Below are 72089 nucleotides of genomic sequence, written 5' to 3'. Positions count from 1 at the left end.
CTACAGTTATGGATTAAAGTTAAGTATTACAGCAACTGCGTCCGTTTTTCTAAGTTCTCATTTCCTTGTAATGTTCCAGACCTCACGCCAGCCTGCGTGAGCTTATAAGCGTGCATTTCGGCCTCCTCTAGCAACACAGTGTAGGCTCTTATGCCAACACTTCATGTTGCACTAGGTCGCCGCCACAGCTCGCTTTGCGCTGCCAAACGTGGGGTCGTGGTAGTGACTTTGAGGGCGACAGACAGCCCGTTAATGACGGGTGTATCCGTCACAGGACCCAATCCCTCCATGGAATTATATGCGCTTCCGAGAAGCACCGAAATAATGGTTCGTCTCTACTGGGACCAAACGGAACGGATCGGAAGATGGTGTTCCGTCAGCTTAAGGGATATTCATTCTCTATTTCCAGTAATATATTCTGTATTCAATCCGCTTCTGTTCTCCCTGAGGCCGTTGTAAGTGAAAGTAAAATCTGCTGGGATCTTAGTCCACTCAACGTAGACTAATGGTATAGTCGCAAATTTTTGCACAGTCCTCAGAGAGTGTCCTCAACAACAGCCTAAAAGCCCTGAGCAGTGGAATGAGCGCGCTGGGGTGGACACGATTTCCCCTAATCCCTAGTACCCTGCGGCTCCTAGCGGAAACATTTCCCAGTAAAACATTAAACTGCATTAAGTTTCCTGCATAAAAGATCCTGTTCATTATTTTCTCTGGGACTGATAGTTTCCTTGTTGCTGAAGGTGGAGGAATCGCAATGAAGGGACTTTCAGATCTTAGCTGCGAATAGACATTGCACTAAATGCAATGGAGACGTAAAAATTTGCGCCAGATTGAGGCTCGAACCCAGGTGCTCCACTTCTCCAGCGTAGTTTCCTTAACTGCCTCCACCGTCTGAACATGGGACACGTCCAGCCCAAATTCCCACATGTCGCACATTTCAGAAGCAGAGTCCTATGTTCATTATCCGCTATTGCTTGTAGCATTCACTTAGTCCCACACGGGTTCGGATAAAAGAGTGTAATTACGCATATATATATATATATATATATATATATATATATATATATATATATATATATGTGTGTGTGTGTGTGTGTGTGTGTGTTTACTGCATCCACGTGCAGCAGTGTCCTATTTTGTGTTATGGGATGACCTGGAAGTGCAAGATAATGATTGGGGATGGGGGGGGGGGGGGAGGCGGATGTGTCCGGTAGAAGTGCAGAGGAATCTAGGTTGCCACATTGTGTTCATGCGCTTCTCTCCTTACGCAGTTTGCAAACTGAAGATCGAGCAGGAGATTGCTCACTCTGTCTACCCCACTACCAGAACAGCACAGCACACAATATCACGCACTGACAATGCAGTGGACAGATGCGTAATAATACCGACGCAAGTGGTGTATATCGGCAGAATCTACACACAGTATGTGATCAAAAGTATCCGGACACCTGGCTGAAAATGACTTGCAAGTTCGTGGCGCCCTCCATCGGTAATGCTGGGCTGGAATTCAATATAGTGTTGGCCCACCCTTAGCCTTGATGACAGCTTACACTCTCACTGGCATACGTTCAATCAGGTGCTGGAAGGCTTCTTGGGGAATGGCAGCCCATTCTTCAAGAAGTGCTGCACTAAGGAGAGGTATCAATGTCGATCGGTAAGGCCTGGCACGAAGTCGGCGTTCCAAAACATCCCAAAGGTGTTCTCTAGGATTCAGATCAGAACTCTGTGCAGGCGAGTTCATTAAAGGAACGTTATTGTCGTGTAACCACTCCGCCACAGGCTGTGCATTATGAACAGGGGTTCAATCGTGTTGAAAGATGCAGTAGCCATTCCCGAATTGCTCTTCAACAACGGGAAGAAAGAAGGTGCTTAAAACATCAGTGTAGGCCTGTGCTGTGATAGTGCTACGCAAAAAAACAAGGGGTGCAAGCGCCCTCCATGGAAAACACGACCATACCATAACACCACAGCCTCCGATTTTTCTGTCGGCACTACACACGCTGGCAGATGACATTCACCGGGCATTCGCCATACCCAAACCCTGTCATCGGGTCTCCACATCGTGTACCGTGATTCGTCAATCCACCCAACGTTTTTCAACTGTTCAATCGTCCAATGTTTACGCTCCTTACACCAAGCGAAGCGTCGTTTCGCATTTAGCGGCGTGATGTGTGGTTTATGAGCAGCCGCTCGAACATGAAATCTTAGTTTTCTCACTTCCCGCCTAACGCCTGACTGTCATAGTACTTGCAGGGGATCCTGATGCAGTTTGGAATTCCTGTGTGATAGTCTGGATATATGTCTGCCTGTTACACATTACGACCCCTTTCAACTGTCTGCGGTCTGTGTCAGTCAACAGAAGAGATCGGCCTGTAGGCTTTTGTGCTGCACGTGTCCCTTCACGTTTACACTTGGCTATCACATCGGAAACAGTGGACGTAGGGTTGTTTAGGAGTGTGGAAATCTGGCGTACGGACGTATGACACAAGTGACACCCAATCACCTGACCACGTTCGAAGTTTGTGAGTTCTGCGGAACGCCCCATTCTGCTCTCTCACGATGTCTGAAGATTACTGAGGGCGCTGATATGGAGTACCTGGCAGAAGGTAGCAGCACAACCTATGTTTTTGGGGGTGTACGGGTAGTTTTGAACACATAGTGTATATCTCAACAAATGGCTTTACACTGCCGGAGGCCGGCCGCGGTGGTCTAGCGGTTCTAGGCGCTCAGTCCGGAACCGCGCGGCTGCTACGGTCGCAGGTTCGAATCCTGCCTCGGGCATGGATGTGTGTGATGTCCTTAGGTTAGTTAGGTTTAAGTAGTTCTAAGTTCTAGGGGACTGATGACCTCAGATGTTAAGTCCCATAGTGCTCAGAGCCATTTGAACCATTTTTGCCACTGCCGGAGGGAAAATTGATTCTGATATCATGTGCCGCTGCTGTAGCGTTCTTCCAGAAAGACGATCTCCCACCATGGTCGCTGCTTGATTTTAGTTCTGCAGACAGACTATATTCCCAGCATTTGCTGTGCAGATCTATTATGTGAGTATATGAAATAACTTAACTAAGTTCCTGTTCATAAAAGATGATTACAAAAACGTGTACAAGCTGACATGGCACATCGGACATACAACAAGGTTTAGTAATCACATAGGAACCAGGCGTCGCAAACACCACGAGAGGGCTGTTCGGTCACGAGGCCAGCGAGTGTTCTCTTCACCTATGGGGCTGCGTTCGCACTCGAATGTGTGGTGAACGTTCACAACCTGTATATATGGGTGGATGTGAATCCCCATGCTATAGATAAGAATGCTTCACAACCCCAATTTACCCTTACCGTGTGGACTGGCATCGCCGGCGACTGTTTCATTGAAGCACACGTTCTCCCGGATGGTCACGGGTATCTCGTATTCGTGCGAAAGGTTCTGCCAGGCACGTTGAATGATATTCCCATTCCTGTTCACCGCCGCATTCGATTTCAGCAAGACGGAGCCCCTGCATATTGCAGGAAGACCGTGAGGGCACATCTGCAGGCAACTTTTCCCGGCCGTGTGTAAGTCGCACGGCCACCACGATCACTCGATCTGTCGCAAATCGATTTTTCTGAAGAGCCTTGTGTATGAAACACCTACATCACTAGAGAGCCTAGTGGAAAGGGTTGTTGCGGTAACAGTGGGTCTTCGGAATACACCAGATATCTTTGGAAGGGTGCACCGTTCAATTTCAGGTGTGTCTCGATGCATATGGAAAAACTCTGGGCATCTCCTGTGGTGAGCGTCCACTTGTAGCATGTGACTAAATAACTGCAACGCCATTTTGTAGCGCCAGCTGGCGTTTCCGACCCGCATTTCCTATATGATTACTGATCCTCGTTTTATGCCCTATGTGCCACATCAGTTTGTAAAATATTTTTGAATCACCCGTTATAGCGGATTTACTTTCAGTTTACGATACTGCAGTACCTTCGTTGTTCAGAAGTACTATGCAGTGTTTCTTCGGACATGTGTGACTTTCAGGTGCCCACGTTGAGTGGAATTTTACCTTATTGGTTACATGAAATGAATCATGTACTGGGCACATAATTTTGAGTCAAAGTAAACTAAAGACAGTTTTGGGAAGAAGTAGAAATGAGATTACTGCCACACTTAATGTAAAAATTTGGTACCACTTTTATAGATTAAGTAAATGAAACGTAATATCTTGGAAGTAAATTAACGGGAGACAGAAGAAGCTTAAGAATCAGGCTAGCAGAGGCCAAAGAAGTGTGCTACTGACAGACACAGACCTTCATCTGAGAATGAAATTTCTGCGAGTGTACATGTGGAGCACTACATCGTGCATAAGTCTACGACGGACTGTGGGAAAACTGTAAAAGACAAGATTAGAAGCGCTTGAGGTGGTGTGTTACAGAGGGATAGTCTCTATATTAAGCCGAGTAAGATGATTCTCCACAGATTCTGCAGGAAACGTAGTATGAGAGAGAAAGAACGATAGGACATATTCTAACATTCTGCGTGGTGTTTGTTTGTTCTAAGTCGTGTCTCCCTACCACTTCCGCGCAACGACGCTCTGACCGTGTTTTTTAGGGAATTGACTAGTTTGAACCTGGGACCTGTTGCTGGTAAGGAGACGCCAGACCACACATGACATGTAGAATGCAGAAGAGTTCAGTGGGACTAGCGATGATATAACCAACTGCGTTCAACAAAAATGTGAACGAATATTCCCTGAATGGGTTTCCAAGTTCTATAATGCATCGAAGGATGACCTATGCCATATCACATCTATAATCTAGGTTTAAATTAAGTTGCACAAAAGAGAAAACTATCAAAATGGTCTACAGTGACCCTTAATTATCTTTAATTACTTATCTAACTTGTCGTAAATTACAGTGGCTGATGTGGCTTCTCAATAATTATATAACAGAAAAATCATCGCGTTTCAGATTTTTACTTCAAGTAGCAAATGTGAACACCAAGAGATTTAATTGACGATCGACACTAGCATTACGTAAAAACGGGGTGTAACAGAGGAGACTCCTGCAGTTCTGAGTGAAGCTTTATACGCTGTTATGCGGCATCGCGTGCGTTCATTACCTTGTCGTTGGTTAGGCAGCGTCAGGGGGCAGCAGGCAGCACAGCTCCATGCACCTCGCCGTCTCGGAAGCAACTCTTTCTAACTTCTTCTTTCTACAATTTAGCGAAGTTGGTTTAAAAAAAGCTATCTGGCTGTGTTTTCAACTGACCAATCAGGGTCTCAATGTTAACCTTAAGTTCCGCCTACAAAATTCTGTCTATCCAATGAGAAACGTTATACTTTTCGTGGTGGGGCAATGTTTTTAACGTTTGCAACGTAACAGAGACGCGAAAAAGTCTCACGCTAAAACTTGCAGCTGGTGTGGCCCTTGTAATGTTATCGTAAAATCTATTCTGTTCTTCTGGGGGGCTCTATCTTTTAACATGGGCTATAGGCTGGGGGGTGGTCCTGGTGGTCGGCAGGCGACGTGGGTGTCCGTCCCTTATCGTAGGGCCTTCTAGCTTAACACGGTTCGGCTTTCAGCTTCTGTTCTCGTTTCTTCCCTCGGAACTGCGTCTGTTTCACGGTGGGAAGGTATGACATGCATTTAGGCGTTCTTGTGTTAGTCTGTGGTATTACATTCGCTCACTCCTTGATCGTATTACTTTGGTTAATTTAATGTCAGGATTTATTCGGAGCTATGTGACATACTGCCGGATTTGCTTATCATGTCACGGATTTCATGGAAGGTGTAGGATTTGCCAGACACCTTACAATGTGAAAGACATTAGGGAATAACATATTTGATGCTGAAAGAAGCCTTGGAGTGCAAAGCTGCAGGCGAATGCGCAGACTGAAATGTGTACAACAAGAAGTGGAAGACGCAAATGCACATGCTATTCCCGTAGGAAGAGGTCGGCACAGGAATGGAAATCGTGGCGAACCACACCAAACCAAAAGGAAGACTGGAGAAGAAAAGAATATCTCAAATGCAGCATACGGTTTGGCACCAGCTTAAATCACACTTGTTCGATGCTGTCTCAGGCTGTACTTATTGATTTGTGCATGAGCAGTATCTTCTACAATTTCTTTTTAGTGCTGAAGTAGTCTGAACCAATTGTAAGTATATGTTCTTCTCGGAGTATCTCTTCCGTACACTGTTGTCAACACTATCTGCGTACCGACGCCGTTTTCCGCTTCCTGTAATAAGAAATACTATTAATGCGATACTCTGCTGCACTTGTGTCGCCTCCAACTTCCTACTGAGCGCAGCGCACTTACAGTACGCAGTTCAGTCCGTTGCGTGCTACGCGCCACGTATCAGCACGTCGCTCCACACGGCGCCACTTTGATATCGGACCGCACAGCGCCTCACAGGCGCGGACGCTGTCAGTCGCAAATCGGGAGCTACTGGGCGTATGGCCATGGTGCCAAGGAGTACGAGTGGCCCACGGTAGTGTTTTAGCACGAGAGGACTCTAAGTGTTGGAGAAAATGTTGCGTTCGAGAGCCACGTCGAGGAAGGAAATGGAGTGTATTGGTAGAGCATGTCAGGCAGACTAGACCGGGCAGAAGTAGGGAGGGGGACTTTCCCTATACAGAGTAAAATCTCACACATTTCGCCAAGCAAGAGCGCAGTACACCACATCGCGTGATACAGGCCATTATTTAACATACGCCAACGCACAAAAGACTTGTCTGAATGTGTAGAAATCGACATTCCGGGTAACAACTCGTCGTATTGTGGCCATTAGTTATGTGCTACACGACAGAGGAGTGTTTTTGGTAATGAAACGGTGTACATCATAATTATGAAAGAGTACCTGTGTTAGAAAATTAAGTTGCTGAGAAGAAAAATATTGAGTTAGGAGTGTGGTGTCGTTCGAAGAATGAGGTACCATATTCAAAGTTGGTGCAGTCGCTACTAAGTAGCTGAGAAGTAAAATATCGAGTTAGGAATATGGTGTCGTCCGAAGAATGACGTCGCATGTCAAAGTTAGTGCAGTCGCTACCTGACGCAGCAACGAATCACAGACATCGGCACGGACACGCCCCCAGGAGTTTACGTACGCCGCCTCTGCCGGTAGTTTACTTACGTCAGAGTGCAGCGCCGCTCGACCCACTCGTTAAATCGTTGCCTAAGTCGACAGCATTAAGTAAACCCGTCAGATCCGACTGCGACCTACAGAACTAATATTCAGGACTGTATATCGAAATTAACAGTCATTTGAACAAAGAGATGATACTATCATTCTGTATTATGTCAAGCGATAACAGTTAGAGTGTGTAGCGACACCAAGAAATAGACAACAGGCCCTTGTGGACAACTATTGGTTCCAAATTAAATGTTTTAGATCGTTCAAAGTTTAATAAAGTGAAGCAACGTTTTGTGTATGCTGCAGTTTCCACTAGTGCTCCTATGTAAGTGAATGTAGACTCACAACGACGCCACTACAACGAATTATAAGACTATCTGGTCGAGAGATAGTCTAGAAGAAGCCACACATTGTGACAACCAGAGGAACCATGAATAACGCCCAACATCTGCGTCTCTCAGGAAGCTGCGACAAAACGATGCACGGGCAGGACCAGAAAGTGCTCCCTGAGGCCTTGCACCCACCCAGACGAGAAAGACAACAATCTGAGCTCCAGTAAAATAGTCTAGTGTAGTGCTGACCTGCGTAAAAATGTACAGTGTATATTTATACATCTCTGAAGCACTTCCTTACCAGTAACAAGTCTCATATTGTCATACCATTCTAGTAATTTCTTTGCTAATATTAAGTCAATTAAAGGATCACATTCTCGAAACGCCATAATTGGCTCCCATTGCGACGCAGAAGTTTGAAATTTGTCCAAACGGTGCCTCGTGCCTTCCTCTGTAATTGTAACGCCGGAAATGCATATCTTCCTATTTCCATCTATTGTACTATTATTTTTTTCCTTGTTTTGTTACCTCAAGATATGACATTTCTGTCTCTTTATATATTGTAATTGTTTTACTGTTTGTATATATATATTTATGCACTTATGTCGATGTATAATTGGTTTGTTGTGTAAAGAGTATTTGTATTTTTACGCTGGGTCTTGCCTAGGGAAAACTGCTATCGAACGATTACATCGATAGGTCGTGTGAAGAATCAAAGTGTGTAGGATCTTTGGTAGTGTTAACTCTGCCGCGTGGAGCGCGGGCAGAACAAGAGAGAGAGTCTGGCGGGAGTAGCGAGTGGAGCAGGTGTGTTGTGTGACGCTCCCGCGAGTTGCCGCGCTTTCGGGGTTTGGCAGCATGTAATTGCGCTCGACTAGCGATGATAGTTTCTGACATGGTGTCGCGGACGGGAAACATTAACTAGCGCACATCAAGAGCCCGTTTCGTCTGGTGACCGTGTCGAGAAGAAGGCCCGCCAACATCCAGCTTCTGCAACAGCGACGGCCGACAATGAGTGACTGTCGCCACCTCCTCGATCGACGGCTTCGAACCTTCAATCAACCAACAAGGAAGACTGGACGCACGTAAAGTTTTAGAGCTGTATGGCAGACCTCAGCTTTTAATCTTGTTCCATTTTCGTAACTATAATTACAGCAACTTAGCATGAACGTTTGTTGCTCATTGTCCCAATTGCATTACCAAGCAGAGTCCCTTCCTTTTCCGAAATGAACCCGAGTGTCATTGAAATTCAAACGCCAGCATTAAAGTAATATTCTATTTCGCTGCTTTAATTTCAAAGTTCAGTCAAAGTCTCAGAGCTGGCTACAATATTCAGATTACACAAGCACGAATTAAGAGTGCGAGCTTTGTTACCGTATTTTAGCTTACCTGTGACTGCAGCTCAGCTTGGTACGTACTAAATTTCACTATTGTTAATTGTTCAGAATCATTTAATTCAAGATCAAAGTTAAATCTCTTATTTCTAAATTGCGTAGATTCAAGTAGCTTTTGAAATGATTGTTGAGGTAGTCCAAGACTAACTGTATGTTACTGAATTTCGATGTGTTTCAGAAAGAAAGCTCACTATTAACTTCAGTCACTAAATTAACTTTCGATTTTCCGGTTTTATTTAATTCTTTTGCTAAATTAAGTCAGGGTGTAGCGAAATTTATTGCTTCTGACAAACTTTCAGTTTTCACACTACACGTGTCAACCTTCAGTTGCCACGCTTCTAGTGCTAATTATATGTGTAATAACCTTTCTTTTTCAGTTACTATAGTAATTGTCCTTAGGACTGGCGACCGTGATTTCCCCCAAATCTCAAATATCTAATTACCGCTAGTTAATTGTTAACGTAACGGCCGCACATTTACTTTCTTTATTAACTTTACCCCTTTTCAAAATTAATTTCCACCAGTTTCATTAGCACATTTCCTTTCATTTAGATGTAACCCTTTCCTCCCTCTTTACCGACTGGTTAACTTCGGTGACGATTGCTTTTCCAAAACTCCCATTAGGTACACGCGGTTTCATTTTTCACTGTCATTAAGGTCGATAAGTGAGGGGGAGGTTACATAGTGATGCAGTAGTGTGGCGCTTTACGACCACACCCTCAGACACGGTGACGCTTCAAACAGCATCGTATCGACGCATGCGAAAAGAAGGCCAGAGCTCAAAAGTTCATGTGAGGTTTAAGGGAGTTAACTATGTCACGTTAAAACCAAAGTTCATCGCAGTTTTGCACGATCGTGGATGTGTTACACGGTGAGAAGGTGACCCAGTCCCCTTTTATAGAAATTTCACACCTTCTGTTGACGCCTCTGCGATAATGTCTGAACCCCGACGTCCAGCCCTGAGATCATTTGGTTTTCTAATGGGTGGCCGATTAAAACATTTCACCACACTGCTGGTAAGAATCCGCACGAAAACGTCTCAGAGAATGGCATGATTGGCAACAATAAAACTACCACTTTCCATGGGTCGTTGATTCGCACACATTACACGGTCGAAAAGAGAGTTCGCAGTTCGATGAGCTACAGGACGACCATTTCGTCGAATGGTTTTGAACTCTCCTCAGTGGTTCCACCCTGTAGGCCAGAGCAAAAATTGCGGTCGCATTGCACTCCGACAGGGTGAAATCACAATGAGTCGGATTTCTGGCTCACAATGTCGTTAGGGAACGGTTGTATCATCGGGAGGATGTCAACAGTGTCAAAAGTTCTCATGAACGTGGTCCTGTTGCTCACCTAACTGCAAACTGTCGTTCTGAGTGCAAAAAGTGTGGGAATCAACGTCCCATCGACAATGGGGTTTCACTGACGCCAGTTATGCCATCCCCTGAGACCATTTCGTGCCGATTCTGAGCGACGGAGTGTCTGAAATGTTTTCCTCAGCCAAACATAACAAAACGGCATGATTTCGACGCTGGGTGTCGCGGTTCTGACTTCCATCGCAGAGGCGCCAAGAGTAGGTCTGATATGTGGGCCATCGTGCGGCACGTCCATAGCGGCGTTGGGCAAAATTGTGGTGACATTCTGTGCCATTGTGAAATCATTGACCCACCTTACACGTCACACATACCTCTCAGCTCGCACCTTCTTCGCATCTGTCGACACCTTGCTGTTTTGAGCTTCACCGAGTCCTAGAGTGTCGTCGCAGGGTGCCATGGTTTGGATCATTACTGTGGAAGGCAGTACGATCCTAATTTCCAACCTCTAGGTCGCAACAGTGGACAATTAAGGGTATTCAAAGAACTGTTGTAAAATGGCTTTTTTGTAACTGTGGAGATATTGTCTTTTCGTTATATTGGGTGTAGCTATTTATTTGTGACCTTGTTTTCCTGATTTTATTGTCCACATGTTGACCATTCCTTCCATGTGCTGTATGTTCAACCCCAACTGGTTCTGTGAGGTGGTATTTTTATAATTCCCTCCTCGGTTCTGAAACACGCACTTCCGTCCCGCTACCTTCTGCTGCGTTTCCACAGCGACTTCTCATATTGCTGCAATACATTTTCTTAACATGTAACTTATTTCTTCTTCGTCGTAAGCAGCAGCCACCTGGTCGTTCACTAAAAGCAGACCACATATCCTCTCGTTTCCTACTATGAGAGTCATCTTTTGACATTTTCTCCTCCAGTTATAAAAAGCCTTATCAATGAAAATTTTTAGAGCTGAGACGCAGCGTATGAGTCATATGGGCTGTGGTCCTGAGGTCCTTTTATTTCGCCTTTCAGTGCCATACAAACCTGGACGGGGATAGGTGTGAGTGCTCCGGAAGCACTTTCTGGTCCTTCCTGTGCCTCATTTAATCGCAGCGTCCAGAGAGACGCATAGGTTGGGTGTTCTTTGTGGTCCCTCTGGCTGTCACAATGTACGGCCTCTTCCAGATTACCTCTCGACCAGATACACTTATAACAACTTTGTCACGTTCCCTTGTCAACTTTCATTTCTCGCAATGGTCAGTTATCTATATTGGTTCTGCTTTTATTATCATCGTTAAGGTGTTTGACGATACTGTTACAAATTCCAGAAACGATGTTATTGGAATTTTGTCATATGATGACATGGTTGGAGACCATGGCTGTTATTTGAAAACAAATGTTGATGGTGTTGAGACAAATACTCCAGAGCGACATTTCGCGACGACTAATCAATTTAAAAAGACCGCAACACATGTCTAATGAAAGCATGAAACCCGTCTGACGATGAATTGTAATGATTCTAAACCGGTAATGGTACCTGTTGAATGAAGGAACTTAAATTTGTGGCTTGTTGCTGTCTCAACACCATCAACGATTTTATTTTCCATTGCAATATGGAATTATAAAATACGAATACCATAGTGCTGCAATGTGGGATACATCAGTAGTACAGTAGGAATCTTCGATTTTTCCGGATATGAATTCATCTACGCTGCAGGAGATCAAAAGGTACTAGACTGACTTATTTCGCTGATTCTCTCCATTAGTCCACTCCTATTCTGATTACTTTGCTTCTATTCGTTAAATTGTACAATGCTGGAAACATACACGGTCACGGATCATGTTGGACGACAATGTGCAGTAACCACTCACAGACGGTAGGTGGCAGCACTGGCAGTGGATTGTACATAAAGCTTGTCGTGGGGGACGCGGTAAACAGTGCGAGCGTTGAAACTTCTTGGCAGATTAAAACTATGTGCCGGACCGAGACTCGAACTCGGGACCTTTGCCTTTCGCGGGAAAGTGCTCTACCATGTGAGCTACCCAAGCACGACTCACGCCGCGTCCTCTCAGCTTTACTTCTGCCAGTACCTCGTCTCAAGAGAGCAGAGTGAAAATCTCATTCTAGTGCAGACGTAGTCGCAATGCGGAAACAGAGCGACTTATCTGACGTCCAAAAGGGCATGATCATTTGCTTTCGAGTCAAGGATGGAAGCATTACCGAAAAGCCTAAATCAGCAAAATTACCATCCCGGCAGCTGAGGTGCACCAGAGGCGATGGATTACAGGGGGTGAACCACGGCTGCGAAGATATATATAGGCGAACAGAAATGCGACTGTTGAGAAACTACCGCCCAAACGAACCAAGGGCTCCCAACAGGTTTTCCTGAAAAAAGGTTCAGCGAACGTAGCACGCATGGGCTTCTGCAGCACTTACGTGGTTAATGCACCCATGCTGACTGCTGTTCATCGGTGACGAAGGCTCGAATTATGCACGACGGTACAGCAACTGGACGTCCACTGTGTGGCCTTTTCAGACAAATTGCGTTTTATGTTCCATCGGACATATGACGGTTGGTGTCTTCGGCGTGGAGAGTCTGAAAGCAAACGCCATGCAACGAGGCAAGGAGCGTTGTGGCCTGGGGAATGTTTTCGTGGCATTCTCTGGGTGATCTGTCGATGACAGTACTGCTAACGCAGAGTTACTATCCACAGAAATCCCAAATTCTTTCACCAAAAAAGACGAAGTAAATATTCCAGAACTCGAATCAAGAGCAGCTGCTAACATGTGTAGCGTAGAAATTGATATCCTTGGAGTAGTGAAGCAATTGAAATCACTTAATAAAATCAAATCTTCCGGAGCAGACTGTACACCAGTTAGGTTCCTTTCGGAGTATGCTGATGCAATACCTCCATACTCAACAACTATGTAGAACCGCTCGCTTGACGAAAGATCCGTTCGCAAAGACTGGAAAGTTGCACAGGTGTCATTAATATTCAAGACCGGTAGTAGGAGTAACCCACTAAGTTACAGACCGATTTCATTAATGTCGATATGCAGCAGGATTCTGTAATATACACTCCTGGAAATTGAAATAAGAACACCGTGAATTCATTGTCCCAGGAAGGGGAAACTTTATTGACACATTCCTGGGGTCAGATACATCACATGATCACACTGACAGAACCACAGGCACATAGACACAGGCAACAGAGCATGCACAATGTCGGCACTAGTACAGTGTATATCCACCTTTCGCAGCAATGCAGGCTGCTATTCTCACATGGAGACGATCGTAGAGATGCTGGATGTAGTCCTGTGGAACGGCTTGCCATGCCATTTCCACCTGGTGCCTCAGTTGGACCAGCGTTCGTGCTGGACGTGCAGACCGCGTGAGACGACGCTTCATCCAGTCCCAAACATGCTCAATGGGGGACAGATCCGGAGATCTTGCTGGCCAGGGTAGTTGACTTCTAGAGCACGTTGGGTGGCACGGGATACATGCGGACGTGCATTGTCCTGTTGGAACAGCAAGTTCCCTTGCCGGTCTAGGAATGGTAGAACGATGGGTTCGATGACGGTTTGGATGTACCGTGCACTATTCAGTGTCCCCTCGACGATCACCAGTGGTGTACGGCCAGTGTAGGAGATCGCTCCCCACATCATGATGCCGGGTGTTGGCCCTGTGTGCTTCGGTCGTATGCAGTCCTGATTGTGGCGCTCACCTGCACGGCGCCAAACACGCATACGACCAACATTGGCACCAAGGCAGAAGTGACTCTCATCGCTGAATACGACACGTCTCCATTCGTCCCTCCATTCACGCCTGTCGCGACACCACTGGAGGCGGGCTGTACGATGTTGGGGCGTGAGCGGAAGACGGCCTAACGGTGTGCGGGACCGTAGCCCAGCTTCATGGAGACGGTTGCGAATGGTCCTCGCCGATACCCCAGGAGCAACAGTGTCCCTAATTTGCTGGGAAGTGGCGGTGCGGTCCCCTACGGCACTGCGTAGGATCCTACGGTCTTGGCGTGCATCCGTGCGTCGCTGCGGTCCGGTCCCAGGTCGACGGGCACGTGCACCTTCCGCCGACCACTGGCGACAACATCGACGTACTGTGGAGACCTCACGCCCCTCGTGTTGAGCAATTCGGTGGTACGTCCACCCGGCCTCCCGCATGCCCACTATACGCCCTCGCTCAAAGTCCGTCAACTGCACATACGGTTCACGTCCACGCTGTCGCGGCATGCTACCAGTGTTAAAGACTGCGATGGAGCTCCGTATGCCACGGCAAACTGGCTGACACTGACGGCGGCGGTGCACAAATGCTGCGCAGCTAGCGCCATTCGACGGCCAACACCGCGGTTCCTGGTGTGTCCGCTGTGCCGTGCGTGTGATCATTGCTTGTACAGCCCTCTCGCAGTGTCCGGAGCAAGTATGGTGGGTCTGACACACCGGTGTCAATGTGTTCTTTTTTCCATTTCCAGGAGTGTATATTGTGTTCGAACATTCTGAATTACCTCGAGAGAACGGTCTATTGACACACAGTCAACGCGGATTTAGAAAACATCATACTTGTGAAACAAAACTAACTCTTCAATCGCACTGAGTGTTGTGTGCTATCGACAAGGGATTTGAAATTGATTCCGTATTTCTAGATTTCCAGAAGGCTTTGGACACCGTACTTCACAAGCGACTTGTAATCAGATTTCGTTCTTATGGAATATCGTCTCAGTTATGCGACTGGATTCGTGACTTCCTGTCAGAGAGGCCACAGTTCATAGTAACTGACGGAAACTCATCAAGTAGAACAGAAGTGATTTCTGGCGTCCCCCAAGGTAGTATTACAGACTCTTTGTTGTTCCTTGTCTATATAAACTATTTAGGAGACAATCTGAGCAGCCGCCTTGGGTTCTTTACAGATGATACTGTTGTTTATCGTCTAGTAAAGTCATAAGAAGACCAAAACCATCTACCAAACGATTTAGATAGGGTATCTATATGGTACGGAAACTGGCATTTGACCCAAAATAATGAAAACTGTGCTGTCATTCACATGAGTGCAAAAAGGAATCCGCTATACTTCGGTTACACGACAAATCAATCAAATCTAAAGGCTGTAAGTTCAACGAAATTCCTAGGAATTAAAATTACGAGCAACTTAAATTAGAAGTAACTTATAGAAACGTCCTGCGCAAGTCGAACCAAAGACTGCTTTTTATTGCCGGAGCACTCAGAAGATGCAACAGATCCTCTAAAGAGATTGCCTACACTATGCTTGTCCCTCCTCTTTTAGAATACTACTGCGCAGTGTGGGATCCTTACCAGATAGGACTAACAGAGTACATCGTGAAAGCTCAAAGAAGGGGATCAAGTTTTGTACTATAGAGAAATAGGGGATAAAGTGTCACGGACATGATACAGCTTTTGGGCTGGACAGCATTAAAACAAAGGCGTTTCTCATTGCGACGTGATCTTCTCACGAAATTACAGTTACCACCTTTACTCTCCGAATGCGAAAACACTTTGCCTGCATAGGGAGAAACGATAATCATAATAAAATAAGGGAAATCTCAGCTCGCACAGAAATATACAGGTGTTCATTTTTTTCCGTGGGCTGCTCGAGAGTGGAATAATAGAAAATTAACATGAAAATGGTTCAACGAACACTCTGCCAGGCTATTAAGTGTGATTTAAAGAGTAGCCATGTACATGTAGACCTAAATCTAGTCATTCTCGAAGTTTCAACGGATCATCACACTTATGCATCTATCCTTGAGGACCATGTCAAACTTACAAGCAGTTTCTTTTTCCTCTGCGCAATAAGTTCTATCACGAGGACAATGAAAAGTGTCACACAGCGGACAGGTTATGTTCGAAGAGCACCAGGATGAGTTACCGTACTCCCTTGGCCACCAAACTCGCCCTTCAAGAATCTGTGAGACTAGACCGTTCGCGCCAAGGATCCTCAACCGAGAAACCTGGCGCAACTGGCCACGGGTCCGAAGTCGGCATAGGTCCCCATGCCTATTGGTACCTTCCAGAACCTCTAGTGACTCTTTTCCTGCGCGTCTCTCAGCGGCCGGCGGCGCCGCAAAAGCTGGTTTTTGAGGCTATTGACAGTTGATCACATTAATGTGACAGGACAGTCTGCTGCGTCATCTTTTGAGCGAGAATCGTCATTTGAGGTAATAACAGTACAGCCATCTTGAAGGCGAGTCGGTGGCTTAACTAAAACGTTTTGCCACAACGGTATAGTTGAAGATGGCAAGTGGCAGTGTATCAAGGTTAACAGTCATAATTTCGGATGAAGGGTAATGCTGTTCCAGATGCAACAACAGGAGATAATCTGTCCGCTGGGTAAGCTTCAGGAATGACATTACATGTTAATGGTTTTATAAACCTAAACCACTTATATTACCGCAGTCTGCACATAATAAAGTAGTACATTTCATAAAAAAATAGTTTTTAACACGAGAAAGGAGGTTCAGTTTATAAAACGAGTAGCTATAGATTTGGAGCGGAAGGTGCTCACTGTAAAAGACTTATGTGCTAAACTTGCGATTTAGTATCTAATATGTCAGGTCTGGAAGTGAAACATGGACGGTAAATAGTTTGGACAAGTAGAGAATAGAAGCCTTCGAAATGTGGTGCTACAGAAGAATGCTGAAGATTAGATGAGTTGATCACATAACTAATGAGGAGGTATTGAATAGAATTGGGAAGAAGAGGAGTTTCTGGCACAACTTGACTAGAAGAAGGGATCGGTTGGTAGAACATGTTCTGAGGCATCAAGGGATCACCAATTTAGTATTGGAGGGCAGCGTGCGGGGTAAAAATCGTAGAGGGAGACCTAGAGATGAATACACTAAGCAGATTCAGAAGAATGTAGGCCGCAGTACGTATTGGGAGATGAAGCAGCTTGCACAGAATAGAGTAGCATGGAGAGCTGCATCAAATCAGTCTCAGGACTGAAGACCACAACAACAACAACAACAACAACATGTCAGGTCTGCATAATGCCGAGAAGTTACACAATTCTTCAGCGCTATGTTCGCCCGTACAGGAGCTTGAAAGCTGTTACTATTGCGTTTTCTGGTATCCCAAATAAGGAGCAAATTATTTGAGGTCCCAGCGTATACTGACGGAATAATACGCAACACCATAAAAATAATTAATATAGAGAAATTGAATTTGGGGATTATTTTTGTCTAGGTAACGTATTTAAGTGATTAACATTCAAAGAGCACAGGTTAATGTAAGCACGAGAAAAGCTACAGCAAATGTGAAATACTGCTACGTTATTAACCGGTGTAACAGCGAGAATGTTGCTAGGTGTCAGTTTGTGGGCTGGAATTCCATCCCTGTCGCACTTGGTCGTTCAATACAGGAACAGTTAATGTTTTTTGTGGATGGCCCCAGACAGTAACTCCAGGTGTAGTTCAAGGTTTGTCTAGGACGCAGACACACTGGTTGCAGGTCCTCAACTGGCATTTTTCATCCAACACATGGCCATCAATGGCACCAAGACAGAAACAGCTTTCCTCAAAAAACACAACAGGTCTCAATCCTGCCCTCCAATACGCTCTCGCTTGACACCACGGAAGTAGCTAAGAGTGGTGGTCTGTGGTTAGTAGAATGCACGCTATAGGGTGTGTAGCTCGGAGCTGTTCTCGAATTAACCAATTTGTAACAGTTCATTGGGTCACTGTGGTGCCAACTGCTGCTCAAATTACCGCTGTACATGTAATACGATGTGCCATAGCCATACGCTGACAAGATGATCTTCCTTCTCGGTGGTGCCACATGGCCACATATACTGTGGCTACATTCTTGCCAAGCCTTTCTTCAGTATCGCAGAAGGAGCATCCAGCTTCTGTGAGCTGTACCACGCGACCTCGTTCAAACTTAGTGAGTTGTTGATAATGGCACATTGGTCTCCTTAAACCCATACTTGACTAACATCAACTCACCACGTCCAATCTCAAAGGTAACTAACGCTCGCGATCGTTACAGCGTGCATTCACAGCAAACCTGATTGGCTTCTTCATAATGGCGCCACTCTTATGAGAACGAAGCGAAATCTGAAGCTACATCATCTTTCAAATGTAGAAATATGAGTACCAAATTTTGATGATGCACATGTCCTTCTTGGTGTTGCGACTTTCTTCCGTCACTGTATTTATGAGATCTCAGTATTTAGAGGAACCACTTGGATGACTGTAGCTATTGTTGCTGGTCCGGAAGGTGATACTGGAGGCGTGGATGTAGGCTTATTTCAGACGAACCCATATGGAACAGTTTCACGATGATTAATTTAGAGACATTAGCTTCAGTTGTATTAATATTTGTGTAAACCACGACCGTTATTCTGAGGACAGTTTTCGCCAACACACATGCACTGAGTGGCCTGACCGCATATTATGTATTACCAGATACGATAATTTCCATACACCTGAAAATGGAATGTTAAATCTCGAAACCGATCGTGGTTTCAATAAATATTAATACAACTGAAGCGAATAATTCTAAATTAATTATCATGTCTCCCCGTTGCAGATGTCCTACGTACCAAAACCTGGGGAACAATTTTACCTGATAAGCCGCTTGCTATTAATAGAAAGAGGAAGATAAGTGTACGTGAATTTACTAGGGCGTGCTGGAAAGTATTGCCTCTGAATGTTTTGAGTGAAAGTTTTTAAAAGTTTTTAAATAAAACTAACGTGATTAATATTCTACATCTTTATTGTTCATGTTTACACAGCAGCCCTGTACCTTTGCAGGGCTCCAAATAGAAGCCTCTAACTTGGCGGTGTGTAACCTTAACTATGTCGGTGGGCGAGATAAAGCATGCTGTACTGGAGTTTCGAATCCGAAGAGTTCGTCAACACATGGAGCAGCTCTTCTTTCGGCATGACAATGTCAGATCACATACGAGCGCTGCGACATCCGCAACAATTCGGCGCCTTCGGTTCACTCTGATCGATCATCCTCCTTATAGTTCCGACTTGGCCCCACGGGATTTTCATCTGTTTCAATAACTCAAAGTATGCCTTTGATGAATTCATTTCGGTAGTGATGAACCAGTGCAAGCAGAGGTGGGTGATAGTTCCGTTAGGAGGGTCAAATATTGTAGAGTTCCGGTGTTAAAAAACTCGTCCTTCATTGGCAGAAATTTCTTCGTCGCCAGGGTGATTGTGCTGAGAAATAAATCTGTAGATGTAAAGAATAAAATGTTTAATGTTAAAACTGTTTATTCCATTTAAAAAGGTTTCGCGTAAAATCCACATGCAAAAAATTTGGAGACATTATTTTTCAACTCGTTCTCGTATTTTTACTTGGTGCAAGTTGGAAATTACGAGGGCTTTCAGTAAGTACTGCAACACTTTTTTTGTGAAGGCGAGAGTGGTTTTATTCAGGATTCTATAACGCTATATGGTTGCCCATTCTTTTTGCTACATAGCAATATGGTTCAACATAACCTCCGTTGAATAAATCGATCTTATGCCATCTTACTGGGTGTCTATATCCCTGGATGCTACCACTCTACTGGTCGACGTCGGAGCCAACAACTTACTGAATCAATAACCTCCCCATCAGACAGGTACTGCTTCCTGCAGAGTAGATCCTTCATTGGGCCAATCATATGGGAGTCCGAAAGTGAGAGATCCGAGCTGTAGACGAGGAACCCAGTAGTGGACCAAGTAGTGGACGAGTGAGTCAGCACTACCAACACAGCCGGCCGCTGTGGCCGAGCGGTTCTAGGCGCTTCAGTCCGGAACCGCACTGCTGCTACGGTCGCAGGTTCGAATCCTTCCTCGGGCATGGATGTGTGTGATGTCCTTATGTTAGTTAGGTTTAAGTAGTTCTAAGTCTAGGGGACTGATGACCTCCGCTGTTAAGTCCCATAGTGCTTAGAGCCATTTGAACCATTCTGAACTACCCACACGCGTTCAGTTGTGCAGCGAGATGTTTGTGATCCGTCGGTCTCCTCGAATGAGAGTGTCCGCATGTTTCAACATTGCAGGAGGTGCAGCTGTGAGCGGCTGGCCGGCATGCGGGAGGTCGGACAGGTTTGCGCAAACTTATTGCGATGATGCTGACGCCTTTCCCAATCACTCACCGTGCATTTATTCCCTGTGAATATGTGCGATGCTCGGGTTTTCTGCCAAAAGTAACTCAATGACAGCTACCTGCTTGGAAGGCATCTGTGTTAGAGACAGCGGTTGGAAGGCCACATACAGCGCTGCCACAAATTGGAACTTCATGAAACTAGACAGACTGAAGCGGAAATATTGCACGATGTTGCACAACAAACTAAGCATCTGTTCAGACGAAACTGGCCGAGAAAAAAAGTGCGTTGCCTCACTTATTAAGCGTCCCTCGTAGAATTGTACAGCAACTCTTCGTAGTATACTTGAGATGCATGCAAGGGAATCACTGTGAAAGGATAGAGCAGTAACCGCGCCCCCTGATGACCTGCCACATACAGACACAGACACACACACACACACACACACACACACACACACACGCACACACACACACTTCGCATCGAAGCACTGCAGTGTGCCCCTCTGCTGCTGCACATAATGTGCTTTCGGCGTTTAGCTCTTAGCGCCGGCCCACCCCAGTTCAAAGAGAGAGAGAGAGAGAGAGAGAGAGAGAGAGAAGAAGTCTGTAATTCTGCCGCGTCCTGCTCTTAACGAATGACCTTCGCAAATATCCATATAAAATATATACAGAGAGACAAAATGAGAACTGTAGGTACATGAAACAAACATTCCTAAGCGAGAAATTTATGAAGCTTCAAAACATTGTTTTGGCGTTAGCATTGGTGAACATTAAAGCTGCAAAACACGAAGGCTGCATGCAACAAAAACATGGAGCCTGCTACATACTTGGGAATACAAATGATCAGCATATCATTGCAACAAAGTACGAAAGAGAAAGGCCACACATATTCTCAACCAACGCAGTCTCACTTAGAAATAAAATATGAGTATTATTACTTTGTCAGAAGTGTGGTAACGCATACCGCTATTACCCCACTGGCGTTCTACGTTTGGCTATGGAACAGCAAGTTTCCATCCCACACCAATAGTGGTAGCATGGGATCTGGTAGACCAAACAGTGTGAGCCTACTGAGCCACTCCTCCAGCGGCTCTGGACTAGGAGCACCATCTGCCGCCGCAATAGAAGACTGCCGGCAGCAGCCGCTCACCCCACTTCCACCTACAGCCTCTACGCTATGATACCATTGTTTGTGCTTACTACAATGAGTCTCATCCTTGTTGACATTGTGATAGCTGGCTCGTTTCTTGCTGAATTGTTTGTGCCAAGTATTCGTTCACTTTGAGAAATACAAGTTAAGCAAATCTCCTGTTTATTGTATTAACTTGTTCGCTAGTTATTTCTCCTCCCGTCCACCTTTCCAATGACAGGAGTTACCACACCAATCTGTAGCCCACATATCCTTTCTGCTGTACACGAAGTCATATGCAACAAGAACATTATGTTATTTCTGTTGTAAGGAGAAAGGTCTACAACAGTAATAGGGCAAAACGTTACCACCGTTATCGTTTGAGTGGGTTGCATACATTCAGAGCCAAACATACTGTTATGCTAAGTGGTTTATGACGGTCTGGAGGTTGGTTTATGACTCAAATGGCTCTGAGCACTATGGGACTTAACATCTATGGTCATCAGTCCCATAGAACTTAGAACTACTTAAACCTAACTAACCTAAGGACATCACACAACACCCAGTCGTCACGAGGCAGAGAAAATCCCTGACCCCGCCGGGAATCGAAACCGGGAACTCGGGCGTGGGAAGCGGGAACGCTACCGCACGACCACGAGCTGCGGACATGATTTATGACTCCCTTGGGATAATACGTCTTTCCTTCTGAGAAACAGCCCACTCTTCTCCCTCCCCCTCTTCCTACCCCACCCCTCTGGAAATACACCAACGCTCTCCCACTACCCCCCTCCCCCTCGCCGATACAACCACACTTTTGATATCAGATTAATTGACTCATTGTCCGCCCCTGGTAGCTGAGAGGTCAGCGCGACAGAATGTCATACCTAACGGCCCGGGTTCGATTCCTGGCTGGGTCGGAGATTTTCTTCGCTCGGAGACTGTGTGTTGTGTTGTCCTTATCGTCATCATTTCATCCCCATCGACACGCAAGTCGCCGAAGTGGTGTCAACTCGAAAGACATGCACCAGGTGAACGGCCTACCTGACGGGAGGCCTTAGCCACACGGCATTTCATTTCCAGTTGTCTCATTAATTAAATTTATGAATTAATTAGCCCTTTCCCCATCCTCAGAAATGCCCCAGCACTCCCCTTCCCTCCCCCACCTCCTCCCTCCCCACCCACAAAAATTTGGTGGGACAATTGTTCCATCTGCGCAGAACTGTTTGTGTGGAATGTGCAAGTATTACCCTGTCCAATAACTACATGTCCCAATCACATTATTACACTTTTGCAGATTGGAAGTGTTGTCTTCGTGGAAAATTTTCGTGTAGGTGCTCCCTATGACGTGGAGGAATTGACTGAGCGAGTGCACAGTTTCACAACAGAGCATGTCCCAACAACGTCCTCTTCCTCGCCCCACCAGAAAAAAAATTGGCGGGAAAAAGACTCTGTCTGTGCTGGAGATGAAGGATCTCATGACAAGAAATTCGAATCAATTACAAAGCATTTATAAAATTAAATTCTCAGGTGCTGGGTCTCTCTTTTATTTGGTGGTAACATCTCATTATTCTCTGTCATACACTAAATTTTGTAAGATGTAGGACTTGTAAAACACAGCAAAAATAATTAATTAAATAGATAACTTTTCTCTCATCACGTTAGGAATACTGTCACGAAATCGATATCAACATAATTCACCCATGTAATTACACTGTTAAAAACCTCCCAATCATGTCTTTACACACAGATATGTGCCATCCACTGGGCTGCGCCATACACCAGTGTTCACTGCAGAGCCACGTGGGATGGCCGTGCGGTCTAGGGCGTCATGTCACTGTCCAGTGGCTCCCCCCTCCCCCCCCCCCCCCCTCCGTCAGAGATTCGAGTCGTCAGTCATGGGTGTGTGTGTGCGTGTGTGTCGTCCTTAGGGTAAGTTGGTTTAAGTTTTTAAGTTAGATTAAGTAGTGAGTAAGCTTAGGGACCTATGACCTCAGCAGTTTGGTCCCATAAGACCTTACCACAGATTTCCAAAATTTTGTCCCCTGCAGAGCTCAAAGCCAGCCGAGAGGCATGCACACACTGTCCACTGGAAGCCGTACCACACCACGGCCCGAAATACTGCACTGCCCCATAAAGGACTGCCAGCTGTCTACCATTAAGCTCAAATCTTCTGGTATTAGCACGTTGACTGTACAGAGAGTGTCGATCAATACTGAAATTACATGATGCATACTCATTGCCAAGAGAGCTCAGCTGGCCCCAACAGCATATGGACTTTACACTTTTTGTGACTGTCTGGCAGCCGAGTCACCCAAAGCAACAGTCTCCCTTGTTCGCTGCGTCTTCTGTTGCTGGGGAATTCCCACCTCAAGTGGCTCCTTTCGGTTGCAGCACCTGCACACTCTGGTCCCAAACGCACACCTTCCACACTTGGTCAGTGGAAGTAGCTGCTCTATGTTCTTGCCCTGCTGTGCAGATACTGACTGAGTTAGTTCACACTACCACCAGCATAGAATGCTGGGGAAACAACTTCCTCACCAATCCCCGCTCCAAGCCCTTCCTGTCCTCCCCCTTATCCCTTCTGTTGCTTCATGACAGACAAAGCAAATATTTGATACAGTTGGCGGCAACCCTTTCATAGTGATACATAGGAAATTCCTGTCAAAATAAATGCTTTCCCTCTTTCCCTCTCTGTCTCTCTCTCAAGTGGCTACTTCCTGCCCAGTGAATGTCTGTCATGTGTTGCACTAACCCTTCTTTGGTCCTTAACAATGTAGTGGATAACTGGTAAATCTCCAGCTGTGTGCCTCTTGGAAATAGTCCATTTGTGCGACCCCCACTCTATCAAACTGCTTGACAAATTAAACAAACTGATACCCCTTGTGTGACATACTTCCTCCATGCTTTCTATTGGTAGATATTAGAACTGGTACATGTGGCAGGCAATTCTAGGATTCGATCCCCCAACACAGAGGGCATGGCGTAAAGTAATGCTCGCACAGCAGACGGAATGGTTGAAATAATAGACAGAGGCGGCGTTTCTTATTGAAATGATGTGTAAGACATCTCACTATATGGAAACATAAAGATCTTGTGACATTGTGGAGCATTTACGAACAGGTATCCAAGGTAATGACCTCTACATTTAATCTCGTCACCCACACTGACAGGATAGCAGATGTCTCGGTGTTCAGTTTTTGAGAATACCCAGAGCATTGATTCCCCATATTGGTGGTGCATATTACACGCAGGTGTGTGGGGTGTATTTCATTTTTATGGCTTACAGTGAATAACCACATGTGGTACAACGGGGTATTCTGCACGAAATAAACCCATGGAGCACAGACAATATGCACCATCAGTTGTCAATCTGACTGTTGGAGGAGTGGAACGATTTTCGTACACCCAAGCAAGCATGTAAGTATTCTCAACCCTTCACATTCTTTGTCGTATTTTCATCAATTTTATAAATTTTCCATGAAATTTCGTAATATTACGAGGTTTTCCATAATTTCGACGCTTATTACTCAGTTACTCGAGGTCCAAACTACCACTGTCAACGAGTTGTCACGTCAGTAAAACGTCTCAAGGCGTCGATCTCGTAATACTATCAGCCAATGACATTGCAGCACAATTCTGTGTCTTATGTGAGCAGCTTAGTTTACAAGAAGCAAGGTTCAGCTTTCTGTGAGAGTCAATGGATCAAAACGTGTTAATATTGGTTTAGTACATGACACAGACCTCAGAGTTATGGTACAAAAACAAAATGTATGGATGTGGACACAGCTGTAGTCATACACAGCTTGGATGTGACACAGCAGAAAAATAACTCACCTAACTGCATATGAAACACAACACAAGAACACTCGATTGTGATTGATAGTCTGTGAGATCTGGTCTTCCTCCAGTACAGGTGACAAAATTTACACACGTATGTGGAACCGATTGCAATCACTGGCCTCCTACTCCAATGGACCAATACATCTATCTTTAATGGGATCATCATTGGTCGATACTAACACGAGGACGGTATTTGTTTCTGATGCACTGGGGAAGGGAGATGCTGTAAAATATTTTTGAGTTCTGAACCATGTGACATTAGCGAATGTTACATTTCATAGTTTTACCCCGTTTGTTGTTACAAAAATTGCAAGGGAAGTGGGAGACGGTGTGAGAGACACTGTGCTGTCAACAGAGACTCGGACACCAGTACACTGTCATATTTCTACCATGTTAATCATAGGAATGTGATGAAGGAGATTAGGACATATACAGGAGGATTTTAATAGACAGTCATTCAGTACAACGAATTGTAGGTATTATGCTTCAGAATTTCTTTGTGCAGTCCACCCATACTCTGCATGGTTGTGAATTTCCTCCTGTAAGCCAGTGTGCAATGTTTATTGTTGTGATAGCTCTCCACCTAGTCTGTGATGGATGGAGGAATTGACAACCTTCATACTATGGAATAGTGCTGTCAGAATGGGTTGGGATTTCGAAATAAGTATCAGGGGTCTGTGACTTGGTTGTGCTTACCAGTTCTTCCTGCAACGGCAAACACTGGCTATCATGCAGGAACGTAGGTAACATAAATAATAGACTCAGGACATTTAATTGTTATTTCTTCCTTTTTTCCTCAGCAACGTAACAATGAAGTAGCAGGAGGGTTTTCCTACTGGGAAGCTATAGCAGGCAAAGTAGAACGACATCCATCTGGTATGAGTGCAGATATACACCATAATATTTCGGATGCAGTATACCTGTAAGTGATAATCACGCTACTTGTCAGCGCTGTTATGCTTTTGGAACATAACATTACTGCGGTCAGTAATCTGGCATGTGCAAAGAAAATGGCTATGTCCAGTCGTAAGTTAGGTATAGTTTGGATGTGGAAAATTGAGATTTCAGTGAATTGACAGCCATAAGGGGGTGAAAGAGTTACAATGAAAATTATATCCAGTCATATGAAGGATACAGATTTACGTGAGAAATTGATTTTTCCAGTGCCACAGTCATCAGGAAGGGCTATTTCCGATACTTTGCCCATTGTTAATGCCATCAGACTGGCGCTATGATCGCAATATTTAATTACAGTTACACTGATAAATATGCAGCTGATTTCCTAAGATAGCTCTGCCTAGAGTCTGAGAGCATGGTGGAGGTAGCCAGCAGCCAGTAGCCAGAATGAATGGACCTTTCTTGCGTAAGGTGCAAGCTGTCGCTGAGCCTCCCAAGTCAGTCATATGGGGTATGGGGATGCAGATGATGCCATCATGTCGCCATATGGGTGGTAAAATAGCAAATAATACTATGTATCGATCACCGATAAATGTTGGCGCTGTAATTATTGGCCACATCCGAATTCCTACCACTCCAGTCAGCCTGGACACCCTCCATGGCTGGGCAGTTCTCTTTAGCGGGCCGAGTCCGGCTGTAGAATGGAGGCTATCGGTGAGACACACGTCCACAGCAGCGACTACAGCTGCGCACTCTCTAGTATGCTGCGGTATTTAGTGCTACTCAATACATGTTGTGGATAAATAGTTCTTTAAAATCCCAGACGCAAGAACAAATTTCCAATTGGTCAGTTTATTGTTTCTGATAGAGGTACCGCGAGCACACACAGACCAACAATGTGCCCTGTCTCCTGCAAATTGTTTAAGGATTTAGCTAAAGTATGAAATTTTCTGGTAACTCCAGTTTAATGGACTTTCTGCCAAATGACCTACCTCTGCCAATATCCACCAACAGGATGCAAGGAGAAACTCCTAAAGGTGGAAGAGGAAGTTTGGAAACCAGGAATTTGCAGGGTCGAATCCTGTAATTTCCCACCACATACATTTGCCATAGTATCCACCAATAGCAAGCAAGGAAAAACTATCCCTCACAGGGGGTATCAATTTAATTAATTATTAAATCAATATGATAGAGTGGGGATAGTGTGAGTGGACTATTACCAAGACATACGCAGCTGGGGATTTACCAGATATCCCCAACTTTGTTCAGGACAAAAGAGGGGTTAATGTGGAACAGGAAAGGTGCTCGCTGGGCGGGCAGTGGCCATTTTAGAAAGAGAGACGGAGAGAAAGAGAGAAACAGCATGTGTTGAGACAGGAATTTCCAAGGAATCAATATCAACGAGCTCCGACCGCTTGTAACAAAAGTTGCCACCATCTGATACTTTCTCCAACGGAAAGTAACGAAAGGAGCGAGGGGAAAGGGATGAAGACATACGCAGGAATGGTTCGGAGGTTCTTTTTCCCAGCATCCTCTGGTAATGGTTTTGTGTACTAACTCAGTATCTGTACAGCAGGGCAAGGATATAGAGCACCTGCTTCTGCTGACCTGGTGTGGAAGGTGTGTGTTTAGGAGCAGATTGTACAGTTGTTGAAACTGGAAATAGCCACTTGAGTTGGGAATTCCCCAGCAACCGATGCTGCCACGAAGAAAGGAGACAGTGGCTGTGGGGTTCCCTCGCTGCCAGATGGTCACAAGAAATGTAGCTTCATATGGTTCATATGGCTCTGAGCACTATGGGGCTTAACATCTGAGGTCATCAGTCCCCTAGAACTTAGAACTACTTAAACCTAACTAACCTAAGGACATCACACACATCCATGCCCGAGGCAGGATTCGAACCAGCGACCGTAGCGGCTTCGCGGTTCCAGACTGAAGCGCCTAGAACCGCTCGGCCACACCGGCCGGCAATGTAGCTTCCATCCACTGTTGCAGTCAGCAGAGCTCTTTGGGCACTCAGTACCCAACGTGTAGTTTCAGTATTGATCAGCAGTCTCTGTACAGTCAGTGTGATAATACTGGGAGATGTGCACTTAAAGGTAGATGGCTGGTGAACCCTAGCAGTGGGGTGCGGTTCCATAAGCCTGGGTGAACTGTGTCTTCCAGCAGACAGTATGTGCAAGACTCTTGGTTAGCTTGGAGTGCTGCAGTTGACATTGGTGCGTGGCATAGCGCAGTGGATGGCATCTAAAGGCGTGATCTGGAGGTTTTAACACTGAAAATACATGGCGTGAGTTATGTTGACATCGGTTTTTTGATGGTACTCCTTGTAAAATCGGAAAAAAGTTATCTATTTAATTACTTCTTTTCGAGGTATTTTAAAATATCTCCATCTTTTAAAATTAATTAATCATCAGAGAAGGATGAGCTTTTCCTACCAAATAAAGGAGAGATCCAACCCCTGTGATGTGAGTTTTATAAATTGACGTAGATTTAAATTTCATGTCACGAGATCCTTCATCTCCAGCACAGACTGAGTCTCTTTGCAGCCGGTTCTTTCTGGGCGTTTGGGAGGGAGGGGAGATGTGTTGGACATCCTCCGATGGTGGTATTGTGCATTAACTCTGTCCATCCCTGCACGTCAGTGTGAGCATATATGCAGATATTTTCTGACAAGATAACACCTTCAATCTACAGAAGTGTAATTACGTAATTAGCACCTGTAGTTGTTGGACACGGTAACACTTGCACTTTCCATCCTAACAGTTCTGCTTAGACAGAGTGCTTTTCACACCAATTTTTTTTCTGGGTGGTTGGAGGCAATGTGGGTGAGGGGAAGCGAGAGCTGTTCATTTCCCAGGATGGGGAGGGGTAATTAATTCGATCAATTTAAGAAATGAATCAATTAATTTGATATCAGAAGTTAGCTTGTATGGGCAAGGGAGAGGGGGAATGGGCGAGGGTTGGTTATTTCCCAGAGGATGAGGGAGGAGAAGAGGATGGGGGAAGAAGGGGGTTTCTCAGAAGGACAGGTTATCCCCAGGAGGTCATAAATCAACCCCCAGGAGATCCTAAATCAATTACTAGAACAATAGGTTTGTCTCTGAGTGTATACTTGCCCATGAATATACACAACCCGCACACAAAATTTTATCGTAATGGCTTTTCCCTACTACTTCCAACTATGTATAGAAATTCGACTGCAGCCTGATAGTGGGCTATCGAGATACTGAGTTTATGATTCTACGATATTGCTGCTCTCATAGATCGGTATCCAACGACTATCGTTCGAATATCAAACTGGTGGCTTCCATAGCGCCCTACACTATGCTATGCAACATCTCTGTTAGCCATGGCGCCAACGTATGGGTAGACAGGTGTAAATGCTGTCCCAGGAGGAACAGTCGATATGCAGGCATATGATAGGAACGATCACTCGAAGCAAAACCGCCTAGTAAAATGGCTCTAAAATACACAATTTAAGAACTAAAAACACTTCTACATTTTCTACACTGTGAAATACACTACTGGCCACTAAAATTGCTACACCACGAAGATGACGTGCTACAGGTGCGAAATTTAACCAACAGGGAGACGATGCTGTGATGTGCAAATGATTATCTTTTCAGAGCATTCACACAAGGTTGGCGCCAGTGGCGAAAACTACAACGTGCTGACATGAGGAAAGTTTCCAACCGATTTCCCATACACAAACAGCAGTTGACCGGCGTTGCCTGGTGAAATGTTGTTGTGATGCCTCGTGTAAGGAGGAAAAATGCGTACCATCACGTTTCCGACTTTGATAAAGATCGGATTATAGCCTATCGCGATTGCGGTTTATCGTATCGCCATATTGCCGCTCGCATTGGTCGAGATCCAATCATTGTTAGCAGAATATGGAATCGGTGGGTTCAGGAGGGTAATACGGAAAGCCGTGCTGGATCCCAACGGCCTCCTATCATTAGCAGCCGAGATGGCAGGTATCTTAACCGCATGGCTGTAACGGATCGTGCAGCCACGTCTCGATCCCTGAGTCAACAGATGGGGACGTTTGCAAGACAACAACCATCTGCACGAACAGTTCGACGACGTTTGCAGCAGCATGGACTATCAGCTCGGAGACCATGGCTTCGGTTTGACGCTGCATCACAGACACGAGCGCCGGCGATAGTGTTCTCAGCGACGAACCTGGGTTCATGAATGGCAAAACGTCATTTTTCTCGGATGAATCCAGGTTCTGTTTACAGCATCATGATGGTCGCATCCGTGTTTGGCGACATCGCGGTGAACGCACTTTGGAAGCGTGTATTCGCCATCGCCATACTGGCGTATCACCCGGCGTGATGGTATGGGGTGCCATTGGTCACACGTCTCGGTCACCTCTTCTTCGCATTGACGGCACTTTGAACAGAGGACGTTACATTTCACATGTGTCGACCCGTGTCTCTACCCTTCATTCGATCCCTGCGAAACCTACATTTCAGCAGGATATTGCACGACCGCATGTTGCAGGTCCTGTACGGGCCTTTCTGGATAAAGAAAAAGTTCGACTGCTGCCCAGGCCAGCACATTCTCCAGATCTCTAAACAATTGAAAACGTCTGGTTAATGGTGGCCGAGCAACTGGCTCGTCACAATACGCCAGTCACTACTCTTGATGAAATGTGGTATCGTGTTGAAGCTGCATGGGCAGCTGTACCTGTACACGCCATCCAAGCTCTGTCTGACTGAATGCGCAGGCGTATCAATGCCGTTATTACGGCCAGAGGTGGTTGTTCTGGGTACTGATTTCTCAGGATCTATGCACCCAAATTGCGTGAAAATGTAATCACACGTCAGTTCTAGTATAATATATTTGTCCAATGAATGTCCGTTTGTCACCTGCATTTCTTCTTGGTGTAGCAAGTAGTGTAAATGTCCTCTACTGCAAGCTGTTTGTTTTCTGTATTTTCAGAGGTGCTAGCATGGTCCAGAACAAGAAAAAAGTATCCAGTATACGTAATCTCGAACATGCATACCTTAAGGGGTCTGAACAATGGTTCATCTTTGTTTCTGTCAGACATATCACTTCGACTCAAGAAATACTCATAGCTCTTAAGGTATGCATTTTAGAGCCGATGATCATGGGGCATTTTTTTCTGATTCTGGTTCGTACCGTCACCTCTCAAAATCTGGGAAGCTAACAGCCTGCAGTAGTATTGATTTCTTTCACACTACCGAAGATGCAGAAGTCCTCATGTCTATTAAGATATGCATTTCAGAGCCCATGTTTACAGACTGTTACACTTTGAATGATGCTTCCTTTTCTATCCCTGAATATTCGAAATTCCTCTTGGGACACCGTGTATTGTTCACTCGGCCATGAAGCATCGTTTGGCAACGAGCCGTACCTGCAATCGACGAAGGGGTTTGTTTACAGCAGACAAGAATCCACACTGGCAGTGCGACGAATGTTTCCATACCATGGTGACCATCGTTGCACCTCTCTTTGACATGGGGACAGAGACATCCGCGCCGGCAGTGGACCACGCAGTAGCACTAGGTGCGCGGGCAGCACTATGTTATCTATGTGGACTTGCGCTGGCTCTTTGTACATAGTGCAGTGATGGTGTGGCGTGCCACTGAGTACACAGTACGAGCTGTGATTCGCACAGCTGTTACAGTTGCCACATGTTGACCACAGTAGCTGCGTCCCAATGCAGTCTCTGTCACGTTTACTTTCAAGAAGATAACACAAAACCGCTTCTTGCCCGCTCCTCGATACCGAGGGTCTTACACTATTGCCCCGATCAGCAAAGTCTCCAGATTTTCACCTAATGAAAGCATTTGGTCACGTCTTTCTGTATTGGAGCGAAGTTCGTATCTGAGGAGACAGCAAGATTAATGTAAGGTACTGCGGTTGCGCTCAAAACTGACGTCAGGATGGAAGCAGGCGTGCAATGTCGAGCAGCCACGCTGGCTGATGGTCTCCAGAGGCACAACTTTTCTTGGTGAGTGGGCAGGAGGAGTTCGAGCAATCGTATTTCGCCAGCAGCCTAGCATCAGGCGAAACCGTTCATTGCCCTGGGTGGGAATACACTGCCTAGCCTGTCTTGTGCAACTAAGCGTGCAAGAACCGAGAGAACGGATCACAGCCCCACACTTAAATTGTGTAGGACGTATTTAATACAAAAACTGCTTCGCGAACAGAATAAATACGGAAAAAAACAGTGGCTCTGTCTCCATATGATTCTTCAAAGACGCAGTTCTTATAAAATGAGAATATAAGCTAAAGTACCGTGGGAGGAGCTACCGGCTGGTGATCAGTGGCCACGACGGATCGTTGTGGAAGCTATTCTGAGGACGTTACGCTCGGAAGACGCAGTGCGTCATGCGCAGTCGCGAACGGCCGACGTGCAAATCTTCTGTTTTGACTCTCGTGGGCCGACGGATGGGTTTGAGAGTATGGTAGCGCAAAGCATTAGTGAGTCGTAGTGTATGAGCTACTCTGGTCCACTGCCATCGGTTTGCTGTGTCCTGGGACAAATTGTGGTATAGTCGTTTCAGCGCAAATGATTAGCGTAATATAAAAAGTGATTCCCAAATCAAAGTTAGAAATGAATTGTCGATGGAGTGTGGCAGTTGTAGTTTAAACAGCCTCTAGGTTGTAAATCCGTCGGCTGCTGTGGCGTGTCAATACCAATTTTGAACAGTTTCTTGTCGTTACGTAAATTATGCCGTCCTTCCAGTTCATTTCGACAACAGTAAAACAGATTCATGTGTAAAAATGCGCCGACCGGAGTGACCGTGCGATTCTAGGCGCTGCAGTCTGGAGCCGGGCGACCGCTACGTTCGCAGGTTCGAATCCTGCCTCGGGCATGGATGTGTGTGATGTCCTTAGGTTAGTTAGGTTTAATTAGTTCTAAGTTCTAGGCGACTGGTGACCTCACAAGTTAAGTCGCATAGTGCACACAGCCATCTTTTGTAAAAATGCTTTATTTCTTATAAATAAAGTCTCTCTCTCTTTCTCTCTCTCTCTCTCTCTCTCTCTCTGTGTGTGTGTGTGTGTGTGTGTGTGTGTGTGTGTGTGTGTGTGTGTGTTCTAGCAAAATCAGTATTGTAATCAGTTGTACATGTGTTCACCCAGAAGCGGCAAAGACCGTCTATGCGGCGGTGACAGAAACCAGCAACGCGCGTCGCGGATTATCCTGGACGAGCTGGTCGCTGTACAATGAAACAACAGCCACAAGAAATTATATATTGATTGTTATAGGATAACGGTGTCCGTACAAGCTGCGTAGACTGTCGTCCGACCGTTAGAACCTGTGTGTACTTAATCGACGAGCCACACGGCTAGCCGCGTGGTCCCAGCGCGCTGTTTCCCGAGCGGGATGGCATGCCGGTCCCAGGCACGAATCCGCCAAGCCGATCAGTGTCGAGGTCCAGTGTTCCATCTAGCCTGAGGTGGTGTTTAAGGCAGTTTTCCATCTGTCCGGCGAATGCCGGCTGGTTCCCCTTATACCACTTAAGTTACTCTATGTCGGCGATTGCTGCACAAACACTCTAGCCACGTACACATTCACCATAAATACTCTTTGTCCCACCGCACACCAGTTGCCCCGGAGGAGCGCCTACATCTGGTTTGGCACGGGAGGGCATTGGTACACTCAGGGTCGTGGAAAATTAGAGCTGTCTTAAGTGAGAGATGCCATCTCTCAATCATCCCATTGCTGGCTGATAGCTCGTCGTTTTGTGATGAGTTGTGCTGCAAAACTTCGCGAGTTCAACGAACAGGTCGGACTCAAATTTCCGTCCGCGATCTGTCGTGAAGTGTAACAGCCAAAGCGTCACATCCAATACGACACGAAAGGGAAAGCCTCAGATTCTGCTGTAACGTTGTCCATTGTTGCAGCTTCCGGCCAGCAGGTGTTACTGTGACCAGTCCGCCAGAAGCGATAAGCCACTAGTTCTGTATCTTAAGAGAGTCAACGTTACCCCTGCAATGGGTTTCTCCAGTTTGCTGATGTCATTCTCATGCTGACAGGGCATTGGCAACTTTAAGAAAGACATAGTAACCCCTCCAAGTTGCTCACCTACTTTCATATATTTTTGTTACTGTGGCCAGACTGCCAGAAGAGATATGTCACTAGTTGTGTATCTTAAGAGACTCGTCGTTACTCGTGCCAAGGGTTCCTTGAAGTTGCTGATGTGATTCTCCTGGTGACGAGGCATTGGCTACCTGAAGACTGACATAGTTAATAATGCCAGTAGCTAACCGAAAGTCACAGTTGTTTGTTACTGTGGCCAGTCTGCCCAAAGCGAAATGTCACTAGCTGTGTATCTTAACAGAGTCATCGTTGCTCCTGCCAAGGATTTCTCCAGTTTGCTGATGTGATTATCATGCTGACAGGCACTGGCTACCTCAAGAGAGTCACAATAACCCCTACGAAATGCTCACCTACTTTCACTTTTTTTGTTACTGCGGCCAACTGCCACAAGCGATATGTCACTACTTGTGTATCTTAAGAGACTCAACGTTACTCCTTCCAGGTGTTTCTTGAAGTTGCTGATGTGATTCTCCTGGTGACGAGGCATTGGCCACCATAAGGGAGTCATAGTTACTCCTGCCAGTCGTTCACCCAATTTAGCATCTTTTTGTTACTACCGCCAGTCTACCAGAACGTATATGCCACTAGTTGTGTATCTGAAGAGAGTCATCGTTGCTCTTACCAACAGTTACTCCAGTTTGCCGTTGTGATTCTCCTGGTGACGAGGCATTAGTTACCTGAGGAGTGTCATAGTTACTCCTGCCAGTGGCTAACAGAAATCCACTTTTGTTTGTTACTGTGGCCAGTCTGCCAGAAACGAAATGTCGATAGTTGTGTATCTTAAGAGAGTCATCGTTACTCCTGCCAGGGTTTCTTCGAGTTTGCTTTTGGGATCCTCCTGGTTACGAGGCATTATCTACCATAAGACAGTAATAGTTACTACTGCCAGTTGCTCACCCAATTTAACATTTTTCTTGTTACTACCGCCAGTCTGCCAGAAAGGATTTGCCACTAGTTGTGTATCTTAAGAGACTTATCGTTGCTCCTGCCAAGGGTTACTCAGGGTGGCTGTTGTAATTCTCCTGGTGTTGAGGCATTGGCTTCCTTAAGAGAGTGTTACATACTCCTGAAAGCTGCTCACCTACTTTCACATTTTTTTGTTACTGTTGAAAGTAGGCCAGAAGAGATATGTCACTAGCTGTGTAACTTAAGGGAGTCATCGTTTCCCCGTTTCTCCAGTTTGCTGATGTGATTCCCATGCTGACAGGGCATTTGCTACCTTAAGAGTGTCATAGTAACCCCTCCCAGCTGCTCACTTACTTTCATATCTTTTTGTTACTGTGGCCAGACGGCCAAAGCGATATGTCACTAGTTGTGTATCTTAAGACAAACATCGTTACTCCTGCCAGGGGTCCTTCGAGTTTGCCGATGTGATTCTCCTGGTGACGAGGCATTGGCTACCTTAAGAGAGTCATAGTTAGTGATTCTATTAATGACGAGACTTTGGCTACAATAACAGATTCATATTAACCCCTGCCAGTTGCAAATCCAAAATCACCTTTTTTTTTGATACTGTGGCCAGTCTGCCAGAACCGATATGCCACTAGCTGGTTATCTTAAGAAATTCATCGTTGCACCTAACAACAGTTACTCGAGTTTGCTGTTGTGAATCTCCACGTGACGAGGCATTGGGTACCTTAAGAGATTTGCATCTACTCCTGCAATTTGCTCAACCAAATTTACATTTTTTTGTTACTGTGGCCAATCTGCCAGACGCGATACGCCACTAGTTCTGTATCTTAAGAGCGCCATCGTTACTCCTTCCAGGTATCCTCGAGTTTGCTGATGTGATTCTATAAGTGACGAGGCATTGGCTAAATTAAGAGATTCATAGTGACTCCTGCCAGGTGCTCACCCAAAATCACGTTTTTTTGAAACTGTGTCCAGTCTGTCAGAAGCGATACGCCACTAGTTGTGTATCTTAAGAGAAACATCCTTACACCCGCCAGGGGTTACTCGAAATTCATGATGTGATTCTCCTGGTTACGAGGGTTTGGGACCTTATGTGAGACATAGTTACCCCTGCCAGTGCCTCACCAAACTTCACATTTTCTGTTACTACCGCCAGTCTGCCAGAACGGGTATGACACTAGCTGTGTACCTTAAGACAGTCATCGTTGCTCCTGCCAAGGGTTACTCGAGTTTGCTGTTGTGATTCTCCTGGTGACGCTGCATTCGCTACCCTAAGAGAGTCATAGTTACTCCAGCAAGTTTGCTCACCCGAATTCACAATTCTATCTTACTAAGGCCGATCTGCCAGAAGCGATACGCCACAAGTTGCGTATCTTAAGAGAGTCATTGTTACTCCAGCCAGGGGCACTTCGAGTTTCCTGTTGTAATTCTCCTGGTGACGAGGCATTGGCTATCTTACGAGAGTCATATTGAGTCCTGCCAGTAGCTCACACAATATTAAAATTTTTTAACTGTGGCCAGTCTGCCAGAACCGATATGCCACTAGCTGCTTATCTTAAGAGATTCATCGTTGCACCTAACAACAGTTACTCGAGTATGCTGTTGTGATTCTCCACGTCACGAGGCACTGGGTACCTTAAGAGAGTTGTATCTACTCCCGCAATTTGCTCAACCAAATTCATAATTTTTTGTTATTGTGGCCAATCTGCCACATGCGATACGCCACTAGTTCTGTATCTTAAGAGCGCCATCGTTACTCCTTCCAGGTATCCTCGAGTTTGCTGATGCGATTCTATTAATGACGAGGCATTGGCTACATCAAGAGATTCATAGGGACTCCTGCCAGTTGCTCACCCAAATTTAAATTTTTTTGTTACTGTTGTCATACTGCCAGATGCGAGATGTCACTGGTAGAGTACCTTAAGAGAGTCATCGTTGCTCCTGCCAGGGGTTCATCGGGTTTGCTGATGTGATTCTCATGCTGACGAGGCATAGTTACTCCTGCCAGTTTCTCACCCAAGTTCACAGTTCTTTGATACTGTGGCCAATCTGCCAGAAGCGATATGCTACTAGATGTGTATCTTACGAGAGTCATCGTTACTCCTTCCAGGGGACCTTCGAGATTGCTGATGTGATTCTTCTGGTGACGATGCATAGGCTACCTTAAGAGAGCCATAGATAGTCATGCCAGTTTCTCACATAATATTACATATTACTGTGGCCAGTCTGCCAGAACGGATATGCCACTGTTTTTTGTATCTTAAGAGATTCATCGTTGCTCCTACCAACAGTTACTCGTGTTTGATAGTATGATTCTCCTTGTGACGATGCATTGGCTACCCTAAGAGAGTCATAGTTACTCCTGCAAGTTTGCTCACCCAATTTCAAAATTTTCTCTTACTGTGGCCAATCAGCGAGAAGCGATACGCCACTAGTTGCGTATCTTAAGAGAGTCATTGTTCCTCCAGCCAGGGGTACATAGAGTTTGCTGATGTGATTCTCCCGTTGACGAAACATTGGCTACCTTAAGAGAGTCATAGTTAGTCCTGATAGTAGCTCACACAATATTAACTTTTTTTAACTATGGCCAGTCTGCCAGAACCGATATGGCACTAGTTGTGTATTTTAAGAGTGTCATCGTTACTCCTTCCAGAGATCATCGAGTTTGCTGATGAAATTCCATTAATGACGAGACTTAGGCTACAATAAGAGATTCATTGTGACCCCTGCCAGTTGCAAACCCAAAATCACAAAATTTTTTTTGATACTGTGACCAGTCCGCCAAAATCTATACGCCACTAGTTATGTATCTTAAGAGAAACATCGTTCCTCCTCCAGGGCTTACTCGAGTTTGATGATGTGATTGTCCTGGTTACGAGGCTTTGTTTACCTTAAGAGTAACATAGTTACTCCTGTGAGTTGCTCACCAAATTTCACATTCTTTGTTACCACCGCCAGTCCGCCAAAACGGGTATGACACTAGTGGTGTACATTCAGAGAGTCATCAATGCTACTGCCAAGGGTAACTCGAGTTTTCTGTGGTTTTACTCCTCCTGACGAGGCATTGGCTACCTTAAGAGAGTCACAGTTACTCCAGCCATTTGCTCTCAGAAATTCTCTTATTTTTTTGTTTCGGTGTCCAATCTGCCAGATGTGAAATGTAACTAATTGTGTATCTTAAGAGAAACATCGTTACTCCTGCCAGGGGTTCTGTTGCAGTTGCTGACGTGATTCTACTGGTGACGAGGCATTGGCTACCTTATGATAGTCATGGTGATTCCTGCCAGTTGCTCACCCTTCATACACATTTTTTAAATACTGTGGCCAGTCTGACCGAAGCGATACGCCACTAGTTGTTTATCTTAAAAGAATCATTGTTACTCTTGAAAGGGGGTTCTTGAAGTTGGTGATGTGATTCTCCTGGTGACGAGGCATTGGCTTCCTTAACAGAGTATAGTGATTCCTGCCAGTTGAGCACCCAAATACTCATATTGTACATACTGTGGCCAGGCTGCCCAAAGCGATTTGCCAGTAGTTGTTTATCTTACGAGAACCATCATTACGCCTGTCAGGAGTTTTGTTGCAATTGCTGATGTGATTCTCCTGGTGATGAAGCATTAGCTTCCTTAAGAGAGTCATAGTGATTCCTGCCAGTTGCTCATTCAAATACCTATTTTTTAGATACTGTGGCCAGTCTGCCCAAAGCGATACACCAACAGTTTTTCATCTTAAGAGAAACATCGTTAAACTTGCCATGGGTTTCTACAAGTTGCTGATGTGATTCTACTGTTGACGTGGCATTGGCTACCTTAAGAGGGTCATAGTGATTCCTGCCAGTTGCTCACCCGAATACACATTTTGTAGATACTCTGGCGTCTGCCCGTAGCGATACGCCACTAGTTGTGTATCTTAAGAGAGAGGTCGTTAGTCTTGCCAGGGATTTCTTGACTTTGAAGATGTGATTCTACTGGTGACGAGGCATTGCGTACCTTAAGAAAGTCATAGTGATTCCTGTCACTCGCTCATCCAAATACTTATTCTTTAGATACTCCGGTGAGCCTGCCCGAAGCGATATGCCACTAGTTGTTTATCTGAAGAGTAACATCTTAACTCCCTGCCAGGGGTTTCTTGAAGTTGCTGATGTGTTTCTGCCGGTGACGAAGCATTGGCGACCTTAAGAGAGTCATAGTATTCCCGCAAGTTGCTCACCCAAATACACATTTTTTAGGTACTGTGGCCACTATGCCTGAAGCGATACGCCAATAGTTGAGTATCTTAAGAGAAACATCATTCCTCTTGCCAGGGGTTTCATGACTTTGAAGATGTGATTCTATTGGTGACGAGGCATTGGCTACCATTTGAGAGTCATGGTGATTCCTGCCATTTGCTCACCCATATACACATTTTTTAGATACTGTTGCCAGTCTGCCTTAAGCGATACGCCACTAGTTGTGTATCTTAAGATAAAATTGTTACTCTTGCTAGGGGGTTCTTGAAGTTGCTGATGTGATTCTCTTGGTGACGAGGCATTGGCTTCCTTAAGAGAGTCATTGTGATTCCTGCCAGTTGCTCACCGAAATACACATGTTGTACATACTGTGGCCAGTCTGTCAAAGCGATTTGCCAGTTGTTGTTTATTTTAAGAGAAACATAGTTACTCCTGCCTGGGGTTTTGTTGCAGTTGCTGACGTGATTCTACTGGTGACGAGGAATGGCTTCCTTAAGAGAGTCATAGTGATTGCTGCCTGCCGGTTGCTCCCCCTATAACACATTTCTTAGATAGTGTGGCCAGACTCCCTGAAGCTATAAGCCACTAGTTGTGTATCTTAAAAGAAACATCGATACACTTGCCAGGGGTGACTTGACTTTGAAGATGTGATTCTACTGGCGACGAGGCATTGGGTACCTTAAGAGAGTCATAGTGGTGCCTGCTTGTTGCTCACTCAAATACATATTTTGTAGATACTGTGGCGTCTGCCCGAAGCGATACGCCACTATGTGGTTCTGCTGGTGACGAGACATTGGCTACCTTAAAAGAGTCATAGTGATTCAGGCAGTTGCTCACCCAAACACACACTTTATAGATACTGTGGCCAGTGCTCCTGAAGGGAAACACCAATTATTGCTAATCTGTAGAGAAACTTCGTTACTCTTGGTAGGGTTGTCTTGAAGTTGCTGATGCGATTGTGCTGGTGACGAGGCATTGGCTTCCTTAAGAGAGTCATAGTGATTGCTGCCAGTTCCTCACCCAAATACACATTTTTTAGATACTGTGGCCAGTCTCCCAAAGCGATACGCCACTAGTAGAGCATCTTAAGAGAAAAATTGTTACTCTTGCCAGGGGCCTCTTGAAGTTGCTGATGTGATGCTCCTGCTGACGAGGCGTTGGCTTCCTTAAGAGAGTCATAGTGATTCCTGCCAGTTGCTCTCCCAAATACACATTTATTAGATACTGTGGCCAGTGTGCCTGATGCGATACGCCACTGTTTGTTTATCTTCAAAGACACATCGTTCTCTTGCCAGGGCATTCTTGACTTTGATGATGTGATTTTACTATTCACGAGGCATTGGATACCTTAAGAGAGTCATAGTGATTCCTGCCATTTGCTCATCCAAATTCTTATTTTTTAGATACTGGGGGCCAGTCTGCACGAAGCGATACGACACTAGTTGTTTATCTTAAGAGAAACATCGTTAGTCTCGCGAGGGGTTTCTAGAGGATGCTGACGTGATTCTACTGGTGATTAGGCATTGGTTTCCTTAAGAGAGTCTTAGTGATTTCTTCCAGATACCCATCCAAATAAATATTTCTTAGATAATGTTGCTAGTGTGCCTGAAGCGATACGCCAATTATTGATTAATTGTAGAGAAACATTGTTACTCTTGGCAGTGATTTTTTGAAGTTTATGATGCGATTCTGCTGGTGACGAGGCATTGCCTATCTTGAGAGAGTCATAGTGATTCCTGCCAGTTGCATACCCAAATACATATTTATCAGATACTGTGGCCAGTCTGCCTGAAGCGATAAGGCACTAGTTGTGTATTTTAAGAGGAAGATCGTTACTCTTGAAAGGGGTTTCTTCACTTTGAAGAAGTGATTCAACTGCTGACGAGGCATTGGCTAACTTAAGGGAGTCATGGTGAATCCTGCCATTTGCTCCCCCAATACACATTTTTTTAGATACTGTGGCCTGTCCGTCTGAAGCGATGTGTCACTAGTTTTGTATCATAAGATAAACATCCTGACTCTTGCCAAGGGTTTCTTGACTGTAAAGAAGTGATTCTACTGGTCTTGAGGCATTGGTTACCTTATAAGAGTCTTAGCGATTTCTGCCAGTTGCTCACCCAAATACACATCTTTTAGATTCTGTGGCCAGTGTGCCTGAGGCGATACGCCACAGTTTGTTTATCTTAAAAGAAACATAGTTACTCTTTCCAGGGATATCTTGACTTTGAACATGTCATTCTACTGGTGACGAGGCATTGGATACCTTAAGAGAGTCATAGTGATTTCTGCCATTTGCTCACTCAAATACATATTTTTGTAGAATCTGTGGCCCGTCTGCCCAAAGCGATACGCCACTAGTTGTGTATCTTAAGAGGAACATTGTTTCTCTTGCCAGGGGGTTCTTGAAGTTGCTGATGTGATGCTCCTGCTGACGAGGCATTGGCTACCTTAAGAGAGTCATAGTGATTCCTGGCAGGTGCTCTCCCAAATACACATTTTTTAGATATTGTGGGCAGTCTGCCGAAAGCGATTTGCCAGTAGTTGCTTGTTTTGAGAAAAACATCCTGACTCTTTCCAGGGAATTCTTGATGTTGTTCATGTGGTTCTGCTGGTGATGAGACATTGGCCATCTGAAAAGAGTCATAGTGATTCCTGCCAGTTGCTTACCCAAATAATAATTTTTTAAATACTGTGGGCAGTCTGTGCGACGCGATACGCCACTAGTTATTAATCATAAGAGAAACATTGTTACTCTCGCCAAGGGTTTCTAGAAGATGAAGATGTGATTCTACTGGTGACGAGCCATTGGTTACCTTAACTGAGTCATAGTGATTCCTACCAGTTCCTCACCCAAATACACATTTTTTAGATACTGCGGCCAGTCTGCCAGAAGCGATATGCCACTAGTTGTGTATCTTAAGAGAAACATTGTTACTCTTGCCAGGGGGTTCTTGAAATTCCTGATGTGATTCTCATGGTGACGAGACTTTGGATTCCTTAAGAGAGACATAGTGATTCCTGTCAGATACTCATCCAAATTCACATCTCTTAGATACTGTTGCCAATGTGCCTGAAACGATTCGCCTCTTAATGTTTATCTGAAGAGTAACTACGTTACTCTTGCCAGGACGTTCTTGAAGTTGCTGAAGTGATTCTAATGGCGATGAAGCATTGATTACCTTAAGATAGTCATATTGATTCCTGACAGTTGCTCATCCAAATTCTTAATTTTTTTAGATACTGTATTGAGTGTGCCTGAGCGATACAGCATTATTTGTTTATCTTAGAAGAAACATCGGTCTCTTGCCAGGGCTTTCTTGACTTTGATGATGTGATTCCACTGGTGACGAGGCATTGGATACCTTAAGAGAGTCATAGTGATTCCTGCCATTTGCTCATCCAAATTCTTATATATTAGATACTAGGGCCAGTCTGCCCGAAGCGATACACCACTAGTTGTTTATCTTGAGAAAAACATAGTTACTCTTTCCAGGAATTCTTGATGTAGTTCATGTGATTCTGCTGGCGATAATGCATTGGCTACCTTAAAAGAGTCGTAGTGAATCCAGACAGTTGCTCACCCAAATACAAATTTTTTAGATACTGTGGCCAGTCAGTCTGAAGCGATACGCCACTTGTTGTGTATCTTAAGAGAAACATCGATACTCTTGCCAGGGGTTTCTTGACTTTGAAGATGTGATTCTATTGGTGACGAGGCATTGGATATCTTAAGAGAGCCATAGTGATTCCTGCCAGTTGCTCACCCGAATACACATTTTCTAGATAGTGTGGCGAGTGTGCCTGAAGCGATACGACAAAATTTTTTTTTATATTAAAAGATACGTCGTTGTCTTGCCAGGACTTTCTTGACTTTGATGATGTGATTCTACTGGTGATGAGGCTTTGGATACCTTAAGAGAGTCATAGTGATTCCTGGTAGTTGCAAACCCAAATACACAGTTTTCAGATTTTATGGCCAGTTTGCCTGAAGCGATACGCCACCAGTTGTGTATCTTAAGAGGAAGATCGTTACTCTTGCAGGGGTTTCTTGACTTTGGAGCAGTGCTTCAACTGGTGAAGTGGCCTAGTCTACCTTAAGGGAATCGTGGTGATTCCTGCCATTTGCTCCGCCAAACACACATTTTTTTAGATACTGTAGCCAGCCGGTCTGAAGAGATGCGTCACTAGTTTTGTATCTTAAAAGAACCATCGTAACTCTTGCCGGGGGTTTCTTGACTTTGAAGATGTGATTCTACTGGTGATGAGGCATTGGATACCTTAAGAGAGTCATGGTGTTTCCTGCCATTTGCTCATCCAAATTCTTATTGTTTGGATACTGTTGCCAGTCTGCCCGAAGCGATTTGCCACTAATTGTTTATCTTATGAGACACATCGTTACTGTCGCCAGGGGTTTCTAGAAAATGCTGACGTGACTCTACTGGTGATTAGGCATTGGCTTCCTTAAGAGAGTTTAAGTGATTCCTTCCAGATACCCATCCCAATAAACATTTCTTAGATACTGTTGCTAGTGTGCCTGAAATGATACGCCCCTTAATGTTTATCTGAAGAGAAACTGTGTTACTTTTGCCAGGGTTTTCTTGATGTTGCTGATGTGATTCTAATGTTGAATAAGCATTGGGCACCTTAAGAGGGTCATAGTGATTCCTGCCAGTTCCTGACCCAAATACACATATTTCAGATAATGTAGCCAATCTGCCCGAAGCGATACGCCACTTGTTGTTTGTCTTGGGAGAAACATCTTGACTCTTGCCAGGGCTTTCTTGAAGTTGTTGATGTGATTCTGCTGGTGACGAGACATTGGCTACCTTAAAGGAGTCGTAGTGATTCCTGAGAGTTGCTCACCCAAACACACATTTTATAGATTCTGTGGGATGCGTGCCTGAAGCGATACGCCTATTATTATTTATCTGTTGAGAAAGTTCGTTACTCTTGGCAGTGATTTCTTGAAGTTGCTGATGCGATTCTGCTGGTGACGAGGCATTGGCCACCTTGAGAGAGTCATAGTGATTCCTGCCAGTTGCATACTCAAGTACAAATTTTTCAGATACCGTGGCCACTCTGCCTGAAGCGATACGGCACTAGTTGTGTATCTTAAGAGGAAGATCGTTACTCTTGCCAGGGGTTTCTTGACTTTGGAGCAGTGCTTCAACTGGTGTAGTGGCCTAGTCTACCTTAAGGGAATCGTGGTGATTCCTGCCATTTGCTCCGCCAAACACACATTTTTTTAGATACTGTAGCCAGTCGGTCTGAAGAGATGCGTCACTAGTTTTGTATCTTAAAAGAACCATCGTAACTCTTGCCAGGGGTTTCTTGACTTTGAAGATGTGATTCTACTGGTGATGAGGCATTGGATACCTTAAGAGAGTCATGGTGTTTCCTGCCATTTGCTCATCCAAATTCTTATTGTTTGGATACTGTTGCCAGTCTGCCCGAAGCGATTTGCCACTAATTGTTTATCTTATGAGACACATCGTTACTGTCGCCAGGGGTTTCTAGAAGATGCTGATGTGACTCTACTGGTGATTAGGCATTGGCTTCCTTAAGAGAGTTTAAGTGATTCCTTCCAGATACCGATCCCAATAAACATTTCTTAGATACTGTTGCTAGTGTGCCTGAAATGATACGCCCCTTAATGTTTATCTGAAGAGAAACTGTGTTACTTTTGCCAGGGTTTTCTTGATGTTGCTGATGTGATTCTAATGTTGAATAAGCATTGGGCACCTTAAGAGGGTCATAGTGATTCCTGCCAGTTCCTGACCCAAATACACATATTTCAGATAATGTAGCCAGTCTGCCCGAAGCGATACGCCACTTGTTGTTTGTCTTGGGAGAAACATCTTGACTCTTGCCAGGGCTTTCTTGAAGTTGTTGATGTGATTCTGCTGGTGACGAGACATTGGCTACCTTAAAGGAGTCGTAGTGATTCCTGAGAGTTGCTCACCCAAACACACATTTTATAGATTCTGTGGGATGCGTGCCTGAAGCGATACGCCTATTATTATTTATCTGTTGAGAAAGTTCGTTACTCTTGGCAGTGATTTCTTGAAGTTGCTGATGTGATTCTGCTGGTGACGAGGCATTGGCCACCTTGAGAGAGTCATAGTGATTCCTGCCAGTTGCAAACCCAAATACACAGTTTTCAGATTCTATGGCCAGTCTGCACGAAGCGATACGCCACTAGTTGTTTGTCTCGAGAGAAACATCGTGACTCATGCCAGGGGTTTCTTGAAGTTGTTGATGTGATTCTGCTGGTGACGAGACACTGGCTACCTAAAAAGAGTCATCATGATTCCTGACAATTGCTCACCCAAACACATATTTTATACATACGGTGGCCAGTGTGCCTGAAGCGATACGCCTATTATTATTTATCTGTTGAGAAACTTCGTCATTCTTGGTAGTGATATCTTGAAGCTGCTGATGCGATTCTGCTGGTGACGAGGCATTGGCCACCTTGAGAGAGTCATAGTGATTCCTGCCAGTTGCATACTCAAGTACAAATTTTTCAGATACCGTGGCCAGTCTGCCTGAAGCGATACGGCACTAGTTGTGTATCTTAAGAGAAAGATCGTTACTCTTGCCAATGGTTTCTTGACTTTGGAGAAGTGATTCAACTGCTCCAGTCTGCCTGAAGCGATACGGCACTAGTTGTGTATCTTAAGAGAAACATCGTTACTCCTGCCAGGGATTTTGTTGCAGTTGCTGACGTGATTCTACTTGTGACGAGGCACTGGCTTCCTTACGAGAGTCATAGTGATTCCTGGCAGATACTCATCCAAATACACATTTGTTAGATACTGTTGCATGTGTGCCTGACGCGATACGCCTCTTAATGTTTATCTGAAGAGGAACTTCGTTACTCTTGCCAGGATTTTCTTGAAGTTGCTGATGTGATTCTATTGGTTATGAAGCATTGGCCACCTTAAGAGAGTCATGGTGATTACTGCAGGTTTCTCACCCAAATACACATTTTTTAGATAGTGTGGCGAGTGTGCCCGAAGCGATACGCCACTAGTTGTTTATCTTAAGAGAAACATCGTTACTCTCGCCAGGGGTTTCGAGAAGATGCTGATGTGATTCTACCGGTGACTAGGCATTGGCTTCCTTAAGAGTGTTTTAGTGAATCCTTCCAGAAACTCATCCAAATAAACATTTCTTAGATACTGTTGCCAATGTGCCTGAAACGATTCGCCTCTTAATGTTTATCTGAAGAGAAACTGCGGTACTCTTGCCTGTGTTTTCTTGAAGTTGCCGATGTGATTCTAATGGTAAATAAGCATTGGCTACCTTAAGGGGGTCATAGTGATTCCTGCCAGTTGCTCATCCAAACACACATTTTATAGCTACTGAGACCATTGTGCCTGAAGGGATACTCCAATTATTGTTTATCTGTAGAGAAACATCGTTACTCTTGGTAGGGTTTTCTTGAAGTTGCTGATGCGATTCTGCTGGTGACGAGGCATTGGCTACCTTGAGAGAGTCATTGCGATTCCTGCCAGTTGCTCATCCAAATTCTTATTTTTTAGATACTGTGGCCAGAGTGCCAGAAGCATTACGCCACTAGTTGTGTATCTTAAGAGAAACATTCTTACTCTTGTCAGAGGGGTCTTGAAGTTGCTGATGTGACTCTCCTGGTGACGAGGCATTGGCTTCCTTAAAAGTGTCATAGTGATTCCTGCCAGTTGCTCACCCAAATACACATATTTTAGATACTGTGGGCAGTGTGCCTGAAGCGATACGCTACTGTTTGTTAATCTTAAAAGAAACATAGTTACTTTTGCCAGGGCTTTCTTGACTTTGAAGATGCGATTCTACTGGTGACGAGGCATTGGATACCTTAAGAGAGTCATAGTGATTCCTGCCATTTGCTCATCCAAATTCTTATTTTCTAGATACTGTGGCCAGTCTGCCAGAAGCGTTACGCCACTAGTTGTGTATCTTAAGAGAAACATTCTTACTCTTGCCAGAGGGGTCTTGAAGTTGCTGATGTGACTCTCCTGATGACGAGGCATTGGCTTCCTTAAGAGAGTCATAGTGATTGCTGCCAGTTGGTCACTCAAATACATATCTCTGTGGAATCTGTGGCCAAGATGGCCGCCGAGTAAGTGACGCCAGAAACCATTTCCAGAAAGTTATGTGATTTAGACAGGAATATAATTTAGTTTAACGCCAACAACAAATTAAATACGTCCATTAGTGTATCGTTTAGTCTTGCCATTAAAGGTTTGACTTTTCCTTGCGTATTATTTCAGAAAACACGAAAAGCTCGTAACTTCGCGAAGTTGCGCTTAGGCTTAAATTTTGTAAATGTGTTTGTTTCTTGTTTCTCGGTAATTTGACTAGTTTCTCTGTAACAAATAAGTAAACTACCGTAAATAGCGTTTAACTTCATTGTTTTCATACAGATTTCAGAAAAACAGCGTAACTTTATATCAGAAACTTGCCTATATACATTTGTTTAGAGGCCTAATTCTCGTGACGTTTTTGGAGAATCAAATCTAAAGTATCTCGTTTAATTATCATTTTTTTTCTTTCCATCGAGTGAAGTATATAATAAATAGCGTATACCTTCATTGTTTCAATACAGATCTCAGAAAAACAGCGGAATTTTAAATCAGAAACTTGCTTATATACATTTGTGAATAGGCTTAATTCTTGTAACGTCTTTTTTGATTTTCGGTAATTTAATTGATTTATTCTAGCTAAAGTATTATTTTTGCCATGAGTGAGAAGTGCCTGACTTGCCGTAGAATTGTTAGTTCCGGGGTTTGGTGTGATGGATGTAATAGTTTTTTTCACTGGGGGGACTGCAGTGGCGTGGGTGTTGGGAAAGTGGATCAGGCTCATTATTGGTTATGTAGGATTTGCAGCAGAGATAGGGAGATAGTGGAACAGTAGGGGAAAATTGCTGCCCTTCAGGCTGAGCTAGATCAGGCTAGGGAAGATCTGGACAGGTTAAGGAGGGAGAAGGGCAAAGAGAGGTGGGAAGTGGCAACAGGTAGCAGAAGGAACAGGCCTAGAACTAAGTCTGACAGTTTTGTGGTGAATGTCAAAAATAAGTTTGACCTGTTGCTTCAGTTAGAAACTGATGAGCCTCAAGCAGAGGTAGGTGTAGACAGGACACAACAAACTTTCAATAGGAAATTGAAAAAGAATGTAGGAAAGTCATCGAAAAGGAAGAAAGTTTTGTTGTTAGGCAGTTCTCATGCCAGAGGTGTAGGCCAACTTCTGCAGGAGGAATTAGGGCCAGAATACCAGGTCACAAATTTTTTCAAACCAAGTGCTAGTCTGGATCAGGTGACAGAGGATTTAGGTTCACTCTGTAAAGGATTTACCAGGGAAGACACCGTGGTTATTGTGGGAGGGCCAGGGAACAGCATCGACAGAGATCCTGGGTACAGTATAGATTGTGACCTGGTAAAAATTGCGTCGGCATCGAGACACACCAATGTTGAATTTGTATCTGTCCTGAGACGCCATGACCGGCCTCATTTGAACTCTTCTGTTGGGAGAGTTAATTTGGAGTTGTAACGGCTGCTTGGGTCGAGTGCGGAGGCTCATATTGGTGTGGTTCCTGTTGATTATCTCAGCAGGTGGGACTATACCAGGCACGGCCTACATCTCAACAGGAAAGGGAAGGGGAAACTGGCTGGGGTAATAGCAGGAAATTTAAGGGGGGGAGGCACTGCCATGAATGGTAAAATACCAGTGGTTACAGGTGTTGGAGCAGCACCTTTTTTAGGATAGGTAAGACAGAAAGATTTCAAGTTCTACGAGAGGTCAGGATTGAAACAAATCTTCAGTTTAGGAAAGAAATTAAACAGCACAATTCTAGCACATTTGATCACCAATCACAGCTATCAATTATAAATTTTCACCAATCACCAGAAATTTTATCTCCACCAAGTTGTATCTCAGTCCTAGGTAATTGCATTGATGAATTAAAGTCACCCAACCCAGCTGACATAATCTGCCTCTCTGAACACCATGTGACCACTGGTATAGGAACTAGGCCTAAGCACAATGAGAAACTCAGACAGGAGAGTACTGCAAATGTTAGAATAAGGAAAGATTCTCATAAAAGTATAAGTAAAAATAATATAAGTATATTTCATCAAAATATTGGGAGTTTAAAGAATAAAGCAGATGAGCTTCTGGTTTGTTTAGAAGATTTAGAAGCTGAGAATGAAATAGATATACTATGCCTGTCTGAGCATCACATTGTTACTGATATTGATAAGGTAAATGTAAGTGGATATAAGCTCTCTGCACATGTAATGAGAGAAAATATGGAGAAAGGAGGAGTTGCCATATATGTCAAAAGTTATCATTGTGCAAAAAGTATAGAAACAAAAAAGTTTTGTGTAGAGAAACATATAGAAGCATGTGCCTATGAGCTTAAATTAAATAAAGGCACATTTATAATTGTAACTGTATATAGGTCCCCATCAGGAAATTTTCATCTATTTCTGAAAAATTTGGACTCCTTGTTGTGCTATCTGTCAGACAGGGGGAAGCAAATTATTATTTGTGGGGACTTCAATGTAGATTCTCTGAAAGAGGGTAATAGGAAAAATGACCTTGAAGTATTACTCGGTTCTTTCAATTTGACACCCGTTATTGATTTTCCTACTCGGGTGGTAAAGGATAGCAGCTCACTGATAGATAACTTCTTTATAGACCAAGATAAGTTTAACCAGATAAATGCACAGCCTGTTGAGAATGGTCTTTCTGATCATGGTGCTCAGCTAGTTACCATATATGACATAGCTCCATCCAGCAATACTAAACAGTCCTCCAAAGCAGTACGTTCAGTCAACGATTTAACAATTGCAAACTTCAGGGAAAGCCTACAGCAGTTAGACTGGGATGAGGTGTACCGTGGACCTGATGCCAGTTTAAAATATAATTTATTTCATGACATTTTTGTAAATGCATTTGAAAACTGCTTCCCCAAGAAAATAGTTAAATATCCTCGTAAGAAACCTTGTAGCAAACCATGGCTTACTAAGGGTATAAAAATGTCTTGTAACCGGAGAAGGGAAATGTATCTGACAGCAAGAAAGAGTAGTGACCCAGAAACTATCAAAAATTATAAAAACTACTGTGTTATATTAAGAAAAGTTACTAAAAAATCCAGGAGTATGTGTATCATGTCTGAAATCAGCAACTCTGATAATAAAATTAAAACAATTTGGAATATTATTAAAAGAGAAACAGGTCAACCAAGAGCAGAGGAAGACAGTATTACCATCAAATTGATGAAAACTTTATGAACAAAAAGTCAGAAGTTGAAAATATTTTTAATAATCATTTTCTAATTGTTGTAGATATAGTAGGATCCAGGTGTTTAGAAGATGCTAGGCTGTTAATGGGAGAGGCCATACCTATGCAATTTGATACAATTGAAATCTCACCCACTTCTCCCTCTGAAATTCGGAAAATAATAAACTTGCTTAAAAGCAAAAACTCACATGGAATTGATGGCATTTCCAGCAAAATACTAAATGCTTGTTCTCAACAAATAAGTAAGATTCTCAGCCACCTGTGTAATAGCTCTCTGGAACAGGGCATTTTCCCTGATAGACTGAAATATGCTATTGTTATACTTTTGCATAAAAAGGGGAATAGATCTGATGTCAACAATTACCGTCCAATCTCCCTCCTAACAGCTTTATCCAAAATTTTTGAGAAAGTAATGTATTCAAGAGTAGCTTCACATGTCTGTAAAAATGAAGTACTAACAAAATGTCAGTTTGGTTTCCAGAAAGGTTTTTCAACAGAAAATGCCATATATGCTTTCACCAGTCAAATTTTGAATGATCTGAATAACCGAACACCACCCATTGGGATTTTTTGTGATCTCTCAAAGGATTTTGATTGTGTAAATCATGAAATTCTGCTAGACAAGCTCAAGTATTGTGGCATGAGTGGGACAGTGCACAAATGGTTTAATTCGTACCTAACTGGAAGAGTGCAGAAAGTTGAAATAAGTAGTTCTCGTAACATGCAAAGATCAGCACAATCCTCAAACTGGGGAACTATCAAGAATGGGGTTCCACAAGGGTCAGTCTTGGGTCCTTTGTTGTTCTTATTATATATTAATGACTTGCCATTCTATATTCATGAAGAGGCAAAGTTAGTTCTGTTTGCTGATGATACAAGTATAGTAATCACACCTGACAAACAAGAATTAACTGATGAAATTGTCAATACTGTCTTTCAGAAAATTACTAAGTGGTTCCTTGTAAACGGACTCTCCCTGAATTTTGATAAGACACAGTACATACAGTTCCGTACAGGGAATGGTATGACGCCATTAATAAATATAGACCTTAATCAGAAGCATATAGCTAAGGTAGAATATTCCAAATTTTTAGGTGTGTCCATTGATGAGAGATTAAATTGGAAGAAACACATTGATGATCTGCTGAAACGTTTGAGTTCAGCCATTTATGCAATAAGGGTCATTGCAAATTTTGGTGATAAACATCTTAGTAAATTAGCTTACTACGCCTATTTTCACTCATTGCTTTCATATGGCATCATATTTTGGGGGAATTCATCACTGAGGAATAAAGTATTTATTGCACAAAAGCGTGTAATCAGAATAATAGCTGGAGTCCACCCAAGATCATCCTGCAGACATTTATTTAAGGATCTAGGGATATTCACAGTAGCTTCTCAGTATATATACTCTCTTATGAAATTTGTTATTAACAACCAAACCCAATTCAAAAGTAATAGCAGTGTGCATAACTACAATACTAGGAGAAAGAATGATCTTCACTATTCAAGATTAAATCTAACTTTGGCACAGAAAGGGGTGAATTATACTGGCACTAAAGTCTTTGGTCACTTACCAAAAAGTATCAAAAGTCTGACAGATAACCAACAAGTATTTAAGAAGAAATTAAAAGAATTTCTGAATGACAACTCCTTCTACTCCATAGAGGAATTTTTAGATATAAATTAAGGAAAGAAAAAATTTAAAAAATAAAAATAAAAAATAAAGAAAAACAAAAAACACAAAAAATAAAGTAGTTATATTAACTTAAGTATGTTGTTAAATTAAACTAATTATGTCATGTATTGAAAAATTCGACTCGTTCCACATCATTACGAAATATCGTATTCATGATCCATGGAACTAGTATTAATCTAATCTAATCTAATCTCTAATCTGTCTGCCCGAAGCGATACGCCACTAGTTGTGTATCTTAAGAGAAACATTGTTTCTCTAGCCAGGGGTTCTTGAAGTTGCTGATGTGATGCTCCTGCTGACGAGGCATTGGCTTCCTTAAGAAAGTCATAGTGATTCCTGCCACTTGCTCTCCCAAATACACATTTTGCAGATTTTGTGGCCAGTCTGCTCAAAGCGATATGACAGTAGCTGTTTATCTTAAGAGAAACATCGTTACTCCTGCCAGGGATTTTGTTGCAGTTGCTGACGTGATTCTACTGGTGACAAGGCATTGGCCTCCTTAAGAGAGTCATAGTGATTCCTGCCATTTGCTCATCAGAATTCTTATTTTTTAGATACTGGGGCGAGTCTGCCCGAAGCGATACGCCACTAGTTATTTATCTTAAGAGAAACATCGTTAGTCTCGCCAGGGACTTCTAGAGGATGCTGACGTGATTCTACTGGTGATTAGGCATTGGCTACCTTAAAAGAGTCGTAGTGATTCCTGACAGTTGCTCACCCAAATACACATTTTTTAGATACTGTGGACAGTCCGCCCGAAGTGGTACACCACTACTTGTTTATCTTAAGAGCAACATCGTTACTCTCGCCAAGGGGATTCTAGAAGATGGTGATGTGATTCTACTGTTGGCGAGGCATTGGCTTCCTTAAGAGAGTCTTAGTGAATCCTTCCAGATACTTACCCAAATAAACATTTCTTAGATACTGTTGCCAATGTGCCTGAAACGATTCGCGTCATAATGTTTATCTGAAGAGAAACTGCGTTATTCTTGCCAGGTTTTTATTTGAAGTTGCTGATGTGATTATAATGGTTAATAAGCATAGGCTACCTTAAGAGGGTCATAGTGATTCCTGCCAGTTGGTCACCCAAATACACATTTTTTAGATACTGTGGCTACTCTGCACGAAGCCATACGCCGCTAGTAGTTTGTCTTGAGAGAAACATCGTGACTCTTTCCAGGGGTTTCTTGATGTTGTTCATGTGATTCTGCTGGTGATGTGGCATTGGCTACCTTAAAAGAGTCGTAGTGATTCCTGACAGTTGCTCACCCAAATACACATTTTTTAGATACTGCGGCCAGTCTGTCTGAAGCGATACGGCACTTGTTGTGTATCTTAAGAGAAACATCGTTACTCTTGCCAGGGGTTTCTTGACTTTGAAGACGTGATTCTACTTTAACGAGGCATTGGTTCCCTTAAAAGAGTCTCAGTGATTCCTACCAGTTGCTAACCCAATTACACATTTTTTATATAGTGTGTCGTGTGTGCCTGAAGCGATACGGCACTATTTGTTTATCTTAAAAGAAACATCGCTCTCTTGCCAGGGCTTCCTTGACTTCGATGATGTGATTCTGCTGGTGACGAAGCATTGGATACCTTAAGAGAGTCAGTATGATTCCTGCCATTTGCCCATCCAGATTCATATTTTTTAGATACTGGGGCCAGTCTGCCCGAAGCGATATGCCACTAGTAGTGTATCTTGAGAGAAACATTGTTACTCTTGCCAGGGAGTTCTTGAAATTGCTGATGTGATTCTCATTGTGATGAGGCATTGGCTTCCTTAAGAGAGTCTTAGTGAATCCTTCCAGAAACTCATCCAAATAAACATTTCTTAGAAACTGTTGCCAATGAGCCTGAAACGATTCGCCTCTTAATGTTTATCTGAAGAGAAACTGCATTATTCTTGCCAGGTTTTTTTTGAAGTTGCTAATGTGATTCTAATGGTTAATAAGCATTGGCTACCTTAAGAGGGTCATAGTGATTCCTGCCAGTTGGTCACCCAAATACACATTTTTTAGATACTGTGGCTACTCTGCACGAGGCGATACGCCACTAGTAGTTTGTCTTGAGAGAAACATCGTGACTCTTTCAGGGGTTTCTTGATGTTGTTCATGTGTTTCTGTTGGTGATGTGGCATTGGCTACCCTAAAAGAGTCGTAGTGATTCCTGACAGTTACTCACGATACGGCACTGTATGTTTATCTTAAAAGAAACATCGTTCTCTTGCCAGGGCTTCCTTGACTTCGATGATGTGATTCTACTGGTGACGAAACATTGGATACCTTAAGAGAGTCAGTGTGATTCCTGCCATTTGCTCATCCAAATTCATATTTTTTAGTTACTGGGGCTAGTCTGCCCAAAGCGATACGCCACTAGTTGTGTATCTTAAGAGGTAGATCGTTACTCTTGCCAGGGGTTTCTTGACTTTGAAGAAGTGATTTAGCAGGTGACAAGGCATTGGCTACTTTAAGGGGGACATGGTGATTCCTGCCTTATGCTCCTCCAAATACTCATTTCTTTAGATACTGTAGCCAGTCTGTCTGAGGCGATGCTTCACTAGTTTTGTATCTTAGGAGAAACATCGTAACTCTTTCCAAGGCTTTCTTGACTTTAAAGATGTGATTCTACTGGTGACGAGGCATTGGCTACTTTAAAAGAGTCATAGTGATTCCTGCCAGTTGCTCACCCAAATACAAATTTTTTATATACTGTGGCCAATGTGCCTGAAGCGATACGCCACTGTTTGTTTATCTTAAAAGAAACATAGTTACTTTTGCCGGGGCTTTCTTGACTGTGAAGATATGATTCTACTGGTGACGAGGCACGGGATACGTAAAGAGACTCTAAGTGATTCCTGCCATTTGCTCATCCAAATTCTTATTTTTTAGATACTGTGGCCAGTCTGTCCGTAGCGATACGCCACTAGTAGTTTATCTTATGAGAAACATCATTACTCTTGCAGAGGGTTTCTATAAGACGCTGATGTGTTTCCACTGTTGACAAGGCATTGGCTAACTTAAGAGAGTCACAGTTAATCCGGCCAGTTCCTCACCCAAATACACAACTTTTAGATACTGTGGCCAGTGTGCCTGAAACGATACGCCACTGTTTGTTTATCTTAATAGAAACATAGTTCCTCTTGCCAGGGTTTTCTCGACTTTGAAGATGTGATTCTACTGGTGACGAGGCACTGGCTTCCATATGAGTCATAGCGATTCCTGCCAGATACTCATCAAAATGCACATTTCTTGGATACTGTTGCCAGTGTGCGTGAAGCGACACGCGTCTTTATGGTTATCTGAAGAGGAACTTCGTTACTCTTGCCAGGGTTTTCTTGAAGTTGCTGATGTGATTCTATTGGTGATGAAGCATTGGCCACCTTAAGAGACACATAGTGATTTCTGCCAGTTGCTCATCCCAATTACACATTTATTAGATAGTGTGGCGTGTGTGCCTGAAGCGATACGGCACTATTTGTTTATCTTAAAAGATATATTGTTCTCTTGCCAGGGCTTTCTTGACTTTGATAGTGTGATTCTACTTTTGATGAGGCATTGGATACCTTATGAGTGTCATAGTGATTCTGCCATTTGCTCCTCCAAATTCTTAATTTTTACTTACTGGGGCAAGACTGCCCATAGCGATACGCCACTAGTTGTTGATCTTAAGATATACATCGTTACTCTCGCCAGGGGTTTCTAGAAGATGCTGATGTGATTCAACTGGTGACTAGGCATTGGCTTCTTTAAGAGAGTCTTAGTGATTCTTTTGTGGCGGCGTTCGTAGCGACAAGCAATTCGCTGTAGAAACGGCTTACGAAGTCACCGCCTCACTTTTAATTGCGGGCCGACCGGTCCGCTGGAACAGTGAACAGAAAGATGAAAACCCAAACACTCTGATTAAATAAAAGTCGGTACTTATCTTTATTAACGAAGATACAGCAACACAGTGGTGAACTCGGTGTCTACAGAAATCTGTCTAGTTCGAGTCGGAGCGGCTAGGTCAGCGTCGGCTGACGACAAACAACAACTCTGCTGCGATGAACACACAACTGACTAGCAAGTACACAATTCGGTGGCGAGTATACAACTGAGCGGCGAATACAGAACTGTCCTAGCGCTCGCGACTCCAGCGCTGAAGAACCCAGAAGCCAGCGGTGGCGCGCGCTGACTTGCGGCGATTTCCTGTCTCGCTGGCGCTGCTTATGCGGACGGCGTCCGGACTTTGATGCTGCCAACCTTTCGGCTGCGGGCTCGGGTGGCATTACTGGCTAGGATATAACACTCCTCCCCCCCCAAATCGCCGCACCGTCGTTGAATAATGACGTGGCGAGCGTCGACGGCGGTGCAGGGGTCTGGCCGCAGGCGTAGCAGAAGAGACCGGGGCGGAGACTGTTGTCGGTGGCAGTCCCCGGTCCGCACCCCAGCATTGGCTGCGCGGGGCCTCGGGAAACACCGACTGAAAACCGAGGTCAGGGTGCACGCCTGTGACCACAGGCGCAGCTTGTGGTACTGGACGCGACGGGGCGTCGGGACCCACGAAGAGAGGCAGCGTCTCCTGACGCTGCGTCGACGGCTGCTGAGTGGGCGCCGGACAAGGCGCTGCGGTGTCAGACTCCTTGGGGGTGCCCAAGGAAAGCGGCTGCAGGACAGGCTGCACAGCCACCGCTTGGGAAGGCGGCCCGGCTGAGGGGTCGACGTCCATCAGCGCCGAAGGCGGTGGCGACTGAAGAGGGACCGCAGGCGCTGGAGCGACCACCTGGGGCGCTCCCGGATGAAGCTGCGCGGGAGGCATCAACGGGACGGGCTGTCGGCGTGGTAGCGGCGACGGCTGCTGCTGCTGCCCTGGGGGCGGCAGCGAAGTCGGAAGGCGCGGCTGGAACCCGCCGCGGACCAAATATGTGGACAAAGAACGAGCGGCAGAATCCGGGCGGCCAGCGCGGCGCAACTGGTTCTGATGCCTCCTGTGCACCCCAGTAGCACCTTGAACAGTATAAAACCCGCGACCCTGGACACTTATCACGGTACCACGTTCCCAACGACGGCGACCGTGATAAACTCTGAAAAAAACGGCTTCGTTGCGCTGAAAACGCGTGCGATGCTCAGAAGCGGCGGGTCGATCCGGGGGGTGCAACAACCGTAGTAGGGTGCGATGACGACGGCCGTGGAGAAGCTCCGCAGGCGAAGGGCCGTCGCGTGGCGTGGTCCGGTACGACGACAGGAACGTGATGAGGGCCTGCTGACGAGAGTGCGTAGCACGAAGGCGGTCCATATGATCCTTGAATGTACGTACAAAACGTTCCGCTGCACCATTCGATTGAGGGTGGAACGGCGGAGTAAGAATATGGCGAATGCCATTGGCAGAACAAAAACTTTCAAATTCAGCAGAGGTAAATTGTGGACCATTGTCAGACACTAAAACTTCTGGAAGACCCTCATTACAAAAAATTGAAGTCAACGCCTGTATAGTTTGTGCAGACGTTGTAGACTGCATGGGCACAACAAACGGAAAATTACTAAATGCATCTATCACGATGAGCCAACGAGAATTCCAATATGGACCAGCGAAATCAATATGTACTCGCTGCCAGGGACCGGCAGGGCGTGCCCACTCAAAATAGCGTTGAGGCGGTGCAGCTTGGTGTTCGGCACACGTCGAACAATCTGTAGACATCTGCGTAATCTGCTTATCAATGCCGATCCATGCACAATGACGGCGGGCAAGCTGCTTGGTGCGGACCACTCCCCAATGACCTTGATGCATTAAGTCGAGGACCTTGGATTGGAGCACTTGGGGAACCACGACACGAAGCTGGTCATTCTCGGTGCGTAACAGCAAAACTCCGTGCGAAACAGACAACAGATGACGTTGCGGATAATAGCGACGAACCACAGGATCCGATATGTCCTTTGCCTTGGACGGCCAACCACGTTGAACAAAACGTAATAGTAAACTCAGATGAGGATCCGTAGCTGTCTCACGTGCCACCTGACGATAATCAATCGGAAAATCCAGGTGGGATTGATGCTCATCGGCAACAATCTGATGGCAAGAGTCGTCAGAGGAATCGAAGACATCATCCGCAGCAATCGGCAATCTAGAAAGCGCGTCAGCGTTTGCATGCTGAGCTGTAGGGCTATACAGTAACTCATACTGGTATTGTGATAACAAAAGAGCCCAACGTTGTAGTCTCTGAGCTGTCCGCTGAGGAACTGGTTTAGACGGATGAAACAGTGACGTCAGGGGCTTGTGATCTGTTACTAAAGAGAATGGTCTACCATAGAGGTAGTGATGGAATTTTGTGACACCGAACACAATAGCCAACGCTTCCTTGTCCAATTGGCTATAACTACACTGAGCTTTGTTTAGCAATTTAGATGCGAACGCAATAGGACGTTCGGTGTTACCGACTCGGTGAGACAACACAGCACCGAGGCCAAAAGAAGAGGCATCACAAGCTAACACCAGAGGCTTGTTAGGGTCGTAATGGACCAGACAACGATCCTTCAATAAAGCCTCTTTAAGCTGCTGAAAGGCTGATTGGCAATCAGCTGACCAAACAAACGGAACATTCTTACGGCGGAGACGATGCAACGGTGCAGCAATCTCTGATGCATTAGGTATAAACCTAATATAAGATGTCAATTTGCCAAGAACTGCTTGCAATTCCTGCAGATTGCGAGGGGCGGGCAAATCACGAATAGCTGCTAAATGTGTCTGGGAGGGATGAATGCCTTGAGCATTAATAACATGTCCCAGATACTCCAACTCCGTAAGGAAAAATGAACATTTATCGATGTTGCAACGTAGGCCTGCCTGAGACAACCCTTTAAACAAACACTCCAAATTACGGAAATGTTCAGCAGGCGTCCGACCGGACACAACAATATCGTGTAAATAGTTGCAACACGATGGCACATTAGCCAGAAGTTGTGACAAAAAACGCTGAAAAACAGCTGGAGCTGACGCACAACCAAAAGGCAAACGCAGAAAACGGAACAACCCCAACGACGTGTATATGATAAAATACTGTTGTGATTGCTCGTCGAGGGGCAATTGCAAATATGCTTCACGGAGATCAATTATGGAAAAGAAACGAGCTTCCCCTAACTTATCCATCAGCTCGTCCGGTCTAGGCAAAGGAAAAGAATCAATGACAGTCGGAGGATTAACTGTCGACTTAAAATCAGCACACAAACGTAACTTGCCAGACGGTTTCTTTATAATAACTAAGGGAGAAGCCTAGACACTGGACTCGCATTCGGGAGGACGTCGGTTCAATCCCGCGTCCGGCCATCCTGATTTAGGTTTTCCGTGATTTCCACAAATCGCTCCAGACAAATGCCGGGATGGTTCCTTTCAAAGGGCACGGCCGACTTCCTTCCCCGTCCTTCCCTAATCCGATGAGACCGATGACCTCGCTGTCTGGTCTCCTTCCCCGAAACAACCAACCAACCAACCAAGGGAGAAGGCCACTGGCTCGCTGAAACGGGTTGAATAACACCGTTGTTTTGCCAACGACGAAGTTCATCTTCTACAGGTGCCCGGAGGGCGTGAGGCACTGGACGAGCACAACAAAATCGAGGCTGAGCATTATCTTTTAACGTAATATGAGCGGCAAAGTTCGCAGCACAACCTAGTTCGTCTTTAAATATGTCACTGTATCGTTTACACAAATCGGTTATGCTGTCTTGAGGAACAACAACAGAATTAATTTGCAGCACATTGTCTTGGATAGACAGGCCAAACAAGTCAAAACAGTCTAATCCGAAAATGTTTACACTGTCTGTAGCGCGGAGCACTGTGAATGAAACTGTTTTTGTACTGCCACGGAATGTGGCTGGCACGCTACATACACCTAACACAGGAATTTGTTCTCCACTATAAGTAGCCAAAGAATGTTTTGCCGCTGAAAGTTTAGGGCGGCCGATAGCCGCATACGTAGCACTATTTATGAGAGTCACAGACGCACCAGTGTCTAATTGAAAATTGAAGGTCTTATCCTGGATGCGTAGCTTCACAAATAGTTTATTACACTGTCTCTGGATCGGTGCAGTGGAGGCGGAAGACACAAAATCAGCGCGTTTAGCGCGTGTTCGCTGCTTACGACAACTCGTGGGTTGAGCGGGTGGAACAACAACTCCCGCTTCACTTGCAGTCTGTACATTACTTTTTACAGCGTTTGAATTACGCTTGGGTCGCATAGCAGAGGGCTGGGCGGGTGGCTTATTGCGAACAAGTTTATTACCCACACGAACCGTGGAAGAGTCTTTAAACGCGACCTTCTGGGCGGGCTGGCTTTGAAGAACATGAATATCCATGGGCTGGGCAGCACTAGAATTGTTCTTGCGTTTACGCAAACAAACAGTCTGGATGTGTCCTTTCCTTTGACAAAAGTGACAAACCGCGTTTCTTAACGGGCAACGATCACGAGGATGAGCAAGAACACACTTAGGGCAAGACTTAACTCTATCATTTTGCACACGCGGCTGACGAATGTGTTTAAAATGACGCGGCCGGCTAGTGTTTACAGTCTGACTCTGCCGGTGGGGCCGCGGGCGTGACAGAATTTGCTTAGCACAGGCAATTTGAGAAATACATGGCTGATCTAACTCACACTCAGCATAGTCAAAAGTATCTTGGGCTTCAATGATGTTCATCACAGTCTCTAATGACGGGTCAGGCAACTTTAAGATAGCAGCACGAATACGAAAATCTGCAATGTTTTGAGTAATAGCGTCTCGTAGCATGACATCACTGTAGGAAGCTCCACACACACAATTAAATCGGCACTGACGGGTGAGGCCCCGTAAATCTGTTAACCACTGTTTATTAGATTGATGTGGCAGTTTCTTTAATCTGAAGAACTTGAATCTGGCTGCTGCCACATGAACTCGCGACTCGAAATACTCAGCAAGCTTGTTAACAACAACGTCATAGTCTAAAGCTTCTGGCTGGGATTCCGGGAACAACTTACAAAGTAGTCGATAGACTTCCACGCCTGCAGTGGAAATTAAATAAAGCTGCCGCTCAGTACCCGTGATTTTGTAGACTGTCATGTGCGCCTGCAACTGCGCGAAATATTCTCGCCATTCTTCTCTGGATGCATCAAAAGCACGGAAAGGTGGTGCTGCCTGTGCTTGTTCCTTTTGTGTTGGAGGATTAGCCGCTTGTTTGGCGATTGCTTCCACCAGACTTTGTATTTGCTGACTCTGTAACAAGATCAACTGTTGTAATTCGGCAGACATAGTGAACACAAATTAAACCAGCCCCCAAAATTTTATTTCTATAATTAGTAGAACAAGAACAAGTTGAACCAGCCCTGCACGCGAGTTCGGAAGTCCTCGTCGCCAGTTTTGTGGCGGCGTTCGTAGCGACAAGCAATTCGCTGTAGAAACGGCTTACGAAGTCACCGTCACACTTTTAATTGCGGGCCGACCGGTCCGCTGGAACAGTGAACAGAAAGATGAAAACCCAAACACTCTGATTAAATAAAAGTCGGTACTTATCTTTACTAACGAAGATACAGCAACACAGTAGTGAACTCGGTGTCTACAGAAATCTGTCTAGTTCGAGTCGGAGCGGCTAGGTCAGCGTCGGCTGACGACAAACAACAACTCTGCAGCGATGAACACACAACTGACTAGCAAGTACACAATTCGGTGGCGAGTATACAACTGAGCGGTGAATACAGAACTGTCCTAGCGCTAGCGACTCCAGCGCTGAAGAACCCAGAAGCCAGCGGTGGCGCGCGCAGACTTCCGGCGATTTCCTGTCTCGCTGGCGCTGCTTATGCGGACGGCGTCCGGACTTTGATGCTGCCAACCTTTTGGCAGCGGGCTCGGGTGGCATTACTGGCTAGGATGTAACAGATTCCTTCCTGATACCCTTCCAAATAAACATTTCTTAGATACTGTTGCTAGTGTGCCTGAAGCAATGTGCCAATTATTGTTTATTTGTAGAGAAACTTCGTTACTCTTGCCAGAGTTTTCTTGAAGTTTCTGATGTGATTCTATAGGTGAATAAGCATTTTCTACCTTAAGAGGATCATAGTGATTCCTGCCAGTAGCTCACCCAAATACACAAATTTCAGATGCTGTGGCCAGTTTGCCTGAAGCGATACGCCACTAGTTGTGTATCTTAAGAGGAAGATCGTCACTCTTGCCAGGGGTTTCTTGACTTTGAAGAAGTGATTCAACTGGTGACGAGGCATTCGCTACCTTAAGGGAGTCGTGGTGATTCCTGCCATTTGCTCCCCCAAATAAACATTTTTTAGATACTGTGGCCAGCGTGCCTGAAGCGATACACCACTGTTTGTTTATCTTAAAAGAAACATTGTTACATTTCCCAGGGCTTTCTTGACTTTGAAGACGTGTTTCTACTGGTGACGAGGGAATGGCTACCTTAAGAAAGTCATAGTGATTCCTGCCATTTCCTCATCCAAATTCTTATTTTTTTAGATACTGTTGCAAGTCTGCCCGAAGCGATACGCCCCTAGCTGTTTATCTTATGAGAAACATTGTTACTCTCGCCAGGGGTTTCTAGATGATGCTGATGTGATTCTACTGTTGACGAGGCATTGGCTACATTAAGAGAGTCATAGTGATTTCTGCCAGTTCCTCACCCAAATCAACATTTTTTAGATACTGTGGCCAGTCTGCCCAAAGCGATTTGCCAGTAGCTGTTTATCTTAAGAGAAACATCGTTACTCCTGCCAGGGATTTTGTTGCAGTTGCTGACGTGATTCTACTGGTGACGATGCATTGGCTTCCTTAAGAGAGACTTAGTGATTCTTTCTTGATACTCATCCAAATAAACATTTCTTAGATATTGTTGCCAGTGTGCCTCAAACGATACGCCTCTTAATGTTTATCTGAAGAGAAACTGCGTCACTCTTGTCAGGGTTATCTCGAAGTTGCTGATGTGATTCAAATAGTGAATAAGCATTGGCTACCTTAAGAGGGTCATAGTGATTCCTGCCAGTTGCTCACCCAAATACACATATTTTATATACCGTGGACAGTCTGCCGAAGCGATATGCCCCTAGTTGTTTGTCTAGAGAGAAACATCGTGACTCTTGCAAGGGGTCTCTTGAAGTTGTTGCTGTGATTCTGCTGGTGACGAGACATTGGCAATCTTAAAGGAGGCATAGTGATTCCTGCCAATTGCTCACCCAAACACACATTTTATAGATACTGTTGCCAGGGTGCCTGAAACGATACGCCTCTTAATGTTTATCTGTAAAGAAACTGCGTCACTCTTGCCAGGGTTTTCTTGAAGCAGCTGATGTGATTCTAATGGTGAATAAGCATTGGCTACCTTAAGAGCGTCATTGTGGTTCCAGCCAGTTCCTCTCGCAAATACACATTTTTCAAATACCGTTACCAGTCTGCCCGAAGCGATACGCCACTAGTTGTTTACCTTCTGAGAAACATCGTTACTCTCGCCAAGGGTTTCTAGAAGATGCTGATGTGATTCTACTGTTGATGAGGCATTGGCTACCTTAAGAGAGTCATAGTGATTCCTGCCAGTTCCTCACCCAGATACACATTTCTTAGATACTGTGGCCAGCGTGCCCGAAGCGATACGCCACTTGTTGTGTATCTTAAGAGAAACATTGTTACTCTTAACCGGGGGGTTCTTGAAGTTGCAGATACAATATTCCTGGTGACGAGGCATTGGCTTCCTAAAGAGAGTCATTGTGATTCTTGCCAGTTGCTCTCCCAAATACACATTTTGTAGATATTGTGGCCAGTCTGCCCAAAGCGATTTACCAGTAGTTGTTTATCTTAAGTGAAACATCGTCACTCCTCCCAGGGGTTTTGTTGCAAATGCTGACGAGATTCTACTGGTGACGAGGCATCGCTTCCCAAGGAGAGTCATAGTGATTTCTGTCAGATACTCATCCAAATACACATATCTTAGATACTGTTGCCAATGTGCCTGAAGCGATACGCCTCTGAATGTTTATCTGATGAGAAACTTCGGTACTCTAGCCAGCATTATCTTGAAGTTGCTGTTGTGATTCTAATGGTGATGAAGCATTGGCCGTCTTAAGAGAGTCATAGTGATTCCTGCCAGTTGCTCACCCAAATACACATTTTTCAGATACTGTTGCCAGTCTGCCCGAAGTGATACGCCTGTAGTTGTTTATCTGATGAGAAACATCGTTACTCTCGCCAAGGGTTTCTAGAAAATGCTGATGGGATTCTACTGTTGATGAGGCATTGGCTACCTTAAGAGAGTCATACTGATTCCTGCCAGTTCCTCACCCAAATACAAAATTTTTAAATAGTGTGGCCAGTGTGCCTTAAGCGATTCGCCACTGTTTGTTTATCTTAAAGGGAACATTGTTACTCTTACCAGGGCTTTCATGACTTTGAAGAAGTGATTCTACTGGTGACGAGGCATTGGATACCTTAAGGAGTCATATTGATTCCTGCCAGTTGCACGCCCAAACACACATTTTGTAGATACTGTGGCCAGTGTGCCTGAAGCAATACGCCAATTACAGTTTATCTGTAGAGAAACTTCGTTACTCTTGGCAGGGTTTTCTTGAAGTTGCTGATGCGATTCTGCTGGTGACGAGGCATTGGCTACCTTGAGAGAGTCATAGTGATTCCTGCCAGTTGCAAACCCAAATACACAGTTTTTAGATACTGTGTACAGTTTGCCTGAGGCGATACGTCGCTAGTTGTGTATCATAAGAGAAAGATCGTTACTCTTGCCAGGGGTTTCTTGACTTTGAAGAAGTGATTCAACTGGTGACGATTCATTGACTACCTTAAGGGATTCCTGCCAGTGTGCCTGAAGCGATACGCCTCTTAATGTTTATCTGAGAGGAACTTCGTTATCCTTGCCAGGATTTTCTTAAAGTTGCTGATGTGATTCTATTCGTGATGAGGCATTGGCTACCTTAAAAGAGTCGTTGTGATTCCTGACAGTTGCTCACCAAATACACGTATTTTAGATACTGTGGCGAGTTTGCCTGAAGCGATACGGCACTATTTGTTTATCTTAAAAAAACATCGTTCTGTTGCCAGGGCTTTCTTGACTTTGATGATGTGTTTCTAATGGTGACGAGGCATTGGATACCATAAGAGAGTCATAGTGATTCCTGCCATTTGCTCATCAAAATTCCTATTTTATAAATGCTCGGGCCAGTCTGCCCGAAGCGATACGCCACTAGTTGTTTATCTAAAGAGAAACATCGTTACTCTCGCCAGGGGTTTCTAGAAGAAGATGATGTGATTCTACTGGTGACTGGGCATTGGCTTACTTAAGGAAGTCTTAGTGATTCCTTCCAGATACTCATCCAAATAAACATTTCTTAGATACTGCTGCCAGTGTGCCTGAAACGATAAGCCTCTTAATAATTATCTGAAGAAAACTGCGTTACTCTTGCCAGGGTTTTCTTGTAGTTGCCGATGTGATTCTAATGGTGGACAAGCATTGGCTACCTTAAGAGGGTCATAGTGATTCCAGCCAGGTGCTCACCTAAATATATATTATTTTAGATAATGTAGCCAGTCTGTCTGAAGCGATGCATCACTAGTTTTGTATCTTAACAGAAACATCATAACTCTTGCCAGGGGTTTCTTGACTTTCAAGATGTGATTGTACTGGTGACGATGCATTTGCTACCTTAAAAGAGTCATACTGATTCCTGCCAGTAGCTCAAAACATTCACATTTTTCAGATACTGTGGCCAGTGTGCCTGAAGCCATACGCCACTGTTTGTTTATCTTAAAAGAAACATAGTTACATTTGCTAGGGCTTTCTTGACATTGAAGATGTGATTCTATTGGTGACGAGGCATCGGATACCTTATGAGAGTCTTAGTGAATCCCGCCGTTTGCTCATCCAAATTCTTATTTTTTAGATACTGTGGCCAGTCTGCCCGGAGCGATACGCCCCTAGTTGTTTATCTTATGAGATACAACGCTACTCTCGCAAGGGGTTTCTAGAAGATGCTGTTGTGTTCTACTGTTGACGAGGCATTAGCTACCTTAAGAGAGTCATTGTGGTTCCTGCCAGTTTCTCACACAAATACTCATTTTTCAGATACCGTGGCCAGTCTGCCCGAAGCGATACGCCGCTAGTTGTTTATCTTATGAGAAACAACGTTACTCTCGCAAAGGGTTTCTGGAAAATGCTGATGTGATTCTACTGTTGATAAAGCATTGGGTACCTTAAGAGAGTCATAGTGATTCCTGCCAGTTCATCACCCAGATACACATTTTTCAGATACTGTTGCCAGTCTGCCCGAAGCGATACGCCACTAGTTGTTTACCTTCTGAGAAACATCGTTACTCTCGCCAAGGGTTTCTAGAAGATGCTGATGTGATTCTACTGTTGATGAGGCATTGGCTACCTTAAGAGAGTCATAGTGATTCCTGCCAGTTCCTCACCCAGATACACATTTCTTAGATACTGTGGCCAGCGTGCCCGAAGCGATTCGCCACTTGTTGTGTATCTTAAGAGAAACATTGTTACTGTTAACCGGGGGTTCTTGAAGTTGCAGATACAATATTCCTGGTGACGAGGCATTGGCTTCCTAAAGAGAGTCATTGTGATTCTTGCCAGTTGCTCTCCCAAATACACATTTTGTAGATATTGCGGCCAGTCTGCCCAAAGCGACTTAACAGTAGTTGTTTATCTTAAGTGAAACATCGTCACTCCTCCCAGGGGTTTTGTTGCAAATGCTGACGAGACTCTACTGGTGACGAGGCATCGCTTCCTAAGGAGAGTCATAGTGATTGCTGTCAGATACTCATCCAAATACACATATCTTAGATACTGTTGCCAATGTGCCTGAAGCGATACGCCTCTGAATGTTTATCTGAAGAGAAACTTCGGTACTCTAGCCAGCATTATCTTGAAGTTGCTGTTGTGATTCTAATGGTGATGAAGCATTGGCCATCTTAAGAGAGTCATAGTGATTCCTGCCAGTTGCTCACCCAAATACACATTTTTCAGATACTGTTGCCAGTCTGCCCGAAGTGATACGCCTGTAGTTGTTAATCTGATGAGAAACATCGTTACTCTCGCCAAGGGTTTCTAGAAAATGCTGATGGGATTCTACTGTTGATGAGGCATTGGCTACCTTAAGAGAGTCATACTGATTCCTGCCAGTTCCTCACCCAAATACAAAATTTTTAAATAGTGTGGCCAGTGTGCCTTAAGCGATTCGCCACTGTTTGTTTATCTTAAAGGGAACATTGTTACTCTTACCAGGGCTTTCATGACTTTGAAGAAGTGATTCTACTGGTGACGAGGCATTGGATACCTTAAGGAGTCATATTGATTCCTGCCAGTTGCACGCCCAAACACACATTTTGTAGATACTGTGGCCAGTGTGCCTGAAGCAATACGCCAATTACAGTTTATCTGTAGAGAAACTTCGTTACTCTTGGCAGGGTTTTCTTGAAGTTGCTGATGCGATTCTGCTGGTGACGAGGCATTGGCTACCTTGAGAGAGTCATAGTGATTCCTGCCAGTTGCAAACCCAAATACACAGTTTTTAGATACTGTGTACAGTTTGCCTGAGGCGATACGTCGCTAGTTGTGTATCATAAGAGAAAGATCGTTACTCTTGCCAGGGGTTTCTTGACTTTGAAGAAGTGATTCAACTGGTGACGATTCATTGACTACCTTAAGGGATTCCTGCCAGTGTGCCTGAAGCGATACGCCTCTTAATGTTTATCTGAGAGGAACTTCGTTATCCTTGCCAGGATTTTCTTAAAGTTGCTGATGTGATTCTATTCGTGATGAGGCATTGGCTACCTTAAAAGAGTCGTTGTGATTCCTGACAGTTGCTCACCAAATACACGTGTTTTAGATACTGTGGCGAGTTTGCCTGAAGCGATACGGCACTATTTGTTTATCTTAAAAAAACATCGTTCTGTTGCCAGGGCTTTCTTGACTTTGATGATGTGTTTCTAATGGTGACGAGGCATTGGATACCATAAGAGAGTCATAGTGATTCCTGCCATTTGCTCATCAAAATTCCTATTTTATAAATGCTCGGGCCAGTCTGCCCGAAGCGATACGCCACTAGTTGTTTATCTAAAGAGAAACATCGTTACTCTCGCCAGGGGTTTCTAGAAGAAGATGATGTGATTCTTCTGGTGACTGGGCATTGGCTTACTTAAGGAAGTCTTAGTGATTCCTTCCAGATACTCATCCAAATAAACATTTCTTAGATACTGCTGCCAGTGTGCCTGAAACGATAAGCCTCTTAATAATTATCTGAAGAAAACTGCGTTACTCTTGCCAGGGTTTTCTTGTAGTTGCCGATGTGATTCTAATGGTGGACAAGCATTGGCTACCTTAAGAGGGTCATAGTGATTCCAGCCAGGTGCTCACCTAAATATATATTATTTTAGATAATGTAGCCAGTCTGTCTGAAGCGATGCATCACTGGTTTTGTATCTTAACAGAAACATCATAACTCTTGCCAGGGGTTTCTTGACTTTCAAGATGTGATTGTACTGGTGACGATGCATTTGCTACCTTAAAAGAGTCATAGTGATTCCTGCCAGTAGCTCAAAACATGCACATTTTTCAGATACTGTGGCCAGTGTGCCTGAAGCCATACGCCACTGTTTGTTTATCTTAAAAGAAACATAGTTACATTTGCTAGGGCTTTCTTGACATTGAAGATGTGATTCTATTGGTGACGAGGCATCGGATACCTTATGAGAGTCTTAGTGAATCCCGCCGTTTGCTCATCCAAATTCTTATTTTTTAGATATTGTGGCCAGTCTGCCCGGAGCGATACGCCCCTAGTTGTTTATCTTATGAGAAACAACGCTACTCTCGCAAGGGGTTTCTAGAAGATGCTGTTGTGTTCTACTGTTGACGAGGCATTAGCTACCTTAAGAGAGTCATTGTGGTTCCTGCCAGTTTCTCACACAAATACTCATTTTTCAGATACCGTGGCCAGTCTGCCCGAAGCGATACGCCGCTAGTTGTTTATCTTATGAGAAACAACGTTACTCTCGCAAAGGGTTTCTGGAAAATGCTGATGTGATTCTACTGTTGATAAAGCATTGGGTACCTTAAGAGAGTCATAGTGATTCCTGCCAGTTCATCACCCAGATACACATTTTTCAGATACTGTTGCCAGTCTGCCCGAAGCGATACGCCACTAGTTGTTTACCTTCTGAGAAACATCGTTACTCTCGCCAAGGGTTTCTAGAAGATGCTGATGTGATTCTACTGTTGATGAGGCATTGGCTACCTTAAGAGAGTCATAGTGATTCCTGCCAGTTCCTCACCCAGATACACATTTCTTAGATACTGTGGCCAGCGTGCCCGAAGCGATTCGCCACTTGTTGTGTATCTTAAGAGAAACATTGTTACTGTTAACCGGGGGTTCTTGAAGTTGCAGATACAATATTCCTGGTGACGAGGCATTGGCTTCCTAAAGAGAGTCATTGTGATTCTTGCCAGTTGCTCTCCCAAATACACATTTTGTAGATATTGCGGCCAGTCTACCCAAAGCGACTTAACAGTAGTTGTTTATCTTAAGTGAAACATCGTCACTCCTCCCAGGGGTTTTGTTGCAAATGCTGACGAGACTCTACTGGTGACGAGGCATCGCTTCCTAAGGAGAGTCATAGTGATTGCTGTCAGATACTCATCCAAATACACATATCTTAGATACTGTTGCCAATGTGCCTGAAGCGATACGCCTCTGAATGTTTATCTGAAGAGAAACTTCGGTACTCTAGCCAGGATTATCTTGAAGTTGCTGTTGTGATTCTAATGGTGATGAAGCATTGGCCATCTTAAGAGAGTCATAGTGATTCCTGCCAGTTGCTCACCCAAATACACATTTTTCAGATACTGTTGCCAGTCTGCCCGAAGTGATACGCCTGTAGTTGTTTATCTGATGAGAAACATCGTTACTCTCGCCAAGGGTTTCTAGAAAATGCTGATGGGATTCTACTGTTGATGAGGCATTGGCTACCTTAAGAGAGTCATACTGATTCCTGCCAGTTCCTCACCCAAATACAAAATTTTTAAATAGTGTGGCCAGTGTGCCTTAAGCGATTCGCCACTGTTTGTTTATCTTAAAGGGAACATTGTTACTCTTACCAGGGCTTTCATGACTTTGAAGAAGTGATTCTACTGGTGACGAGGCATTGGATACCTTAAGGAGTCATATTGATTCCTGCCAGTTGCACGCCCAAACACACATTTTGTAGATACTGTGGCCAGTGTGCCTGAAGCAATACGCCAATTACAGTTTATCTGTAGAGAAACTTCGTTACTCTTGGCAGGGTTTTCTTGAAGTTGCTGATGCGATTCTGCTGGTGACGAGGCATTGGCTACCTTGAGAGAGTCATAGTGATTCCTGCCAGTTGCAAACCCAAATACACAGTTTTTAGATACTGTGTACAGTTTGCCTGAGGCGATACGTCGCTAGTTGTGTATCATAAGAGAAAGATCGTTACTCTTGCCAGGGGTTTCATGACTTTGAAGAAGTGATTCAACTGGTGACGATTCATTGACTACCTTAAGGGATTCCTGCCAGTGTGCCTGAAGCGATACGCCTCTTAATGTTTATCTGAGAGGAACTTCGTTATCCTTGCCAGGATTTTCTTAAAGTTGCTGATGTGATTCTATTCGTGATGAGGCATTGGCTATCTTAAAAGAGTCGTTGTGATTCCTGACAGTTGCTCACCAAATACACGTATTTTAGATACTGTGGCGAGTTTGCCTGAAGCGATACGGCACTATTTGTTTATCTTAAAAAAACATCGTTCTGTTGCCAGGGCTTTCTTGACTTTGATGATGTGTTTCTAATGGTGACGAGGCATTGGATACCATAAGAGAGTCATAGTGATTCCTGCCATTTGCTCATCAAAATTCCTATTTTATAAATGCTCGGGCCAGTCTGCCCGAAGCGATACGCCACTAGTTGTTTATCTAAAGAGAAACATCGTTACTCTCGCCAGGGGTTTCTAGAAGAAGATGATGTGATTCTTCTGGTGACTGGGCATTGGCTTACTTAAGGAAGTCTTAGTGATTCCTTCCAGATACTCATCCAAATAAACATTTCTTAGATACTGCTGCCAGTGTGCCTGAAACGATAAGCCTCTTAATAATTATCTGAAGAAAACTGCGTTACTCTTGCCAGGGTTTTCTTGTAGTTGCCGATGTGATTCTAATGGTGGACAAGCATTGGCTACCTTAAGAGGGTCATAGTGATTCCAGCCAGGTGGTCACCTAAATATATATTATTTTAGATAATGTAGCCAGTCTGTCTGAAGCGATGCATCACTAGTTTTGTATCTTAACAGAAACATCATAACTCTTGCCAGGGGTTTCTTGACTTTCAAGATGTGATTGTACTGGTGACGATGCATTTGCTACCTTAAAAGAGTCATAGTGATTCCTGCCAGTAGCTCAAAACATTCACATTTTTCAGATACTGTGGCCAGTGTGCCTGAAGCCATACGCCACTGTTTGTTTATCTTAAAAGAAACATAGTTACATTTGCTAGGGCTTTCTTGACATTGAAGATGTGATTCTATTGGTGACGAGGCATCGGATACCTTATGAGAGTCTTAGTGAATCCCGCCGTTTGCTCATCCAAATTCTTATTTTTTAGATACTGTGGCCAGTCTGCCCGGAGCGATACGCCCCTAGTTGTTTATCTTAAGAGAAACAACACTACTCTCGCAAGGGGTTTCTAGAAGATGCTGTTGTGTTCTACTGTTGACGAGGCATTAGCTACCTTAAGAGAGTCATTGTGGT

The sequence above is a fragment of the Schistocerca piceifrons genome, chromosome X, assembly GCF_021461385.2.
Source record: "Schistocerca piceifrons isolate TAMUIC-IGC-003096 chromosome X, iqSchPice1.1, whole genome shotgun sequence".
Lineage (NCBI taxonomy): Eukaryota > Metazoa > Arthropoda > Insecta > Orthoptera > Acrididae > Schistocerca > Schistocerca piceifrons.
The sequence above is the reverse complement of the archived record's forward strand: the minus strand, read 5'-3'. Positions refer to the sequence as shown.